Genomic DNA, 72,089 nt, shown 5'->3' on the forward strand with positions numbered 1-72,089 from the left:
GCGCCGGGAAAGTGCTCGGAGCCGCCGCCGGGCTGGGGCGCGGGAGGGGGCTGCGCCGCCGGGCGCCGAGGCGCTGCCGCCTGGAATGAGGAGGAGGAGGAAGAGGGGATGCGCCCGCCCGCCCGCCCGCCTGGAGATGGCTCTCGGAGCGCCTAACGCGATGGGACTGAATGGGGTCGGCAGCCTCCGCACGGCCGAGCGGGAGCAGCAGCAGCAGCAGCCGCAGCGCTGAGCCTCGGAGGGCGGCTGCCGCGTGGTTGTTCGCTATTTTTTGGGGGGTTTTTTATTTCGGGGGGGGGGACGACGACGACGAAGAGTGCTTTTTTTTTTTTTTTTTTTTTTTTTTCGGGTGCAAAGCCCGGACTTTGCAAAACAATCCCCGCCCCCAGGAGGATATTTAATCTGCAGCAGGAATCGCCGCTCGCCGAGGCAAACTTGCGAAGGGGAGCGGGGCGCTGGGCCAGGCGGGCGCCCCCGGCCCGCAGGATGCGTGTCCCCTCCCCGGCCGCCGCTCCTGGGACGAGGCTTTCGGCTGCACCGAGCGGGGCTGGACTCTTTATGGACACGCTCACCCACCGGAGGGCGATTCGGGCATAAAGAGCGACACGAACTCTGCTTCGGTGCTGGAAGCTGCCCCTGCCGCTGAACAGCTGCTCGCCCCCTGCTTCTGTCCTGGTTTCGAAAGGGGATCCTGAGCTCTTCTGCCTTTTTTTGTTGTTGTTGTTGTTGTTGTAAATTGTTGCATGAATTTTGTTTTAGGTGGTTGTCTTTTCCGGCTGGCTTGGCTGTTTTGGGGTCTTGTGGACTACTGACTGCCGTAACAGCACCGCCACCTCTCGCCATGGCCAGCCCCACAGATAATAACGAGGGCTTCTTCTCGGATGTCAGAAAGGTGGGTTACTTGCGCAAACCCAAGAGCATGCATAAACGCTTTTTCGTGCTGAGGGCAGCCAGCGAGTCTGGACCCGCCCGGCTGGAGTATTACGAGAATGAGAAGAAATGGAGACACAAGTCAGGGGCCCCCAAGCGCTCCATCCCACTGGAAAGCTGCTTCAACATCAACAAACGGGCTGACTCCAAGAACAAGCACCTGGTGGCCCTCTACACCAAGGACGAGCACTTTGCCATTGCGGCTGACAGCGAGCCCGAGCAGGAGAGCTGGTACCAAGCGCTGCTGCAGTTGCACAACCGGGCCAAGGGCCACCACCACCTCCACCACCATCACCACCACCACCACAGCGATGTCACCTTTGGAGGCAGCAGCGTGGGGCTGGGGGAGGCGGGAGAGGACAGCTATGGCGAGGTAGCCCCTGGCCCGGCTTTTAAGGAGGTTTGGCAAGTAATCCTGAAGCCGAAGGGGCTAGGCCAGACAAAGAACCTGATTGGCATCTACCGCCTGTGCCTGACTAACAAGACCATCAGCTTTGTGAAGCTGAACTCCGATGCGGCTGCTGTGGTGCTGCAGCTGCTCAATATCCGCCGATGCGGTCACTCCGAGAACTTCTTCTTCATTGAGGTGGGGCGCTCGGCTGTGACCGGGCCCGGCGAGTTCTGGATGCAAGTGGATGACTCGGTGGTGGCGCAGAACATGCACGAAACCATCCTGGAGGCCATGCGAGCCATGAGTGAGGAATTCCGGCCCCGCAGCAAGAGCCAGTCCTCCTCCAACTGTTCCAACCCCATTTCTGTGCCCCTCCGTAGTAGGCACCACATCAACAACCCTCCGCCCAGCCAAGTGGGGCTCAGTCGCCGCTCCAGGACTGAGAGTGTCACGGCCACCTCTCCTGCCGGCGGAGGGGGTGGAGGCGCGGGTGGCAAACCCAGCTCTTTCCGGGTTCGCGCATCAAGCGACGGGGAAGGCACGATGTCAAGGCCTGCCTCCGTGGATGGCAGCCCAGTTAGTCCCAGCGCCAACCGGACACACTCGCATAGACATCGTGGCAACTCCAGGCTCCATCCTCCGCTCAACCACAGCCGTTCCATCCCGATGCCTTCCTCGCGCTGCTCTCCTTCAGCCACCAGCCCTGTCAGCCTGTCATCAAGTAGCACCAGTGGCCATGGCTCCACGTCAGACTGCCTATTTCCACGACGGTCTAGTGCTTCAGTTTCTGGCTCCCCGAGCGATGGCGGATTTATTTCTTCTGATGAGTATGGTTCTAGCCCGTGTGACTTTCGCAGCTCTTTTCGCAGTGTCACCCCAGATTCGTTGGGGCACACCCCGCCAGCTAGGGGCGATGAAGAGCTCAACTACATCTGCATGGGGGGGAAGGCCACCTCATCTTGCTGCAGCCTGGCAGCTCCCAATGGCCACTTCATCCCACGCACCTGCCACCCGCAGCAGCAGCCCCGCTACCCTGGTACGCCGTGCTGTCCCCGAGGTGGCAGCGAGGACGCTGCCGACTTGGAGAAGGCCTTCAGAAAGCGGACTCACTCTGCAGGTACTTCACCCACCATCTCCCACCAGAAGACCCCCTCGCAGTCTTCAGTGGCCTCCATTGAGGAGTACACAGAGATGTTGCCTTCGTACCCCTGTGGCGGTGGCCGGCTGCCCTCCTACCGGCACTCTGCCTTTGTGCCCACTCACTCCTACCCAGAGGAGTGTCTGGAGATGCACCACCTGGATGGCGGCCACCATCGGACCAACTCCGCCCCTCACACAGACGATGGCTACATGCCCATGTCACCTGGCGTGGCCCCCGTCCCCAGCGGTGGGGCGCCCCCCAAGGGCGGTGACTACATGCCCATGAGTCCTAAGAGTGTGTCGGCCCCACAGCAGATCATCAACCCCGGCAGGGGGGGCCGCCACCCTCCAGCCACGGTGGACTCCAACGGCTACATGATGATGTCCCCCAGCGGCAGCTACTCCCCAGACAGTGGCTCCGCAGGCTACGGCAAGATCTGGACGAATGGCGCCGGCCACCACCCGAAGCTCTCGGTGGAGAGCAATGAGGGGAAGCTCCCTTGTGGCGGCAGCGACTACATCAACATGTCCCCGGCCAGCGGCTCCACCACCAGCACACCACCTGACTGCTACTTTGGGGGTGCGGGGCAGCCGGGCGTCGAGGAGGCTGCTGCTGCGGCCCACCACAAGCCCATCTACTCCTACTTCTCGCTGCCACGCTCCTTCAAGCACGTGCACCGGCGCGGTGGCGGGGCAGCGGGTGAGGAGGGCAGCCCCCAGCCCCGCGTTGCCCTTGGTTCCAGCCGCCTCCTGTACGCTGCTGAGGACTCATCCTCCTCTACCAGCAGTGACAGCCTGGGCGGCGGTGGTGGCGGCCCTGACGGTGTCCCCTTGTCCCACCCGCAGCCGCCGCGCAAGGTGGACACGGCCGTGCAGACCAAGGGCCGCCTGGCGCGACCCACGCGCCTGTCGCTCGGCGGCCCCAAGGCCAGCACCCTGCCGCGGGCCCGGGAGCAGCCCCCGCTGCTGCTGCCCCCGGAGCCCAAGAGCCCGGGCGAGTACGTCAACATCGAGTTCATCGCCGGCGACAAGCCACCCTTCCCTGCGGCCGCCCTGGGCCTGCCACGGCCGCTGGGGAGCGAGGCCGCTGAGGAGTACATGAACATGGAGCTGGGCCCGCGGGCGGCCCCCGCGGCCCCCTCTGGCCGGGACTACGTGACCATGCGGCTGGGGGGCTCCTGCTCCGACAGCCCCTCGCCCTCCTCGCCAGCCCTGCTGCTGGGTTATGCCGATAAACCCCCGGCGGTGGCTTCCCCGGAGCTGGCGGCGGCAGCGCCTCCGCGCTCCTCGTCCTCCTCCCTGCTCGGGGGGCCTGGCGCGGGCAGCGCCTTCACCCGCGTCAGCCTCAGCCCCGGCCGCACGCCCAGCGCCAAAGTGATCCGTGCCGACCCGCAGGGCGGCCGCCGGCGGCACAGCTCGGAGACCTTCTCCTCCACGCCAACTGCTGCCCGTGGGGCGCCGGGGGGCTGCCCCGGGGCACCGTTCCCCTGCGGGGGTGCGGGAGGAGCCGAGGAGGTGAAGCGCCACAGCTCAGCCTCCTTTGACAACGTGTGGCTGCGGCCCGCTGCTGGGGAGGCGGCCGGAGCCCCCGCTGCCCGCAGGGAGCCCGGGGCTGCCCCCGCCGTGGAGAACGGGCTCAATTACATTGACCTGGACCTGGTGAAGGATTTTGGGCACCGCCGCCACCACCACCACCACCACCACCACCAGCTGCACCCCGCCGCCGAGGGCGCCTCCCTGTCGGGGGGGAAGCCCCCGCCACCGCCGCAGCCCAAGTCCCCGAGCCAGCCTCGTGGGAGCGGCCACCCCAGCGATGACTCGAGCGCATACGCCAGCATCAGCTTCCAGAAGCGGGAGGAGATGTAGGAGCCAGGCGCCAGCCAGGGAAGGTGAGCCCCGCCGCCGGCACCGGGCTCCCTGGGGGCGCCGGGACCCTCACGGTGGGCATCAGGGAAGGGTGGGTGGCTCTGAGTCCCTTTGGGGTGGCTCTGAGTCCCTTTGGGGTGGCTCTGAGTCCCTTTGGGGTGGCTCTGAGTCCCTTTGGGGTGGCTCTGCCGCCCGTCTGCACCCAGGTTCCTGCTGCCTGGCCTTGTTGCAGGCTGCCTGAGGGTGCAGCATCCTGGAGGTGGGGGACAGGGTCCCCTCTGGTGAGGGTGCTCCTGCTGAGACAGAGATGGGACTTGGTTGTGGCACTGCCTCGTCTCCTCAGCAATTAGGATTGGGTGTATTTCAGAAGCGGGTGTAGGAAATGAGCAAGTGAAGTAGCTGGGGGCATAGAGCTGGAAATGGGAAGCTTGCATTTTAATCCCTGTTTGGTCAGTAATCGCTCTTGTGGCCGGGGTAAGGCAGCGACCCACACCAACTCTTGTTATCCCGCACATGAAGCACGGCTAATGGCACCTACCTCATAGGGCTGTGATGGGTGCCGATTCAGCTTTGCTTGGAAAGGGCTGTGAATTTGAGAAAGATTTGAAAGTCTTCAAAGCCCTGTATCCATCCCTCGTGCTTCAGCTGATAGGAAGCGTGGCTGTCTGGGGCTTGCAGCAGGGTTACAGACTGCATGAGAAAACAGGCCCTCAGAACGGTGCCTTTGCCATTGGCTGCATTGCTGTGCTTTATTTTCCCTTACAACTTTCCTCTTTTAATTTGGGAAAATCTTTGGCCAGGCTGCCACACCTTGGTTCCAGGCGCAAGGTGAGCAGCATCACAAGCACTGTGATGCCCCTGCCGCGTAGCAGCACAGAGCTGGGGGCCCAGGAGGCACGTTACGGTGCGTGCGGGTGGGTCCTCGTGAAAGGGTCCTCGAGCACTGGCGGCTAGCTGCACTGTATTTGAGCAGCAGCAGGTATCACTATGAGTGTATACGCGGAGATATGAGGGGCTGAATCCCATACGGCTGTTTATTATTTTACTGGAAGCACAATAATGTTTGTACTGTGCGTTCACTCGGTGTGCAGGAGTGCTGGGAGCCGGTGTTGGAAAGGTGCCTGGGATCATCACTTCCGTGTTACTGTGGGACATGTTTATATACCTGAACAAAGGTGAAACAAGCTCTCCATATTTGCTGCTTAGCACTCCCACCATTGCCTGTCAGAGCAATGCGGTGAGAAGTACTGCTCTTAGGTGAGCTGTGAACGGCAGATTCATTGCAGCGTTCGAGGTGAGGCTTCACCTGAGCACGGGTACTGCAGGTGTGCTTCGAGTGGTGCCTGTAGGAAACAATCATTTCCGTGGCTGTGTGACAGGAGCGTGCTGGCTGTCACAGTACTTGGTGAGCAGCCCTACCCACCACGCCTTTCCTCTCTTCTGGAGGTGCTTTCAGGCGGCTGTCTGGGCTGGCCGTGTCGTGCTGCCCTGACCTGTGAGCGCCGAGCTCCTGCTGTGGGGATGTTCACCAGAGGATGCAGCGTGTTGTGCTCACGTCGGTGGGTGTATTGCTATTTTCTCCTGTTGTGTGCTAAGATGGGGGGAACAAGCGGGAGAGAAAATCCACTGCTGAGATCTGGATGAATGCTAAATGTGTGAGAGGAAGAGAATGCAGGTCTGAGGAGGAGCAGTGCCGCAGCTGGTTACTTGCACAGATTTTTGCACCTGCGCTGCTTACGTTGCTGCAGACACCTTGCCTTAATCGATCCAGTGTGTCACTGCTCGTGTAAAAGCTGCAGCAGATTTTCCACCCAGGAGACAGGGAGATCCCCGCTGTGCTGTGGGATCAGGACAGGAGAGAGACAGGAAGGCACCGCGCAGTTGCTCGCAGAGAAGCGTGGTGAAAGGTAGTGTCTAGTGGAATCCTTGCCATCTGAAGTTGGTTCTTATTTCCCCGAATTAGGATTGGACTAAGCGAGCACGGCTTCTGGGAGGCCGGGAAGAGTTGGTTTGTAATTATGCGGGGAGTCAGCAGCCGAGCCTGTTCCCGTGCCCTCCCCTTTATGCAGCTCGGCTGCTCGCAGCTTGCTCAGACGTTAACTCGTTGGGCTCCTGTTTCCCACGCTGCATTTCTTACCATCAGCTGCAGCTTTCCTCAGAGTTCAGCCCGACTAGCTCATCTTCTTGAGTGTGTTAAGGAAAAAAACTGTGTTACACCACGTTGACATCTGTTTTTAGACCAGTCCTCAGACCTTTTCGGCTTTGCGGGTGGAACTGGGGTTAGGCAGGGGAATCGGCCCGTGTAGGGCACACGTTATGCCATCCTTAAGAAAAGCTGCCCGGAGGTGAGTGATTTATAGGCCTGCACACAGTCTGCTTGCACATGCCTGCAGAAGCTGCTGAGCACCTCAAGCTAAACCGTTCTCTTGTGAGTGGGGAGCGCTGCAGGTCCCAGGGCTCTGCGTGCCCTCCCCAAGGAGCTGCTGAGCATTGCCCCGCGCTGCTCCTGCAGGCACGGGCTGTGAGGGCAGGGGGGCTGCGAGGGCAGGGGGGCTGCTCCTGCTGCTGCTTCTCCTCATGCTGCCTGAGCAGCGTGGAGTAGCAAGGGGAAGCCACCTGGGCCGTTTGCAGGTACAGCAGAGAAGGGAGAACGTCAGGACCTGGGGAGGGAGAGGCAAAGCTGCAGGTGTTGGAATCAGGGGTGGGGAAGGCTGCTTTAAGTGCCCTTTCTTTGTTCTCCATGTCTGTTGTAGCTGTGGGCTGTTACTTAACGCTTGTAATCTCAGAAGTGGCAGAAGGACTGCACGTGCTATTTCTTTACTTTCTTTTTTCTCCCTTTCCATAAAGCAGTCTTCCTTCCCTCCTCCCCAGCAAAGGCCAAAACTATCTGGATCACTCTTGCTTTACCCATTCGGGAATTTTCTGTTCCAGACTACAAGGCAAGGACCTCACATGTTTGCCATTCAGCTCCCAGTGGGTAAAATGATTGCTGTTGCTTTGCTGCAAGCCAGCTTGCTCCTCTCTTCCTTGCTGCCCTGTCCTTTCCCCCACCCCTGCCACTTCCAGGCTGCTGAGGCATTACCTTCTGCAGGGGTTTTGTCCTCGTTCAAGTGGTACTTATTTCTCCTAACATTAAAGATAGTAGGTGAAATAATCATTGATTTGCAAATTTAAAAAAAAAATATATAAAAGCTCTCCCATCCATAGCACTTCTCTGCACTCCCCCTCAAATCCCATTGCTTTCCCTGTTCTGTGTTCCTGGCTGCGTTGTAACGTGTGGCCCTGCCCTAGCTGCCTTTCTTCTCTCATCCTTTTAAAAGTTCAGTGGTTGACAAGCTGCCCTGCAAGCTCCTCTGCCCACACATTTCCCTCTACTTGTGAGAAGTGGATATTGCTACGTGTGCGGAGCCCAGCCGGTGGCTCCTTGGTGCCTAGGTCCCATGGCAGGTGGACTTCCATGCATCAGTGGCCAAATCCTGCTGGAAAACACTGGCCTGTGAGGCGAGGAAGCTGAGGCTGTAGCTGGGGGGAGTGGTGTTGCTGTAAGGCATTTTCCTCCTGCTCAGGATTTTGCATGCACAGATGAGCAGATAGCGCGGATGTGCTTCTTACCTGCTTTTGGAGTTGCTGTGAGAAGAGAAACCTCCTAGAATTAGCAGGGGTATGAAGATGAGCTGCTGAGAGCTTGTGTTCAGAGAATACAGTCAAAAAATATTCCAGAAAGGAAACCATTAGACGTTGGCTCTTGAGAAACAGGAAAGGCTGAAGCAGGATGGCAGAATGAATCCAGGTACGTGGCTTTGATCTCCAGAGCTTCAAAGCAGAGACATTATTCCCCCGCCTCATTTCCATTTCGTTGATGAGTCTGAGAACTTGTGAAAGTGAGCACTAATAACACTGAATGGAATATGTGCAGCCCGAGCAAGTGGTAACTTGGCTCCCTCGCAGCCTTAACGATGCCTCTCTGCCCGGCGCGTGGTGGGCGTTTGGGTGCTGGAGGAAACCAGCACGCAGGGCGAGGACGTCTGGAAGGTGCCCCTGCCTCGTGTCCGCCTCCAGTTAAAGCAAAGCGCTGCTGCGGTGAAAAGCTCGAACGTATGTTTTGCTTCTGAAAATACACATAATGGTAAACAGAGAATACCTCGGGTGATCCGTGGCTGGTGTATCTGGAATGGTTTGTTGGCGCGTTGCTGGCTTTTTTTGCTTTATTTATTTTTTAATAGTTTTCAATAGTTGGTTTTGCTTCCTCGAGCTAGAAGCTTAAGGTGGAACAACTTAAACACAGCAATTGCCAAAACAAGACGTGTACCATTAAAATAAGTTTTGGGGGGAGGTTGTTTCCAGAACTGAAAGAACAGAAGTTTCCCTCGTTTTGGGTCAGCACCAACACAAATACCAGTACATTATGAAACTTTTCCATGCTCTATGGGTGTGCTGTAGACAAAACAGTCGATTTCTTACTGTATGCACACACCAGTTTTCCCCATACCTAATTATTTGCCAAAATTGAGCCTCTGTCTCCACATACTTGCATATTTGCAGTTCTCCTGCATAACAAGACCACAAGCTTATTATTAATGCCTTTCTTTTTTTTTTTTTTTTTTTCTTTTCATTCTTTCATAATTGAGGCTGTAGATCAGTTCCTTTAATACAGCTACATTGCGTTTTAGTATTGATTTATTCCCTCCCTCCCTTGATTTTAATGACAGGCTTCTTAAGAGTTTTCTTTTTTGTTTTCCTGGCTTAAAAATTGCAGCCGTATGATTTATAAACCAACGCAGTAGATAATGAAGTACTATCTGGAATTCTCCAGCCCATAGGTTTCCTACTTACTCAATATTTTCAAATTTAAACCACGTTCAGAAACCAGTTCAAATGAAACAGGGCATTGCAGGGCCAGGAGGATGCTCGTTTTTAGCCAGCAGCTGCGGCGAGTCATGTGTTTCCTTAGATAACACTGGCAAATGGGGAATTACAACCCCTGAACAAAACGCAGCAAGCAGCTCGGGAGGAGGAATGCCGACCGACTGACACCCCTAGTGTGTTGTGTTGTTTCAGGGATGCTTCATGTTAGCTGCAATTTTGCTATTCACTGGGACTATCCAGTCCTTCGTGACTATAGATACGTAAGTGCAAGTACCCAACTAAAGAGTGCTTGAATATTCTTTCAGACAAGTTGCAGTCAGTTTGCAATTGCTTGCTTGTGAATAAATTTTTTGTTTATATACAAAAATCGCTTGTACAATACTCAGAAGAGAACACGTCCACTTTCAGAGATTCAGTAAAGTCACCAGAGAAAGTAAACTTAAAAAAAACATGCTTTAGTGTCCAGTGATCTGGCAGAAATACAGATAGACTTTTCCAAAACTAATTAGACACCGGATTTAATCTCTGTTCCAAGTAGCACTGGAAACTAGTTACTGCGTTTGATTGACAGTTTTGACATACATTAGGTAAAAGGTAGGAGGGAAAATGGGAGAGATGCTGTTGCTGGGCCCCCTACTGTGGCTGGAGGAGAAACTGTGGGATGCTGACATGAGATAATGGGAGCTGGAGGCACTGACCGGGGAGCAGCTGTAGAAACTGGTAGGGCAGGGAGCTGGGAGTGGGGCACAGAAAGGACGTGGGGGGGCACAGAGGAGCTGTGGCATGATGGTGTGGGTGGACAGAGCGGCAGGGTGCTTGTGATCCGATGGGAGTTGGGGTGTTGGTGAGGGAAAGTTTGAGGAATTGTAGAGAGAAAGGCAGAAAGCCTATGTACACACAAAGAGCTTATTCCAGAGGTGCTCCTTTAGCATGGTGCTGCAGTTTCTTGGAGGTGTTTTTACTTCTATATTTTTCTTTTCACCTTTATAACCAGTAGACATTATTTAGAAAGCATATGTACCCCTTACTTGTGATGAGATTTGAGTTTTATATATTATTTGGTCGGTTTGCTGGCCTTAACAGGATGATGTGCATTGGTAAGGTAAGCCGAGTTTGCCTCAGGCTCTTCTTTCCGGAGTTCTTTGTCTTCTAGCATCCCTGTCACAACCACAACAGTAAACCACAGCTAGGGATATGAGTTGAGTACAAAGCAAATAAGAATGAGTGACTTTTAGCATGGGAAAGAATCTTGTTATTGTAAAACGTGTAGTGAAAGGAGACCTGTATTCACACAGACTTTATTTCATGGCAGCATCTTCTTTATACTGTACTGCTCGGACAGTTATGATAAATTGATTTAAAATGAGGTTCACTAGTGTTTTGTGATTTGTCTTCTGGATTAGTAAGTATAGATTCCCTTAAAACTCTTCAGTGTACAGAATATCTTGTAAAAGAAGATTTAAAATGGCAAAAATGTTACGGCTTGTTACAGCAGATCTTGAGGTTTTCATTTTGTGGTGAAAACAGCAATGCAAATATGTTAATATTAACAAATGTATATAAATTCCCAATTTGTCAGAGCGCTAAGAGCTGGCTTTTGGCCTTCCATATGTAATAAGACATATCAGAGTACCTATTTGTGAAAGCGAGTAGCGGCTTTCTGTTTCTACATCATTCTGTGGTTTAGATAAACGGGGATCATGATGGTTGTTATTCTGACTTCATGAGATAAAGGTAACGAAGGAGAGATGTCAGTAACTTAAAAAAGATTCTGAAGCTTAACAGCTTTATTCTCCACTTACAGAAATATTGAGAAATGTAACAAAAGCCAAGGTGTGAACAGATAAAGGAGATTTAAATAAGTCTGGCGCTTGTAACTAACTAAAAGATGTCTTGATATATATCTCTCTGATCATGTTTGACACATCTAGGTCATGTTCTCTGAAGACTATTATTAGAGATTTAACCTTGGGTAATTGCAAACTGTATTTTCTTCAGAGGAGGTTTTGATCGGGTGGGTGGGACAGCGAAAGTTTGTTTGTGTTCAGCTGCTTGTAGGAATTCGGGAGCCTAGTTAAAAGACCTGCTGTCAGCCGCCTGAGCCGTGTGATGAGGGGCACCGCTCCTGTGCCGCAGCACGGAAGATTTGCCTGTGTATATTTTGACAACTGTTGTAAAACTCCATTTATTTGGGAGCTGGGGATGTGCAAAAAATATCCTATTAAATTTTCAAGTAAGATGCACTTCAGGGGGAAAGGAATCAGGCTGTAAGTGTTTCACTCCTTACAGCTAGTAGGGCTATTGAAGTGTGTTTTTGCGTCTGAACTGTCTGCTGATACATGGTGCAAATGCAGGAAGGCAGTAGTGTGGGAGCATCTGGGGGTTTCTTTTAATTTACTGTGTATTTTTTGTTTGTTTGTTTTCCAGTCTGCGGAGGTTGGATAGTTGTAAGTTGCTAGGGCGCCTAAGCATGGGACAAGTTTTCTTTGAAATACAGAATGAAGAAAAACGTGTCATATCCATCAGCCTTGATTCTTGTCAGCTTTCAGTGATCTGGCGTTTGGTGTGGTGCACGGTGCTTGCTAAAGCACACCTATGGGGCAGCGGCTCCTTAGGCTGGCTCTGCAGGGGCTGCCCTACAGCCGAGCAGTTCCCTGAAGAGATGGGGAAAAAAAAAGCTGGAGTGAAGGAGATTAAGCCAAACCAGAAAAATCTTCAACAAACAACAACCAAAACAACCCCAAGCCACCTTCATCCTCCTCACGAGCTGATGGGCACATGGACATCAGCAGTAACATCGTTGTTGAGCAGTGTCTAGACACGTGTCTTCGTCAAGAGAATGGAAGAAGCTCCTGGAGCATAGATGGAGGTAGCAGGTTGGCTGAGTTCATTGCTGCTCTTGCAGCATTTACTGGTTTGAGTCCTGCTGCTTATCAGCTGTAAGTGACTGTGGAGGAGGGGGGCGGGGAGCTGGAGCTGTGACTTTCTTGCTTCAGGTCAGACCCCAGTTTCCCGTTCCCTGCGCTGCATGCGAGATGCAGAAAGACGTGCTGACAGCAGATCATGTCAGGGAGGGTATCTAGATTAAAGCACTGGATGGTGATTCATCTTCAGCATAGCTGGCCTGCTTTTGGAGAACAGGTTACGTGTTAGAAAAGATATTTTTTACCCCTAGAGAACAGGAACAAGCAACCTTCTAGGTTGGATATATCCTTGAGGATATTTCCTTCCATAGTATTGTTGCATTTCATGGTGGGTGAAATGCAACAATACTATGTTGACCAGTGCGGGTAGCACAGCTGCGTGGCAGTAGAAAGAGGTGGGGTCTGTGCTCCCTGGGGACAGCGACAGGACCCGAGGGACTGGCACGGAGCTGGGACAGGGGAGGGTCAGGCTGGGGGTTAGGGAAAGGTTCTGCACCCAGAGGTGGTCGGGCACTGAACTGGCTCTTCAGGGCAGTGGTCGCAGCACTGAGCTGCTGGAGTTCAGGGAGCGTTTGGGCAGTGCTCTCAGACACGTGGCCTGGTTTTGGGGTGGTCCTGTGTGGAGTCAGGGGTTGGACTCGATGGTCCGTGTGGGTCCCTTCCAACCTGGGACATTTTGTGACTCTGTGGCACCTAGGCTTGCTCAGAGGGTTCAGAAGGACTCAGATGTCCACAGGGTGAGGTACTGCTCGTCGTGGTGGGGATGAAGATCTCTGCAATGGCTACGTGAAGAGCGAGCAATGCTCGTCTTCCCGCAGGGATAGTCAATTCAAGCTACACAATTTTCATCTGCTGAAAATGAGTGACAATTGAAATCCTTAGTATGGTCAGAATGTGGTTTGGGCAGGTGTGATCTGCTTTGGTAAAGGTGAAAAAAATGCCTCCCTTAACCTGCTCCACTTACTCTGTTTCTCTTATTGACTTCTCTGCTTGCAAAGCACAGGCACAGTGCACCAGCCTTTCTTGCTTTGCTGTGTTACAGTGTTTGTAGCACTTTGTCCATGTTTGATTTTCTGCATTGCAGAACAAAGTTGAGTATTATTTTTTTTTAAGTAATGGCAACTAGACTTCAGAATAATAAGTATTTATTCCTTAATAATAAGTATTTTAGCCCTTAAAAGCAACGGAAAGTGCACGAGTACTAGATAGCTAATGGCTTGATCACATACGTGATCCATATGAACCAGAGGTAAGGAAACCCTAGCATTTTACAGCTTAGGTGTGCCGAAGCAACCAGAACCAGAGGGAACTCCCCCTCTGCCTTGGTTGAGGAATCTCCACAAGCAGGCTGGCTGCTGCAGCTGGGGTGCGGGCCTGCAAGGCGTTGGGGCAGATGTAAGCAGCACGCTGTGCTGAGAAGGGTGGGCTCACCTTGGCCTTTGCTCCTGCTGCTCCTTTTGTTCTGCCTTCGGGGGAGGCAGGCGGCGTGCAGGGATGCCTGCATCGTTCTGCCTTATTTTTCGGCTGGCGTGGGGAGCAGAGCGAGCCTGTGACAGGTCAGGGAGCTGCACCAGCCACGGAGATGTGGCCAGGACCAGGGGCATCTGCAGCAGTTGTGCCTTGACTCGTTCTGTACAAGTAACAGTGACTGTAGTTAGGTCGGCGTATTATTTAGTAACTTGTTTATATTTTCCCATTTTGCACATAACAGCATGCAGTTTTCTGAGAAAGGGCAAAATAAAAAGTATAAAGAGGAATTTAGTTTGTTTAGGAAGCTGTAGGTTGAAAGCTGTAAATATTTTTCTTATTGAAAGTTAATATTTGTCCTAGCATCAATATTTTGGAAATAATCTTGTATTTTGTTGACTTTACATAATCATCTGGCCAACATGAGCTGAGTGTGCTGGCAGTCCTTGGACGTCCTGATCGGGGTGTGCAGCCCTGTGCCATTTCCACCGATCTCAGTTTGGGGGCCCAGAGGCAGACGATGCTGAGCAGAAGAAGGGAGAGGTGGTGGGAGCAGGACAGGTCCCGGCCGGCTCCCCTCCCCTCCCAGCACCCCGCTAGGAACCGCTGTAGGTCGAGCACGTAAATGGTGAAACTTCATTCTTACATGGGCCAGCGAAGCTGAGGAGCTTGTACGCAGCTCAGCCTCGAATGCTTTAAACAATGTTCAGGAACAAAACTTTCGTACAGGTTTCATTCTTCTTGGTGTGAAACTTCTTTTCCTCGCGAGCTGTGGTGCAAGGGAAAAGCCCTTCTGGAGGTGTGCAGGCATGTAGCTAGGGCATGTTTTTTCAGGCCTTTGAACTAGGTTAGGAATGTGTCTCAAGATGGAAGAATGAATAGTTATTTGGTGCTTTTAGCCTCCGGGCTCGAAGCCAGCGAGAGGAATGTTATTGTGTCTTCGGAGCCTGGTGCACGCCAGCCTGTGTTGAGCAGGGGCTGGCACGGCTCGGCGTCACCCGCGCCCGGCCACCCGGGGGTGTTTCTTTGGGTGGGAAGCTCTGGGAAACGGGGTGCATCTTTTCAGTGAGGGACTACCCCTCAGGTACCGGCTTAGCAAAGCTCTCGGGTTACCCCGATGCGATTCCCTGGGCACGCATCCCCTTTCTTCCCTCCGCTCCGTGGAGTGCTTTTCCGGGAAGAGAATAAATATTTACATTTCTCTCAGATTCTGTTTTGACCCTGAGGTGGTGGTAGCACGTCCCTGGAGAGAAAAGCAAGCTGAGGCTGAGAAAGTAGGGTGGTTCAGGTTGGAATAACTTTTGGAATGTTTTCCGAAAAATAAACCTGGGTTTGGAACTAAATGTGCTTTAATATACCAATATTAGCTAAACTAAGACGGACCTGTTTGGTCACTGTAACTATCGAATATTTAGGGAAATCAAAGCTATTGCTGTAGCGAGCATGATTGAAGAAGTATCCAGAATCGGGGCTTCAAATGCTAAAAACTCATTTTTGAGAACAGCAGCTGCTATGGTAGATACTCAGAGAACTTCGTTTTGATTTTAATATACAGCTAGTGTGATTATGTGAGTAGTATATTCAGAGTTGAGTGAGATCAGCTGAAATTGAAAAGATGGGAAAAAAGATTTATTTTCTGCAGTTGTTCAGTTTAAAACAACCAAAAAAACCCATTTACTAAATCTGAAATTGGGAGTCCATAATAACCTAGCCCATTCAGTTTCATCTACTAAATGTGGAATCAGCTTTAAAAACATAAATTGTAATTAAATGCAAGGTTTATTTTGTTAAGCAACTTCTTTATGTATCCAGGATGTTTTGTTAGTTTCTACTTGACTGATAACTAAGCACAGAGCATGCTATCAACATTTCATCCTCGTTTTCATTCACATACAGCTTGAGGAGTCATAAATACGAAATTTAACCAACGAGCAAATGGTGACTTGCATTGGCCGTTAATTTTTATTGATCGAGAATCTGCATAAATATACACTAATGGCATTGTCTAACTGGAGACTACACCAAATGCTAAATTAAAAGGTTGTATTGCAAATCAGCATGATTTACTGGTTATCGCCCTTTGAGAATGACCATTAAGAACATAAAAAAGATAAGTTTCCTCATTTGCTAATCTAAATTTGATTATTTTAATCACTTTAATTTGAATTAATCCACCGTGAAGTCAAGTGTCAGTACATACATGATAATTAAATATATTTGAACTGATATGATCAAGCAGAAATCGAGCGTAGCCACAGAAGAGACCTGGTTACAGGACCTCGCGTGATCTGAGGGAGGAGAGCAGACAGCACGTGGCATGGTGAGAGGTCGTGATGGCGCGAGGAGAGGACAAACCACAAGGACAGAGAACTGGAGCTTCAGTGTGATGAAGGATAAGAGCATAGAGGCGTTTCACGAAGTTATAGAAGGCAACGTTGTGTAGGCAGGGGTACAGGGAAAGAGTGAGCAAAAGGAGAAACTGGAATGGGGCTGGGAGCTCACATTTCAGTCAGTGTAATTGGGCTTTAATGGCTTGGATGAATCATAATCTCTTAGCTTGATAGGCTGTTATAAAATTTTAAACATAGGTATGAATGAAGTTACTTACGCTGATTTCATTGTGTGCTTGCAGTAGTAGGAAGCGTTGACGTGCCAAGGATTGTTAGAGGAAAAAAAATGGTGTAAGATATTGGTAACGTTTGTGTAAACATATTTTGGAGGAATGTTTGCACGATGATTCTTGTGCATGAGTGCTATGAAATATTTCTCATCTTGGTGGGAAAGGGGAGGAATCTGCAGCTGATATAAATTGCTGTAGCCCGCTTGAAGCTGAGGGGGCTGGGGCATCATATACCTCGTTTTAGGATGCGTCCCTTTAAACTTTTTTTCTTCTGTAAGCTGTTACTACACTGCTCTTGTTTGAATTTATAGCAAGTCTCCATTAATTTTAATTAGCTCTACTAATGAGTTAGTTCTAAAGTGCTACAAAATGATCTGTAATTCACTGTCTAATTTATCTCCTACCTTGGGTATTTCATCTTTTCCAAAAATTCTTCTGCAGATCGGTGCAGACATTTGATCTGTCTCGATTCAAGCTTGTTTACTTCTATGTTTGTTAGAGTAGCTCATCAGCTTTTATTCCTTTAGCAAATGTCTCTTGTGATGTTAATGGTGCCGTATGGATCTGGGTCATGTTTTAGCATTTGCATTTAGGCAGAGGAAACAGGTAAAGGAGAAGGACTTGTACAAAACACAGGAGTGCTGTATGGTGAGTGTTCAGAATAAACGAGACTGCAGAACACTGAATTGTAGCCTTTGCTTTACAGGACTCGAACGTGGTATACCTGTATTTATGCTATGGAGAAAACACTTTTCCATTATGGCCTGTTTTGGTCCAGGTAAAAAGATAGTAAGCTGTATATAAGAAAAGGCATCTTTCACCAGCAGTACTGCTGCTTTGAGCATCCATGCTGGTGGAGCTGTCTGTGCTTGTCATCAGTTCAGACAAACCTTTCCTCCAAAACCAAAAGCCTCGCTGACGAATCAGGCTTTCTAGTTTAGATAAGGCCTTGTGTACATGGAAATCATTTTCAGGTGAAAGTGATAAGTACGTGTAATGGCTTTAGACAGCGGTTGTTCGGAGCTGCTGGGTTACTCCAGATGTCACATGAGAAACAGGCAGGGACCCTCTTCTGCCCCCAGACCCCAGTTCATTATAGGAGGCTTGGTAAGTCACTGACAGACACGAGGAAGCATCAGTCTCCCTGAAACACTCCCTGCTCCGATGAGCCTGGGGAAGAAAATTGTTGTTCATTCATTAAAAGTCTTTTGCGTGTTGTCCCCTGTGGTGTGATATAAAAGCTGAATGCACGTTGTCCAGCAGATGCGTGATTGCAAGAAGAAAACTGGCTTTTAACTATGTGATGAGCTTCTAACGCTATGATTCGTGTTGGGAAGCAAGCTCTGAAAGATAGCTCTGCCTTCCTGCCGCTCCACGGAGCGGTTCCAGATGTAGTTTGAGTACAGCTGGAGGATTAACATGCTTCAAGAACTACCAGAATCATCTCTAGCTTGACTTTTTTTTTTCATTCACCTCCGTTCTCTGTAGCTTTCTGTTTTAAGCCTTATTTATTAAGAGGTGTTATTGCATTCTGTTTGTTTTTTCAAACTACTGTGTCATTTATTTGGCAGGATAGGGGGAAGGTTAAAGTTCCTCCTTACCTCCTCCCCCTCTCTCCAGTGAAATTTTTGATTGTTCTCTTTAATGAGTCATTTTCTCTACAGCTGAAGTTAATTTAGTGGCTTATCCAAACAATGAATGTTTTCTGAGCAAGGAAGTGAGGGAACTTTAGTTCTTTCCCCTTTTCTTTATATAAAGGTGCGTCTTGGGTGTTTCCAAAACACACGCAAAAGCACACAGGCACAGGTTTCCTACAACTTTGCAGAAAGAAATTCTAATTTTGCTTTCATGATCTTGCCGTATTGTGTTTAAGTTATGTTCCTCCTCTTCACAGCCTCACGGAAATCCAGCAGTCCAGACAGATGAGTAGTTTTCCTCCACCTTAAGAGGCTCTGGCAGTGCAAGTATTTTGGCACCTCCTAGGCGATGTGCTTGCCTGTCAGTGACAGGATTCCCCCAAGTTCATTCTGCTTCAGCAACTGAAGGTCACACAGCACACTCTTTTCATTTGCCATCTGGCAGCTCATTATTAGCAATGGTATGGAAACCAGAAATAAGAAAAGCAGAACCAAGATGCTGAGCGTATTGTTTCAGAGGCACAGCGCAGGCTGGGTTCGCGGGCGCTGTGCAGCGGCAGCTCCCTCGGAGGGGCATCCCGCCCCGCCGGCTGGAGGGGAGGCACTTTGCTCTCTGCTGGAGAGGCTGATCTCCACGGGGCTTCTTCCTCACCTCCACAGCTGCCTTCTGGATCCTTTTGCTGTTGGAATAGCACTGCCTTAGAAAAAATGGGCTTGTTTTGGTTTCTTGGTACTGCTAGCATGTTTTAACGTCAGGTTGTGCTTTGCGCCATTACCCTGAGGGTGGCAGGAGGAGATGGCTTGGCTCATGTGTGTGCACACTATGGAGGAATTTTGTCCTTCAAGGGTTTGGGAGCAAAACTGCCATCCACTTCAGTGGAGTGGCACGTCCTCACTGCTACAGAGAGAGCAGATAGGGCTTGCTGTGCCGCAGTGCTGCTCATGTCCACAAATGCTCTTTTCCATGGATTCCTTATCAGCGTTTTAAAGTTGATAGCGGATGTGATTGAACTCCTATTTTCTCTGGTTCTTACTTCCCTACTGACATGTATGTGAGCGTTAGAGTGAGGGTTGTATGCTCAGTGCTGCTGAAGCCAATCTGCTCAAGAGCATTGTTTTCTAGAGAAAAAAGGGTCATCAAAGATTGGAAATGAAAATCACTTGTGAAATATTTCTGACATGTATGTCATGGATTTGTAAAATCTGTTTCATACGTCTGTTTGTTGAACGTGGGGTGTTCTGATTTGGCTGCATAGTACCAAGTTATTGTGTGTCAGTGTCCTCACACAAGGCTTTGATTAAGCAAGAAGAAATGCTGTGATTTTAAAGGCTGGCCTATGTACATGCTTGCACAGAGAAACAAGAAGTGTGAATTAGAAGAAGTTAGCGTTTTTATGTAAGTGTTTCAATACCATGCATAATAGTGGCTGGTCTGGACAAAAAGAAAGCCGTAAAATAAAGCAAAATATTCATTTTGACCTTTGGGGAAGACACAAAGACATTCCATAGCAGATGAGATTTTTTTTTCTTTTTTTTTTTTTTTTTTCCTTTTTTTACAGCAGGGTATAATTTTAACCAGGGTAGGTTCAGTGACTTTGTTTACTTATGTGGGCTGCAGGTATGAGCAGCTATTCAAGGTTCAGTCATCAGCTCAAGTTCCATGTGGCTAAACCAGAAACCCCCAGCCCCCTGTAAGTCCTTTGTGTTTTTGATCACAGCATATGACATTATATTCCTGTGCTGCATCAGGCTGCTGATGTGAACATGCTGTCGTTGATTCGGACCTCCTTCTCCAGCTGTATATCTAAATTCTGCGGACTGTAAAATTTTAGAGCTGGCTTTTTCTTGCTAGTTTCCCAGTTCAGCTTTTGTCCAGAGTTCTGTCATTTGAAGTCAGTACTTTCTGCTTTCCTTTTTTCAGCTCTGGCTTGTTTAGTTTTTCCTCATCTAATCCACACATCTACTGTGTGTGGCTGGAAATACAATTTTCCTAGGCTGTTAGGTCAACTATATTTGTTCTCCTTTTACAACCTTATGATAGCTTTTGCTTTCTCCACTCTGCCAAAAATAAATGCATTGTATGCTCGTGGAGCCTTGATAAAACCCCTCTTTTGTCCAGATGGCAGACAAGAGGTCACATTCCCTACCCTGTTCCAAACTTGGTTGTTTTCCACTTCATTTCTACCTTTGTCCCCCAGTGCCTCTGATCTCCATTGTTTGGAGGAGCCTCCTTCTCTTGAGTGCTGCTTCCTTTTTGATTATTATTTTTTTGTTACATACCATGTCAGGAGGAAGAAGGGGTTATTGGAGCTTCAGCACAGGCTTCAAGTAGGTATGAAACCATGACCGTCATCTCCTTGCAACATTTTCATTTGGTTTTCAGAGTGCTGATTTCATCTGGGCAGGATGATAGAAGGGTCCTGAGGCATTATACTGGTGGTGTGAAGCAGAAGGGACGAGGTCTCTTCCTGCTTTAGGGTGAGGGAAACTTTTGCAGTCTAATATGTGGAAGTGAGCCTTATGCACAAAGTTGATTTTTTTTTGTTGTTGTTGTTGTTTGTTTGTTTTGTTTTGTTTTTCTGTTTTTCATAGTGTGTTTTTTTTTCCCGTTGATTTGTTTTGTTTTGCTTTGTTTTGTTTTCTCTTGAGTTAGCTGTCCTGAAAGGCGCTCTCTCTCTTTTCTCTGAGCTTGCTGGAAGCATACAGTCTCTTGCTGCTTGGGAAATGTGTCGCACAAAACTTTCTGTAACACTTAGCTAGTAGAAAAATACAATGAGGTTTGTTCTATAAACACATCATTATCAACAAAATGTGAGCAGGTTGTTTATGGTGCCCAGTGCAGGACTTTGACATACAGAGAAGGGATGAGTAATTCACTTTGCCATGAAGCCCTAAAAGGTGGTTCTTCTTTACACCACAAGGCATATTCTAGATTATGTTTCTAAGATCTACATGCAAATGTTTTAGTTTAGGCTTTCTACCATTTTATTACTTGTTTGAAAGCTAAGAACAGATGTGTGTTTCCTTGTTTTTGTAACATGGATGAAATACTAATAACTCAAGGCATTCTTTCAAGCAGGGAAATAAAGATTTTTCCTTGTGTTTGAGGCCTAGGAAGCTAGACAGAGGAGGGGAGAAAAATAATGAACTTCAAAGAAAAACTGTAGGGATCTTTTCAGGAAATGCCAAGTAAGGAGTAAGTCCCTAAGACCAAAAGTGAGTTAATGAAATTTTTTACTTCAAAAGAAGAAGCCTTGAGATTTGTGGGTGGCGTAACTGATGGGTGGTGCGGTGACCTCTGCAGCAGGCCGCGTTTGGAGGCAGCACCCACGTCATCCAAGGCCTCTGGCCATGAAGGAGTTAATGGAGGCTCTGCCTCTGTAACCCATCACTTATCTTTTGACCATCCAAATGTTACCTGGTGTTTGGTAATAGTGAAGAGGTGTTTCTAAAGCTTTACTCTGTGCAGGACAATAGTCACCTGAGGTAGGAGAATGAAAATGCCTAAGCCCAGCCTGCAGCGCTCAGCCTTTTGGAGTGGTGTGAGCTGTGCTGGTGTGCTAAGCACAGTTAAAGATAAGAGTCCTCACCATTTGGATGGAAGTCCTCTGATGTGGACACAGGCAGGAGGCTGGGTGGTTGCACCACTGCAGCTGTACGTTCATTAATCGATGAGAAATAGCCCAGCTGCGTCCCTTGGCAAGGCGCACTGTAGCTCGCGACACGTTGACAAATATTACGCTGTTATTTCCCTGTGCTCCGATGTATCTGCTTGTCTTTTTTCTCTCTCCCTATAGGTCTGCTGAGGCAGGGCCTGTCATTTTATTCTGTTTGCTCAGCAGCCAGCAAAGCGAGGCCTTCACCTGCGGCTGAGGCTGCCGCGCGCTTGCAGTGCAAGCAATACAGATAGCCACTATCATGGGTTATTGCACCCGCTCCGGTGCCATGCTGGGTCTGGTCCAAGCCCGCAACTTGCTGCCGAGATTCAAAGTCTTCATAAGGCTTAGATTGGTGAGCCTCACCGTGCTTATAAACCTCGAGTGAAGCCGTCAGGCCTTCTCCCTCTCCTCCGTCCCGGTAGCTGTTTCTGCCGAAACATGCCCAGAAGTGCTGGCTGTAGGATTTTTTCAAGCCTGCATCATAAAGGTTATAACCAGGAATACGATGGATGTACCAGCTTCCTTTCCTGTGTTTAACTTTGAATCACACGTGTAATTTCTGTCATTACCTTGTAATCTGTCTTGCTGTCTCTACTTGCTGATTGGAATTTAAGAATAACACAGAGCTTTTGAAGAAGCCCATCTTTCATTATTCTGTAAGAACTGGATCTTTTGTAACATCAAGTGATGCTTAAAAAGCCAATGACAGATGATCTGCCTCTTTTTTTTTTCTTTTTCTTTTTTTCTTTTTCATCCTCTGCAATGGTTGCAGGGGTGTGCAGCGTGCTTTGTGTGCCGTGTGAGCTGCAGACTTGGCTTCTCGGTGCAGTGGAGCAGACAGACGTGGTCACTGCCCTGAAAACTACCTGAAACTTAAGCATTTTGAAGAGGGAGGAAGAGCTCCCAACTCTTTCTGACCCGGGTCATTTAACTTTGAATCCTCAGTGATTTCAGCAATGATGAAACTGGATAGCCTGGGAGGCTCTTCTTTTGAGGGCACCTGAGAGAACACCAGGCCAGGCAACTGACGCAGACAAGTGAAAGGTATCAAAATGCACAGCATGATCACTTGAGCAGTGCAAGAGGGAGAGCTGAATTTAACAAATAGACCTGCTAATAACGAGACTTCAAAGAGAGCACGCCCTTCCCTTCCACAGCTGTGCTTTGCCACGGAGAAGAGGCAGGGAGTTTTCCAGTGGAAGTTTGCTTCATATCTTTGCCTTGGGGAAGAAGTTCAGAAAGCTCTGAAATTAACTTAGAATTTTAGAGAGGTGAAAGGAAGGGAGAAGATAATTATGAATTTTGATGCCAAACCCATCATTCTGTAATAAGTTTTGTTTTTTTTTATTCCATCTTGCACTTCAGGGGATAAAAAGGTGTGGGTTCCTCTCCCTCCCCTCCTCCCCACCATGTTTTCCTTTACTTTATTCTTTCTCAGTGTGGGTTTGTACTTGCTTTTTTACCTACTGCCATCTAAAGATCTCCCCCTGTGTTTATTGCTGGAAGCTGTTTGCTTAGCTTTATCAAAGCACAGATAGACGCTTGGGATATCTTTTCGTTCACAAACGTTCACAGTCCTTCCATAACTGAAGTCCTTTCCATAAGGTAGGGTATAGCATTTGATTCTGTTTATTTTTGAGTTTTTTTCCACTCGCATATGAAGCCGTAAACTGTAAAGGGAACTTGATATACTTGTACTGTATTTGCAATTTAGATTGCAGAGTGTTTTGGAGTGCACATGTTTGGCTGCCAGTGAAACCACTGGCTGTGAGTCAGAAGGCATCGAACGCTGTTTTCTAAAGTGTCCTTAAGGGTGAGGTCACGTAAAGGATGGAAAAATGTTTCAGAGTGTTCTGGGAAGCGGGAGAAGGGTATTTTGGATCTTGTGAGCAGGTGACCTGGGGGGGCTGCAGGGCTGAAAAGCCATTTCAGGTGAACTAACAGGGAATCTGGGGGCGGGGGGTGCAATTTGAGGGTGGGAATTAGCAGAGACTTAGCAAGGCACAAACGGAACCGCAGCTGAAGTGAAAGAAAAAGGAAAGCTGCACAGAAACTAAGTTCTTGGAAAAATAGAATAACCTTTCAACTTCTTTTGTGATTTAGAAATAGTCAGATATTTACTTCGGGATGTGTGGATTTTTCTGTAGAGGCTTTAGGTGTGGTGTCCAGTGCCCCAGGTCACGAAGTGCAGTGCCACAGGCGCCGCGGGGTGCAGGGGAGCTGCTGGTGGCCCGGCTTGTTCGCAGCTGGGCCTCCCTGTCCATTCCCCGCTCGGCGTGGTGGGAGGCTGAGGTGGCTTGGTGGAGAGGCAGGACACAAACCTTCTCTTTGGAAGGTGCTGCTACCTACTCAGCTGCTTCGGGCCTGGAGCTGGCAGCGTGTTGCTGACAAACCTGAAGAAAGCAGCCCTGTGGACTGCGAGCGCTGGGGCTGCTGCTCACAGGCAGGAGCCACGGGACGGGAATTCGGGAAATGGGGCAAAGTTCAGCGCTCGCCTCCAGCTCGCGGGTGCGCACTCGGCCGCGCCAGCTGCTGGCCAGCTGCTTGCTTGCCGCTTCCCAGAGCCGCATCACCGCTTTTCCTCCTCAACTTCTCTTATTAAAGTGCGTGCTGCTAACATGTTAAGTTGTTATTATTTTTAAAACATCAGGCCATGCTAAACCTGGCAGCCAGGACAGCTTCTCTTTTGCTGGTGAGGTCAGAGGGAGTTTCAAGCAAGCAGGAGGGATCGGCAGCACAAGGAAAACCTGTTCTAGGGACACGCAGGGGATTGCACGCCCTGGAGTCAGCACGGACAGGAGTGAGCGTGGCGCTTGCAAGCACTGAATTAACTTTTCTTCTTGGAAAAGTGCATGTGCAATATTTCCTTTAATTATCACTGGCAATACGCATACTGTTTCTTTTGCAACTTGACATTGTGTTTTGTACTTTAATTCTGTTTTCATCAGGCCTTTTAATTAGTGCTGAAATTCTTATCCCTTGCTACAAAATGCCACTTCCTTAGACCATCAAACCTGTATTAGTTTTGTGTGAATCATTCAGATTATTTCTGTAGAGCAAGCGACAAGGTTATCTGTAGTAGGACCCTGTAGTGCTCCACCTCTGTGAGCATAATTCATGGCGGGATCACTGCCGCTCTCATGTGCAGGCCAAGTTACACGTGACTGACAGAATGCTACAGCTTGATCTTGCTGAAAAAATCTTGGATGAAACTGTTTACTCTTCTTTACTGTGTCCATTATCCTTGTGGTCAAGCATGAACAATTCATAAAAGACGTAGGATAATAGATAATCATCTTAGATTCACTAACCTGTCATCATCATGTGCCTCACCTCCCTTAATAGCTTAATGCCTTAACAGATGAAAGTCCTAGTAGAGGGAACCTCAAATTAATAATTCATTCAAATGGAACAAGACAGATATAAATGAACACATGTAAACGGTGCTAGTCAACTGAGGGTGACTGCATCTTCCCTTCGGTGCTTCAGTCAGGGGTGTGAGGCGAGGCTGAGCGCTAAGAAGTGACCCCTGCAGACATGGGCAGTGCTCAGCTCGGACATCCCTGGGGCAGTCCTGCAGCACCTTGGAAATGAAAGTGAATGTTTCTTCACTCCTGTGGATAGATGTATAAAAAGACAAATATCGAGGTTGTAAGTGCATCTTTCAGGCATTGTCTTCATTTCATGTGTCAGCTCTTCTGTTTCCTTTTAGAAAGTACCACATGTTTTACAGGGAGCCTTTTTCAATCTAATGTGTTTTTAAATGGCAAATGCAGATTAAAGAAACCAGAAGATTTGATCTAGGACATAGAGCAGAGAAGTTGAGAGAGGAGAGGGATGAGTTGCAGTGTTAGAGACACGGTCATTGCCTGTCCTAAGGAGATTATAAATGATGTTACTTATTGCCTCTGACTTATGTGGGGCCAAGTGCTTTTTTGTGGAGGATTGAGTATACGTGCCAAGGTAAATGTGATAGTAATAGTCCTTTTCTGTTTTCACTGAGTTAAACAAACTTGGAATGCCCGAGTAAGGTACTTACAACTCAAAACCTGATTTAGCACATGCTAATATCTCAAGTGTGTGTATTCTGGCAGTTTACTCGCTAACAAGTTGTTGCACACGCAGGTTTCAAAATGTTGTGAAAACAGATTCTGCGTACAAAGGCTGTAAGGAAAGTAAAACAGAGATAAGTGCGGTTTCAGAGCAGCAGACTTGTTACTTAGGACACTTCACAAGGAAAAGACAGCAGATGTAACATTGAGTGGAAAGTTGTCTTCAGGTTATGAAGTTGTATCTTTCTGATGTCTTGTGGGATCGAAGTAGGCAGAACATCTGGAGCTGGACAAGGGAGGAAATAATTTTTAGGATGAAAGGAAGAACATTTGAGAATGGCTTCATTTTAATGAACTATTTGCATCTTTGTTTAAAAGTGTAAACAGACTGTCCTGAGTGAAAGAAAATATTTAAATCATAAGGAAAGGAGAAGATAAAAATCTATATAAGTAAGAAAGGTGTTTTTTTTTTTTTCTTTCAAGAGAAATTTATTCTTTTAATAATGTGAAAATCTGTTTTTACTTGAATGTTGAGGCAAACACCATTCCCTGTGTAGAATCAGAAAGTCAGCACGTTACGTGAGGGAATGGTGATGCATGATAATTAGGAGCCAAATTGCTCTCTCCTGATAGTCCCCAGAGGAATTTGGAGCTGCTGGTTGTGTGGTCAAGACTGAGAGGCCGCAACACGTAGCGCCATGCAGCTGAATGCTTCCAGCTATTTTTCCTTCACTGCAACAACACTAATGTCTACTTTGTAACATTTCTTACTACACAAATCCTTCCTTTTATTATTTATTTTTTCTTTCCTGAACTTCTTGATGCCTCCCACGTTTGCTAGTGCTTAATTTGCTGTCTGGTCTGAAATCTTGTGCTCGTTCCATGGGCTGGTTTGCCATTTTCACCTGCTTGGGAGCCCGGGGGCCAGCTCCTGCTCCTTCAGAGAAACCCTCTGGCAGAGGAGATGTGCCTCCTGCTTCAGCTTCCAGCAGAGTAGCACTGCAAAGAGATCTCTCTTGTTCGGTGGCAGTAGGTTACTGATAGCGAAGTCACTTAATAATTTTCTTTCCATTTAGGAATGGAAGTGCTTTTTATTTTGTTTTTAGCATCCAGCTATTTGGGGACAGCTGTGCGGAGGGGATGCCAGTGGCGTGTCCAGCAGAGCAGTGGGTGCCTGGCTGAGAAAAGCAGAGAAGGAAAAGCGACCTCTGCCTCGGGGTGCCCATGGCCGTGTTCTGCCCTGGGGGCTAGGAGGGGGTGTGCTGTCTGTCCTGTTTGCTGAGTGGGTTCAAAAAGTTCTCTGCATGGCTTTGCCACTATGACACCATAATGCAGCGTGCTTCTGACTGGCTGGCTTGTAGGGAAACAGAAAGAAGCAAAAAAAAAAAAAAAGACTTCTATTTAAGAGACAGCACGCAGAATCATGAGGTTAGTGGAGTTCTTGGGGGAGGGGGGCGGGATGCCTTTTTCCATTAAATAGGATAGATCTTCGTTGTTACGTGCAATGGATACACTTTTCTTTTTTAAGATGAAAAACACAAAAGGAATGTGGTACTTATATTTGGTTGGAAGCAGACTCCCAGCAAGTTACTACTGCTTTGCTCGCATTGAGAGTGCACGCTTTGCTGCCGTGTTACCTAAATCTACTACCAGCTATGGCTGAGAACAGTAGCTTTCAGAGTCTGATGAAATTCTCAGTTTCAAAATTAGTGTTTTTTTTTTTTTTTTTTTGTCTTTTTTTTTTTTTTTTTGATTTCCAGTGTTGTACTTATGCGACGTGATGTTTGTGTGCTGTCTTTTAGGGGACGGCTCCTGGCAGTGCTGTGTGTGATAGATGACAGTTCCTATGGTGGTACAACAGCTAGTGCTCAGGAGGCAGCCGAGCCAAAATACTTGTTTTCTTAAGGTCTTGCATTAATCACAGATGTTCTTAAGGCTTTTGTTTACCATTGTTGGTCAATTATTCTTCTGTGATAAGCTGTCGCAACCCTCTAATTTGAATAAGTTTTAGTTTCATTTCTGTCCGTATTGTGGTGATTCAGTTTTGTTCTAATACAGAATTCTTTAGCAGGAAAATCCTGCTTCAAGCTTCACTATGATAGTAATTTTTTTTCCCTCTAATGTTATTTGGATTTTCCTTTAACTTTTTAAAAGGTAGTTTTGAAGACTGTCTTCACAGTCATTTCTTATTGCAAAGCAGGAGTGAGGACTGATGGTTGATAGATCTGAAAGTGCCTTAGGGACCTTGCTTTCTGGTCATTGTGCCAGAGCGTTACCAGAGTTAGAGTTGCAGGAGATCTGATTTCCTCCATAGCAATGATCAAGTAGCTGCCTCCATGAACTGTCTGAAATGCTGTGAACAATCCATTACAGCCTGGTATATTATTTATATGTAAATGCAGGGAATTGTCCGTTGGTATTATGGATACATGCAACAGCTAAACTTCAAACAGATAAGAAGAAAGAAGTGAATTGGACTTGAGAAGTCAAATCGAAGGAAAAGTCAAGTAGGAAATAAAAGACAAAAAAGAGATTAACCCCCCTCCACTGAGTTACAAATACCGAAGTTTCAATTAATTTATTCAACACATTTAAAAATATTTGGTGCACTTCTTTGTTCCAAATCCTACCAACTCACATCATGCAGTAAGACCCAAAGTGTGTCGTGTCCAAAGACAGTGCCACCTGTTGAGTGATCAGCAGTGCCTACTGGCACATCCCAGCCCACACAAGGCATGCTGAGCTCCTGGGCATTGCTCAGTCTGTTTTCCAAGCTCAGTTGAAGGCATTGGGATTGGGCAAGTTGTTTGTGAAACTCGGGCAGAATCAGTCCTCTGACTTTGAGGACTGTAAGGGAATGTTTGCCTATTAAGGGAGAAATGAATGGAAGTGCACTGAAAAACGCGTTACCCTGTACTTCTATTTTTTTCTTCAAGCACCACCACTTTCACAGGTGGGAGGGCTAGCTGTAGACTAAACAAGGGCTGGTATTAATGCCAATAAACAGAGCTGCAGAGAATGTCCAAAAAATCCCTTTAAGATCAAAATTCAGGTCTTTAATGTCTCAAAAGCCCTTTGGGTACTCTTCCCAAATCTGATCAGGTGATAGGAAAAGAGATTGTTTGCTATCCTCATCCATCACTCATGGAGGTGTGGTCATTCTTTTTTATTTTCTTTAGTTTTAGAACATTCTAAAATTTTGCCCATGATTTCTGCCTGGCTCAATAAATCTTCTGTCTTTAGTAATCTTCCCACAATGATAGAAGTAGCTGTAGTGGTATTGACTGATCTCAGTTGCCTTCCCTGTGGCTTCCAGACATTACTCAACCCAGCAGCCCGATTTGTTAACTTGTACCAGCCTCAGAATAATTCCAGTTCTGATGAAAACCAACATTACTGTTCCTGACGGGTAGGCAGATGCTTCGTCAGTGCTGAGGAATTCCAGAAGGCCGTCGTTGTAACTGAGTGGGCAGGAACGTGGTAGAGGAACGTCAGCATAGGTAAACACAAGTCTTCAAGCACAAGTTTTTTTCCAGTAAGCAAAAAATGTGTCTAAACCGTGCCTGTGTGACGCTGACCTCAGACCTGAGGGTTGTAACTTGTTAGAGGCCTTGTCGTTGTCACTCACAGCTCCCCTCTATCCTTGTTGCAAGCGTGGAGCAGCAGCAGCCGGAAAACCACAGGCAGTGCTTTTTGGCATCATAAGAGAAAGGTACTGAGAATCAGAAAAAGGCATCATTTTGCCAATGTTTAAAACATTGGTGTGCCTGCATGTTGAGCACTGGGCGCAGCTTTGGTGTCTGCATCTTAAGAAAGATGTAGTTTAGGGAAGGTACAGAGAAAGGCAACTCAAGGTCAAAGGGATGGTACCGCTGCCCTGCGTGGAGCAGCACTTCTTGTCTTTTGCAAGGCTCCAGTTAGGAGAGGAGAAACCGAGAGGGGCAAGGTGATAAAAATTTACAAAATCCTGAAGGTGGTGGGTAAGGTGAATGCAGAACTTGACAGAAATCCTGCAGTACCAGAATTATAGGACACTTGATGAAACTGGTTGGGAATCAGTTTAAAACAGATTAAAGAAAGTATTTGTTTACACAGCAGCTAGTGAATTTATGCAGCTTGCAGCCAGAGGATGTTTTGAAAACAGGCAGTCAGAGCAGGTTCAAGACAGGGTCAGGAGAAGTCCTGGTCAGCAGGTAGTGGTTGCACAGACCATGGTTTATAGGTTCTCTCGAAACAGCACCTTCTGCTGCCCTGCTGGAGACGCCTTCTGGACAAGGGGAGCTGTGGGTCTGACCCAGCTGGGCACTTTGTACACTGGGCTCTATGGCTCTGTGGTATCTTTCTGTCACTCGCTCAAAATTATATTCTCGTTTGTAGCAGGGTTAGGTGGAGGCGTGAAGGCTCCTCTCTGTTTTTTTCACGTTCAACAAGCTGTACCTCCCAGGGAGACTTTTGATCTACTTATTTAAATTTATCAGTATTGCAAGCTGACATGATTATTGCTTCATAGGAAACTGGAAAAAATTTCCTTCTTTCTAGCCAGGAAAAAAAGACTGGGAAATCCATCTGGGAATGTGATTCATCTGGGTCACACTCATCATTTTCCTTTCGGATTGCAAGGAGAGGTTCAGGACAGTGCTCAGCTAGAAGTGATAAGATTTTATTTAGATATAGCTCCCTTTAGTGTTTGTGGTGGGGAGCAGGTACACTTGTTTATGCAACAAGACTCCAAACACCTTCTATCACTTGATCAGCTTGACATACTCCTTGGTGTTTGGTTATGTCCTGCTGCACTTTGAGAAGTGTGAGTTCTTCAGCCTCTGCCTAAGTTGCCAGTGCTGCGTATTGATGCAAGTACTTGGGTGGACTCCTGAGGGGGAGTAAAACCTCAGTTAAAAGAAATTGAATCTTAATCTGAAGAATGTGAGTAGCTCTTTTGTTAGAGTCTAAGAGATTGCATTACACCATTTTCAAGTAAATGTGGTTTTGTGAAAATCTCTTAAAGTTAACTTCAGTGTAGCAGTGGCTTGTAGGGTGGTAACCACTAGTAACTGGAAGACAGTATGCCTAGTGCTGTTAGTGGTTTTCTTCGCTATATTTTTAGCTGGGTGGAAATCTTCTAAAAGTCATAGTAATAAAGAGAAGTTGGAGTCTATGCATAATTTTAAGACCGGAGAGGTTGCAAGGCTAAAAACATCCAATTTGAACAAATGCTAATAGTGACATAACAGGAAAAAGAGAAAAAAGGGTGAGGACATTCCTTTCAAAGACATTTGTTTTAAACTTGACCCATTTTTAATCTGTTGTTCTGCAATGTATTTATTCTGCCGGAAAGCTCTCTTAATAAAAGTGCTAGGTTATGTCCAAATCTGAACACAGTCAGCCTTCACCTTAGTCTAGTGTCAAACTGCTCTAGCATTTGTCACTAAGAAGGCTGTGCTAGCAATAGTTGGTTATTCACGTGGATATATCCATCTGAATTTCTCTTGCTGGGGCATAGTTGTCTTGGAAGAAGGCCGAGCATGAGCCCTGTGAGAGCTTCTCTCGCTCTCTTCCTGCCCTCTGTCCCTTCTTTCTCTTTCCACAACTCAGAAGTAAAATTTGATAGCTCAGAAGGTAAATTAATCCTAAGTTATATGAAAGTCTTTCCTTGAAAGAGACCATAAATCTCATCTGTAGACGTTGACTTCTTAGAATACAGAAAAAGAGCCTCTGATTTATTTATTTATTTTTAATGCCGAGTGCAAGTGTATAAAGTGAAGCCTGCTCAGTAACTTCAGAACTGAAGAACAACAAAAAAGGCTGCTTCTTCAGACCAGGGAATAGTTTCTTAAATTATGAAATATGTACATACAAATGTCGATATTTACTACTCTGTGAACTGTTTTTCATATTTGCTGTTTGAAGCAGCTCTGTACATTTTTTGGTTTGGTTTTGAGTATCTACTGTTTCCATCCAGTCCAATGAAAATGCTGCTAAATGTCGATGCTGTATTTACCAATTAAAAATACTGTTTTAATTTGCATTAGATGAGTATGATGAGCCTATCTAAAAGCCACTCTTGGTGGGTGGGGAGGAAGGCACTAAAAGAGTATGACCAGAGTGGTTGGTAACATGATGAGCGCTGACATCGGAGACATGACCTTAGGAGGCTTAGGATTTCAGTTGGTTTGGTGCCAGCCATGGCATGCAGCACTGAAAAACAAGTGGATGGAGAAAGCCTCCTTTGCTTTTTGTCACCTTCTAGGATGCGCCTGCCTGAAAAACTCAGGAGAAATTCAGCGCCCCGCTGCCTTACGGCGTTACTGCTCTGGTGGCTGGGGAGAAAGGCGGTGAGGCCACTGTGCCTTCTTCCTGTTTCCTAGAAATGATCAGCTGTGAGGATGAAGGAAGTGTGTGGGGAAATTAAGACCTTCTCCAACCTGGCCTTTTAGGGAAGGGCAAAGTATAACATAAAACACTGCCGGGCTGCTTTTTGCATCCATTGGCAGCCCTACCACTCCTCCAAACGGTACAGGGCTCCAGGTGGGCCTAGGCCCAAGGTGAGCGCTGGCCCAACTCTGTGAAGTCTGAGGGCGACGCGGAGCCCCCCTTGCAGCACAGAGGTGTGCAGAGGGCCATCAGACCCTGCATGTCACATACCAGTGCTCAGGGGTGAGTTTCAACACGAGGGGAGGAATAAAAAAATGGCAGCTGAAAGCACATGTCTGAGTACGCTTTTGAGGGAGAGAGGATTTGACAAACGCAGCATAAAGAGGAATGTAAGATGCTGAGATTCTCTCTGTGGCTAAGTAAAGCTGTAAACTGCATACCGAGAGTGATGAATTCAGAGCACTCGATACCCATTCAAGTGGCCGTGCTTCTTAAAGCATGGGCATTATTCTTCTGCAGATGGATGCTTACAGATAACGTTACAGCCTGCTCGCTGCTGAAGGGAGAGAGCTCTCAGCCTGTACAACTGGAGCAATTCTATTTCTCTGTTTCTATGGAAGCTGTTTGTTGTGGTCTTCGTGGTGTGTGTTTTTTTGTTTTTTTTTTTCAACTATATTTGTAGAGCAGAAACTGAAATCCAATCCAACTTCCTAATATATGTGTATTCCTATTGGCAGTTGGATTTGAAGCTTTGCTTGGTTATTTAGCTGTGAGAGGTTGGCAGAAGCAGTCCAAAATACTCTTCTCTAATAATGAAGTAATTGACCATAACATAGCATGTCAGGGAGGGCTTCTTGGGCAGCTGCATCCTCCCAGCAGCTCGAGGCATAGGAGAGGCGGTGGAAGACATGCAGCTCCAAGCCGGCTGGGAAGTGGGGACAATCAGAGCTACTGTCCCCAGCTGCTGCTGCAGGCTGCAGGACATTACCACAGATAGAAAAGATGCAGCTTGGTTGGATCAAATACAAAAGGAGCTTGTTAGAAGGAGGAAAAAACATCTGATAAGTTGTCGAATGAGCTGTATCCAGAATTCTGTTTGTACCTCTGGCTAGCGTGGGGCTGGCAGCCCGTCTGTCACATTTGCCATTAGAATGGAAGAATTATTTTAACGAGAAGATTAAATACTGAAGGCTGCGAACCTCTGCCTGGGCTCCTGTCCTCTCCCTGCCTCAGGTTCCTGGTGCTGCGGAACATCAGACCTTGCAGGAGTCGATTCCCATGGCAGCCCTGTGAATCCAGCTGCCCCAGGCAGCAGGGACCCAGCCCGGCCACAGGCAGAGATGGCCAAAGCTATGCGCTGAGTGAGGTTTTGCCTTTGGTGTTTCCAACCCTTTAGTTTCTTGTGGAGCGATACATAAAGTATCCATATAATCTCTTCAGCCTTTCTGCTCCCACAAATCCCAGAGCACTGCCTGGTTGCCCTTTCCTGTCTGTTTTAAAACAACCTATTTGTTATGAGAAGGGAGAAGTCATGTTGTATGGTTTGAAAGGTAATTTCAGCACCTCCGTGGAAGTTATCTCAGTATGTGAAATTTGTGACTTTTTATGTTTAGCCCAAACTGTCTGCTGTAAATGGCATTTAGACGGTTATAAAAAGGTAGCAAGCTCTCCATGACGTGCACTTGTATTTCATTGTACTTAAAAATACACATCTTTTTGACCTCTCAAAATCTCTGCTCGGGGTAACATTTGTTGGCAGAACATGAATTTACTTCCTTCACTTCCTTACTTCAGTAAGGATGAGATCAGGCTCCCTGTGCATCAGCTTTCTTGGCTGCACACTTGTCTTGATTCCCCCGATGGTGCTCAGCTTGCCTTCTAACTTTAGTTTCACGTAAACAGCCAGCAGTGAAACCCAGAGGTATTGGTTTTCATTGAAGCAGATAGGAAAGCTCCAGCAAATGTTGAAGCTCTGCTGCAGAGCACACTGTTATGCTGGGCTGTGGCAGTGCGGTGACTTGATGTCATCATTTCCCAGGCTATCTTATCGTCTAATTGCAGAAGAAAGCAGTGCAGTTACACAGTTGCTTGATTTTGGCTTTTTAGGAAAAACGATGTATGACCATGATGATATTGATAGCTGTTCTCGATGCCTTCTTGCAGCCTTGGGGTGATACTGCAAGAGAAATTAAGTTGATGAATTCCTTCAAAACATTTGGTGAATGGTGTGAGAACAAAATACGGGGGAGATCTGACATTTCAGTGCTGTTGTTTTTTTATCTGCAATAAACATTTTTCGTTGACTTACAGCTCAGCTGCACTATCTAAAGGTTCGTCGTACTCAGTTTTGTAGCTGTGGAAAGACTGCACCTAGAGTGGTGGTTCCCAGCTGATGTGCAGAGGCATGCAGGAGAGCTAGCAGGCTGTTAGATGTGCTTGGAAATGTGAGGTAATTATAGCTGCCTCTCGAACTGTTGTGTTTGGTTTCTCAGCATGTCTACAGGCAGGGAAGTGGCAGGCAGGTGGAGGTGTGTGGTGCAGCAGGGAAGGAGCAGGCGATGGGTGGGTGGAGCGGGACGCTGGGGAGCCGTGGGGAAGGTTTGGCTGCGGGGGTGTCGGGACACATCGAGTGTGAACCTAATGGTAGAGGAGTGTTCCTGTGAGCTCACCTTGTTTCTTCTTTGTGTACACGTTGGAGCTCTCACCTGCTGCCTGCAGATGTTCCTGTGTTTGTGGTAACTACCAAGATTGTGACCTCGTGGCTGTGTTAGTGACACCTCCGACACTCTTGCTTGTTTTGTTTTTTCTATGTGGTTACTATAAGCATCTTGCTACATGTGAAACAGAGCTAACCCCGTCTTTTCACTTGTTTAAAAAAATTTCCCTCACTTGGTGGCCATTCAGTGATCAGGAAAACTGGTGCAGCAAGGACTTGGATTTGCTGCAGCTGCCGTGCAGGGGTTGGTACCCGGGGATGCTCAGCGGCGTGCGCAGGCCTGGGGCTCGGTGCTTGCCCTGCCACTCGAACCACTCAGGCACTTTTTCCAAAAAGAGGTAGGAATGGGATGACGGAAGAAAAACATAAAGCAGACCACTTGTTTTGCACTGTGTTTAGTTAATGGCCTTTCAAATTTGTAAACAGCATTTCTCGCAAACGCTAACATAACCAGTGATTTAGTAATCAGGCTGGGCGTTTGTGACTTCCCACCGCCTGGCTGATCAGCCTGCGAGTGAAGTCAGCTGCAGGAGGAGCTGCGGGTTTGGGGCAGGAGCACGGGCAGCTTCCCCACCTGGAAAGGGGCCAGATCCAGCAACGTGCGGAGGGGCGGCTGGGCCCCGCTGAAACTCAATCCGGGGACAGATAAATTCTTCTCAAAGTCAAAGCAAGCAGTGCCTTCCTGCAGGTCTCCTGTCTTCTTCACAGCCCGCGAGATGGAAGGGTGAACTGGCCTGTGTGTCAGCACATGCTGCTGCTACCACGGGATTTGGTCTTCCCTGAAACAATGGCCACCAATGCAGAAAATGTTTTATCGCTATAGGAAGGCTGGGTGTCGCTTGTTTGGGTTGTTTTGGTAATGTAGGTACCAGGGGCTCTTAAAAGCTTTAATTTTTCTTTTCCTTTTTCTTTCTGGTAAGGGTTAAAATGACAGAAAGTAAACACCAGGTTCTTTTCTCACAAGAGCCTCTCTACAAGCTTTTTGGTGAGCTAAAATAAAAGCAATACTGACTAACTAAAATCAGCAAAACCACTAAAAACTTTGTTTGCAAGGGAGTTGCCTGCTGAACTAGTTACTGATGGCGCCTCATTCGTGACATGGTAGCCAAGCTGTCACTTGGCATCTGCAGGTCATTTGGGGATGAGCAGGAAAGGAGATGGTCAACTTGTGATCACTTCAGGTAGCTCTGTCAGCAGCGGACTGATGTTCCTTGTGAAGTGGCTGAAATCTGGGTTGCGAGTTCTGTGCAGATGTGCTTGTGAGACTCTGCAGATACCTGCAGGTTTGCAACCATATCTCATCCCCAAAACCCTGAGCCAGCTGCTTTTGGGCACTGCTGCAGTGCAGGTAACAGGGCTCTGTTTGAATGCTGCTTTGCTGGAAATGAAGGCAAAAGGTAAGGTAGCCTGATGTTCATCACATGTTTCGAAGCAATGTTGATGATCACACAATGTGCCACAGCTGCTAAGTTTAAAAGCGATTTCAGTGTCTGTTTTCTCCCTCAGTTAGCCTATAAGCTGCTTCAAACATGTGTCACAAGAGCTTTGAAAGCTTCTGGATCATTTGTTTTGGGTTGGTTATTTTCTAGTAGTGGATAAATCCGTGCACGTGGTTTGTACCTATAGCTAATACCAGTGGGAAACATAACACATACTGTAGGCATTTGAAGGAAATTGTAAGAAAAATCTTGCTTCCTGCTAACCCATACCAGCAAAGCGTGAGTGTCTGTATATTTTGAGTTACATATATCAATGTATATTGATATCTATATTCTATGTAATCAATCTCTCTGTACAGATGTATAGAGAGAGAGACATAATAGCACAGTTTCATGGCAAAGGAAGGCAAAGAGTAGGCACCCTCACCTAAAAACACCTGTGTGTACCTAACATCAGTCTCAGAGGTGCTGGGGAGGTGCTGGGGGTGAGCTGTGCAGCAGAGCCAGGCCTGCCTCTTGTCCCTCCCCACCTCTGGCTTCTTCCTCCTTGGAAGCAGGCGAGCTCTCAGGCTGCAGCCTGGAGTTGGATTTGCGTAATATTGCAGGAAGTGCAGTGTTTTAAAACTACTGTTGTTGTTGTTTTGTCCTTCGTTTAGGCACAGCATGTTTTGATTTGCATGGACAATATTTTAAAGAGCGGATGCTTTAGAAATATAAACAATCAGGAAGGAGAAGGCAGCTGTTTTCTGTTACTATTTAATATTATGCACATCTACGGCCTCTAAGTAATGGGTATTTGTTTACATATTACAGAATATGGATTATAATGTTATAAACATATTGTTCAGGGTTGCATGCTGGTTTCCTAAGTCAGAAGAAAGACGAGCGGCGCTGCCTTTCCCAAAGCCTCGTGATGAGGCAGTGAGTGCAGACGGAGGCAGCAGCCGGGCTGTTCGGGGCCGCTGCTCCGTGGCGCAGGTACTGGCCCCGCTATGTTGAAATCTGCTCGTTGCTAGCAAGGAACTTGGCTTTCTTAGGGGTTCTTATAAATAAAGATTGTAGCAGGTTTTTTTTTGTAACCAGATCTGATTTGTAAACCATTAAGTGAAGGGGAAGGTCGTTTTCAAGTCTTCTAAAGTAAAATGTCAGCAGACATCTGTGTTCTTATCTGGCTCAATCATTTTTTTTTTTCAATGGGAACTGTGGGGTGTTTCCAAAATCCTGTTATTTCTTTCTTGTATTTCCATTAATTTTCTGATCTGACTTTCAATGAAGCATAACTCTGCTTAGTGAAGTCATGTTTTATGTGTTTGAAGTGGCCAGTTCAACATTGGAAATATACAGCTTTGAAATCTTGCACGTGTCTGAATATGTTACTATTTTTTGCTGTCCTAAGATGGCTCTGACTGAAAGAACAGCACAAAAAAAATGCATTGTTTACTTCATTCTTGAAAGCTTAAGATGAGAAATAATATAGCAGCAAGTAATTGTCTGCACATGGAGAAGGACTTAAGAGGATGGAAGCATGTGTGGGCATACTCTTAAGCACACCTGGAAAATAGATGCCAAATAAAAACAGTAGCAAAGGAGTATTTATTTAATAAAAAGTTACATTTACAGTTATGCAAGGACTGTGCTAGCAATAATCTTGACTGTGTAAATCATCATAGAGTCACAGAATGGGTTGGGTTGGAAGGGACCCTAAAGCCCACCCAGGGCCATCCTCCAGCCCTGGGCAGGGACACCACCTCCCATGAGCTGTGAAGGCATAATTTGCTAATATTTTTGACAACTTTCAGAGTTTAAGGATGAATTTTACCATGCTTTGTACCAGTGTCCCTCAGTCTAAATTTATTGGAAAGCTTTATCTGGTCGTCCTCAGGAGCACGGCTGAGCATTGTACCTTCCAGCCCTTCCCGGCAGTACTCTGAGCAGCTCTGATGTGTTGCTGGTGTCAAATGGTGACCTTGAAGGTTGGAAGGAAGTCCTCTCTAAATTTCAGGTGCTGTATTTGTTTGAAAGCCATGCTTTGTTATGTCAATACTCAAATAACTGAAAATTGCGGAGTTGTATTTACAGTAGAACTTGTTACACCTTTCAGTTATTGTTTCTGAAAGCTGTGGCTCCCGCTATGCTGCACGTGCCAGCCTCTGCAGACCTTGATGCATCTTCTCCTACCAGCTGTGACTTGTAGCTAGAAGAGAACCACAGACAAAAAGAAAAGTTGGAAAGCTTGTTTGGCCTTGCTGAAACACCAGGACACTGACCCATGGAAAGGAAAGTTTTCCTGTGTTTGTAGTTCATCTTGGTGTCTTTGAAGAACAAGATATCTACAGATGCTGCAGGAGCTCTGACTTCTAATTGTCGTAATTCTCAGTTGACATTAAACATTTCATTAAGCATCCTACCTAGTTGGTAACTAGAAACGAAACACATTTGAGAAGTTGAAAGGAATGTTTTTAAGTAGATGTTGAGGCAGTTATTGGGACTGTGGATAAAATGTAATAGAAAGCTATCATTGCCCATACAGGAAGTAGTTATCTGGAGAAATAACTGTTCCTTGCTTTTCCCCCTCCTCCTTCCAAGAGAGTTCTTATTTCCGAGACCACTCGGAGTTTGTGTTAGGTATCAGAAATGAACTGAAATATTTTTTTTTCATGCAATTATAGCCTCCTTTAGCTCATCTTTTTATATATGTATACTTGTAGGCAAGGTTCATTATACCCCTTTAATTTATATGATGCACATGATAAGTAGCAATTCATGTTGCAGAGGAGTGTGATGCGCACTATACTGATGAAATTCTGAACTGCATGGTATGTGTATTTTATATATGAAATAGTTGCAAGGGTGTTTTCTTTTGTTTCCTATGTGATTTAAAAAGATGAAATGTCCCCTCAAAAAACCTTTCTAATAATATGAAAAATTGACTGTTACTGAAAATTGACTGAAAACAGATGGAAAAATAATGTAGACTGGCCTCTCTTCGGTTGTTGTGCTGGGCATGTGTTGTCTGTTTTCTTCCCCCAAAGCCCGTGAAAAACAAAGATAAAACTAGCATTTTTATTATGAAACTTAATTAAAGCTTTAATTTAAGAGAAATGGACCTAAAATTAGACTTAAATGATTTTTGATGCAGGCATGAATAGGCAGCTAACAAGTAGAAGTCTAGATACTTTCTGCCATTCCTCATCTGTTCTAACTGTAGCAAGGACATCTGCAGTCCCTACCACTAGGTGTGCAGAGAGTTTCCAAACACATGAAGATCTTAAAAAAAAATAAATGGGTGCAGTAGTTTGTTGGATAAGGAAAGGGATGCAGGGAGAATTTTAAAAAGATACCTTCTGAAAGTGGAAAAGGTTTTGGAAGGGACAGGGAGAGAAACTCGGCTCAATGAGATGAATAGTTCGCTTAGAAAACCATTTCTTCAACTTGTTACATTCAAGCTTATTTATTGATCATATTAGTTTTTTGCTTTTTTCTCTCAAAACTGGAAGTATTTCAAATCTGCTTATGTTGCCTGTATTAACAAAAATATTTTTATTTTCATTTTCCCTTGGATAATTAAGGAATTATGCCGGGGAATTTAATAGCTTTTTGGTGAGAATTTTTTATCTACCACTTCTCCGTTGTCCCTGGCAGCACACTACCTTCATTTTTTTGATACTAGTTGCATAAAGGATCTCTCATGAGCAACTTTGGGGGTATTCTAGTTCCTATCTTTTAGAAAGTTTTCTTAGAACATGCTTAATTGTTAGTATCTGCTACTATTCCCCCAGGTATATGGATTTTCAGGATAGACACAGGTAGACAGGATCTTTGGAAGTGACTTCCCACTAGATACACCAAATCACATAGCTGCTTGGCTGTGGTCTTGCTGTGGTTTGGGTTACCTTTGTAACTAAGATCCAAGCTGCAAGAGTTTTAGAAAAACTGCACTGTTGCTTGTTACAACCACTGATATTTTTGCTCCGCACATCAGGGTGCCTCCATCTCAGGCATTCGTTGTGACTGCACTTGCTCCTTGACGTATACTGCAAGCTTCTGGTTTTTAAATGATATGATGAGGCTGAGCAGAATGTTACTCACCTCGTTTGACCTCCCACGTACGATACACGAGCCGTGAAATCTCATGTAATATTGAAGAATTTAATACACTCTTTGTATAACATAACAGTGACGGTAGCGACAAAACACTGCTCTGAGCAAAACTGCAAATACCAACAGATGATCTGTGAGCAGTGGGCCTAATGAGGCCCTACTTCCTATAGATTTCTCTTCCGTGTGTTGTATGATGGGTCCTTTCCTGCTCCCAGCACACCTCTGCCCTCTTCTGCCAGACAGGGTGCTGGGGTGGATGCTGATCCCCTTGGTCTCTGCTGCCTCTTGAGCCACGCTGGCTGGAGCTGTGCCTCAGAAGCAGAGTCCTTTACTCGGCCGGAGATTTTTACAAATCATCAGGCAACTTGGTATCTCTGAAATCAGTCGCATGAGCTCCAGTTACTCAGGAAGCCAGACCAAAGAAACCAGTGCAAGCTGAGGTTTCTTGAGTATGGCTGGACATACTTTCTGCTTTTGGCAACCAGCCATGCTGCTCGTGCTGTCTGTGTTTGTGCTAACTGCCCATATTTCTGCTTCTCTCCAGATGAATGTCTTTGCCCCTTAACTGGCCTGTTTAGCTGCCATTTGGGCAATCTGCTGAGCAGTTGTCCTGAAGGAAAAGAAAAAGTTTAAGTGCCTAGAAATGCTCTTTTCAGGCTATTTTAATCAATGGATTATTTGAGGTGTGGCTGAACATTAACAAAGATTTCAGTAGCGGGGTACACAGTTGTTAAAACACCTGATGGCAAAAGGAAGCATAGGGTAATATCAAACTCAGGAGTTTGAGTAACATTTCGTATTAAGTGAATCCAAAAGAGTGATTAATGTGGTTTATTTTTTGTGGGGGTTTAGCTGTAGCATCAGTTGTACTTGTAGCCACTGAGACTGTCAGCAGCCCAAGGTAGTTAAAAGTTCCTCTCTTGGTTAAAAAGACTGGGCGGCAGATGGTGTAAGTTCATGTCCTAGGTTATAAGAACACGGAGAACTTTTTATTTTATGAGCTTGTATAGTGTAGTCATACTGTGTCATAAAGCTGATTTTATATATATTTTGTCAAGGTTAATGTTTAGTGGATGTTTTTAATCATTGATTAACCAAGACATCTTAATGATGTTTTAATGAGATGTAATGTCATGTACAGATCCTTTTGTGTGTGTGCTAAGCCTCTAATCCGTATTACTATATGCTTTTAATTTTCTGTTGACTTACACTAATAGCTTCTATGGGGTTATCCATAATACTGGATGTGACAACTGATGGAAGATTTATGTATCACAATAACACAGTACCTATCATCCGGCAAGATACTTGCTGATACTGTTGTGAACAACTTCCATTATATGGGGAAATTTTCTCCTTGGCACGCCTTGAAAAAGTTAAAGAATTACTGAATTAAAATGCCTGGCTGCAAATTCTGCGATGAGAACAACTTTTACCTACTTTGACTTTTGCTTGTGAAACCATACGGTCTAATAACGCTAGATGGGTGTTGAAATGAGGTTATTAATGTGAGTGTTGATCGGTTTCCCTTCTGAAATCATAGCAACTGAGCAAGTGAAGACTAGTCTGTTGAAGCTGTTCGTATCTTTAAAATACAATATTGGCAGGCATTCAGGCTTTTAGGATTTCACAGAGTGGAGCTCTAAAGAAACAGCAGTAAAGGACTTACTTGATTTCTCTGATCGGTGTTTGTCCTTTGGATTTAACTCACAGCTGTATCCAAACAGGTGCCTGGAGAGCCTGCCAGGTGCTGCTTCCTCTGCCCATGGGCTTCCAGCTTGAGGTAGCCCCGTGTCTGGAATCCATTACGTTGCCTTTGTGCCCTCTCATCGCCCTCTGTTTACTCCTTTCTTGTTACCATGGTTTCTGAAAATAAGCTGGATAACAATCGTTTCGAAAACCTCATCTATGTACAAACAACCATTTCAGTGTTCAAATGGTACAGTGAGCCACAGGCTACCTCAGACCTCACTGAAGTGCTCAGCATTATTTTTAAGGTTAATCCCGTCGCAGCTCAGAATATCTTCATCGCAAAATCGGTGCGAGTTGAAGGGTGCAACTCATGTCCTATGAATAAAAAAACCCCACATTCCCATGTTGGAATTTTGTTTCCTGTTCCATTTAAAAATTCTATTTGCTTGTAGAGTTTTCTTAATTTTACAAATCTGATCTAATGTAGAATAATGCTTGGCAATATAGAGTCAGAAAAATCTCAAATGCTGTGTCATTTGTAAGCACTGATAACTTTGTCCCTGCCCTGTGCACATGCGTTCTTGTTGTTTAAGACCGTGTAGTATGAACAGAGTAGAACTGGCTGGTGCCTTGGATTTATTTCAGTTGTCAGTTTAAGTGCCAAAGGATCCTGAACACCAGGTTTGAAGTTCTGAGAAGGGGAAAATACTGCATGGATGCACCACTACAGCCGTGTGCGGCAGTGGGAGAGGGGGTAGGTCTCTGGTGACCCTTGCCTGATCTAACCAGAGGCTGCCCTCGTGTTGTCCTGAAGCCCAGGTTTGTTGTATATGTGCCGTTCACCTTGCAAGATGAAGCCATCAAATCCACAGACGGCAGCTATTTGTGATCCAGCTGTCACCAACACTGCTGGAAGCATCTTAGGGCTGGAAACAGGGGTGGTGAGCAGCTGATGGAGGGGGAGCGGGGGTCCCACAGCCTCCCGAGCACGGCTGCGCCCGCTCACGAGGCACTGGGGAGGTCAGCTCGGATGAGTACAGATTACTGTGGTTCAATAATCTTCTAGTGCAGCTTCAAGTTATAACAAACTTGACTGGGGCTTTTTGCCACTTACCAAAGGCCTTCTCCTTGTCTTAACAAAGCACTATCTCTATTTGTTTTTAACTGCTATTATTAAGTCATGGCAAATGGTGTCAAAATAACGAGTGCTTTGCATCTACTTCAGCTTTTTGAACTTCTGGTTACATTTTTTCTACTTCATCGCATTTCATTTCTGCAAATCCCCTCCTGTGCACTCTTGGCTTGTTTTTGAGAATGTGTTCTCCAGCACTTCCTTATTATCGTTATTATCCTTTCTGATATTTAATGTGCTGTTGTTGGGAATTGAGGAAGTGTTTCATCCAAAATCACTGCCGAACTTCCTTCCCACGCTGCTGCCAGAAGTGCTGCAGACTAGCTACTTAATTTGCACTGGCAGAATTTCAAAGGGAAGGTCAGCTGGCCAGGTTATCCCCCACGGGGCTTCTGTATGTCTTCCTTTTAAATGCCATTTTTCTTCCGTCTTGTTCCCCTTACTGTCCATTGGGAGGAAATGGCTCCAGCTAAACCAAATGGTGCAAAACCTTGCTTTAAGGTGGAACTCTTACAATTTAGTGTTTGTCACAGAAATAATTTCAAGGTAGATGGGACTAATTATGCAGGGTCTTGTTGTCACTTTATTCTTTTGATAAGATAGGGTGAGAAAAGCAGGGAGGAGAAGTGGCAATGCTGGCTGCAGGAGTGGGGAGATAGACCACAGCACAGAAAGGCAAGTGAAATACAGGAAGATAACAAACACTATTCAGTGGCTGAGTTGTATTCTAATGCTCTGGAAGCTACACGGGGTGTTAGGAGTTGCTCAGCTCTACTGCTGATGTAGTTTCTTTGATATAGTATGAGCACAGCTTCCATGCACTCAAGTTGGTCAAATTTAATTGTGTGTATTTAAATCAGTAGCAAGTTGAGGGTGTGTGAGTGCATCTAAAAGTGCATTGATCATCTGCTTCCCCATAGGGATGGAGCAGTTGCAATGGTTCCCAGCGTTGCTGAGTTTTACTAAATTCCAAATTACTATAAAAGTAATAAGTAAAATAAAAAAATCTCCACTAAGAATGCTCCTTTGAGAAGCCAAGTGCAGAATGAAGATGTGTTTTTGAATGCTACTTGTTAACGTGGTTGATATATAGTTACATTTTTTAATAAAGATAAACACTGAGCAGGGGTTTTCTCTTTCAAGGATACAGCCATAAACACTGCACTAGTAACATTATTATTTTCAGTCCTGAAACAGAAGGAATTTCTCTGTGTAATCTGGGCTCAGCCTTGAGGTGATTACTCAGCCTGGACTATTAGCAAAGGAAGGGGAAAGATCCAGACCTTCTGTCCTTAGAAAGTTGGAAGAAAAATGATGATAATCCCACTTACAATGTAGCGCTTTTTCATGACAGATACTCTTCTCATGTTTTCCATTTCATCATAAAGAAGAAAAAAAACCCAACCTGAATCTCGGACTACATCTGTTTGGTTTGTAACTGCTGGGCGGTCCTCTTGTTCTAATGCTCAGCTGCATCACAGCAAGGAAAGTTGCAGCATTTATTTATTAAACAGAGTCTATTGATAGAATCAAAGGTCTTTCTTTTTAAACCCAGTCGTATCTTGTTTCTTTTAAGAAAAACAAAAACTCAGTACATTTTTCCCTATAATTGAAAAGATATTTAATCAGAAATTCAATTAAATCAGTTTTGTTCAACCTTGTAAGTGCTGCTGATTTGGCATAAAAGAGCAGGGGATGCATTAAACAATTTTTCTGTGGTGAATGACTATTTCCAGTATCGACATAGCAGGGCAGTCAGTTGGCTTGTTTCCTGCTCCTTACAGGTGGCAAAGGACAAACCTGACCTCTAATGATGTCTCTCTCCCTGTGCTAGATGTTTGCTGGCAGTCGCTCCTTGGTTTCCTGCCTGTGCCTTTCCTTTCTTGCTGACTTCAGTGAAGGCTTTAGTTTTGTCTTGAGTGAGTGTAAGTCAGGTTGACGTGCTGTAAAGTTGAAATTAGATGTTCAAGCTCTTCGCTGGGCAGAAGCTCCCTCAAAGAACGTCCATGGCTTAGTTCCCATTACACTCACAACACAGGAAACAGGAGTGTGAGCTTCAGAAGTGTGAGGATGTTGTTGTGTTCTTCATCTTATTTTAAAAGTCATTTAGTTTTGTTTATTCCTGTCATCTCTTTCTGGGTAATAGAGAAGACTCTTCCCTTGTGGGGAAGATGGCTTTTTCCCCATGCTATATGTGATAGGTGGAAATTTTGTCTGAGTTCATAGCAGAAAGACTGTACAACCTATTACTAGTCTTGAGGTGCCTCCATCAGTAAACGTTTACCTATATGAAGAAGAAAAAGGAGATGAAAACACCAAATCCACTTACTGGTCTGGTAGGAAAGGACTTGGTGAAACCAAATTATCAGTAATTCCCTATTTATGATGTTCACAAGAAAGCTGAAATAGGCATTTTAGGGTACAATGAAGAAAAGCTTGTCTAGGCTTATTAAATGTAGATTATAGCCTGTCAAGTTAAATAGCAACGTTGTAATTACCTTGTTTAGTTCTATTTTGAATTCCTTTTGTTAGTACTCAGACTGCAATTAACATACTAGAGCAACCATTGTTTCTTCTTGCATTCCTTTACTCTTTCAAGGTCTGTGTGAGATTGGGAAAATTGTACCGTATGTATGCATCTCTTTGAAAAGAAGCTATTTGAGCTAGTTTAAGTTTTGGTTGATGTTTTTAATTTATCCGAATGGGATACTTCCCATATCTGTGTGCACGTTAGTAATGCCAAGAAAAACGTAAACAGACACTACTTATGGTCATGAGTGTGGCGAACACAAAGACATGGACAAATTCAGCTTTTAAGTAGACCTGTGCCAGTTCATTATAATTAGACAATGGCTCGTGCAAAAGTCACTGAGAGCTGTAACCGAGTTTTTCAGCGCTATTTAACATGTTTGCCTCATGTCAGACTTCTAAAGACACTTGTTACCTGGGCAGGTCACAGGTGCCCAGGTCAGGGGCTGACTGGGGCTTGTGATGTTCTGCACAAGTCTTCTGGTGTGTTTTCATGATGGCTATCTATTTAATTTTGACCTTTTGCTCATGACCTTTTAATTTTGTAACTTTTTAGTTTTGTATCAGGTAGATGGGTTCATTTTGGACTAAAGCCCTCTTTAATCTACACAGAATAAGATACATTGTACAGTCCTGAAGTAAACAAAACATGCATTTGTTCCTTGTTCGTTGTTTCAGATAAGATGCTGGTGGGAGAGGAACAGTTCTGGAGAATCTGTTTGGTTAGAAGGGTTGGGACATGATCTTCCTGCAGCAGATGTAGAAAAATCTACTGTTTCTTCAGTCAGGGGTGATCTTTTAATTCCCCTGGCTCTGTTGCCTTTAGGGATACCTTCATTTAGGGATGCCTTCAGAGCTGTTTCCCGTTGCTGTCAGCATTGTGTCCCACGGATGTCCAGCTGTCACAGGGTATTGAGCAGCTCTGGCATTTGGGAGCTGTGCTTTGCCCCACTATGTTCATCCCTGGTGAAGTAGTTGCATTTATTTGCCACATTGATCACAGAAATTCAACAGCTACTGCACATCATCTTTTGCAGTGGAATGACCCTTTGGGAGGACATCTCTATCAGTGTTTTTGGGGCAGGATGCGTTGTTGGCCCTCAGCAATACGCAGAAGCTTTAACTGCTGACTGAAGTCTTTTACTTGAGGGTCACTGCAGTTTTTGCATTTGCTGAAACATTTGGTCTTTGGGTACCTTTTAACAAGGGCGGATTGTAAGGAGGGAGTAAGGATTGCACCGTGAGTATATTTTAACAGTGCACCTCCTTTATGTATGAAAATGCAGTTAACTTCAGGAAAGATATATTGGTAGCTTGTCTAGACACTCTGCTCTTGGAGAATTTGAACTTTAGGTATGCCTCTCCAGCTCCCCCATAATGGAAATAAAATGCGGTATCCACTTATTTTTAGTTACTGGATTTAAGAATGGGCCTTGTGCTGTAATAGGAACTGCAGTTGGTTGTGTTGTATCCTGCCTGGACTAATAGATTGGAGCAGAAATTGCTGCCAGCTGGAACGTGCATTAGTGTTATCTGCGTGTGTGCTGTAACAGATGTTGAGCAGAGACTACTTGTCAGAGGTACCTTACAGTAACTTTTAAAGATGCTTGTTTGTTTCAGTACATTTTTCTTGCATCGCTAATCTTTTCCATAAAGGCAACCACAAAGTGCATTATTGGGGACTCCAGCTAAAGCCTGTGGTGAATAGGAAATAGATTAAACACAGGTTTTCCCTTCTCTGTGCTTGCCAACGGTGATGTCAGTGGTTTTAATGATCCTTACCTCAGCTCACTGTAGCTGTCGTGCTCTCTATTAAAACACTTGTCTTCCGCACTGTTTTCATATGTTGTTAAGGAAATGCTGATGGCTGTTGATAAGAAACAATGGGGTATCCAGCTGATGACTTCAGTGCTGTAGAAGGTGCTTTCTCCTTGAAACATACTGTACTTGTTCACTGAGGAGAGAAGATTATGCCAAAAAATTAAGAACTGCTCCTTTGAGTCTAACAAAGAGCATTTGTACTCTAAAAGTGAGGACGGGGCTTTTTGCTAGAAGTTGTGCACAGATGAGAATTGCCTGGATCAAAGCCCTGCAGGTTGCTTTCTGGGCACTTTGGGTGTTTAGACAAATCGTGGTAGTAGCAGGCGTTGTTCTTGGGTGCACAGCCCTTGTTTTGGGAAAGAGATTTGTAAAAGGAACTGGGGAGTTGAAAGCAAATCATTGCAATCAGCAGTCTTGGAGGGTCCATAACATACAGTCTCATTTTTTCCTCTCACAAAATCTGAAGAAAATTTCTCCTCCTCCAGTATAGCTTGTTGTTCTGAAATCGTAGAAAACGTGTAGCAGGTTTTAAACATGTGCATTGACACCCCAAGAACTGGAATAGCTTTGGATTGTTTTTTGTTTGTTTAATTACAGTTCTAAAGGTGGGGGGTGTTCTGCTTAGGCCAAAGCAATGAGCAGTTTTTAACTGGACTTCTAGACCGTGGAAAGCAATAGGAATTCTTTAAAACAACTTCTAAAGAGAACTCCTTGATGATGCTAGTTCTTCTTACAAGATCACTGACACTTGTGCACTGGAATATCATTGCGGACTAAAACAACTGAGTTTTGATCTGGTAATGCTTTCCAATTAACTTGCATCAGTTTCTTTTTCCTGCTTGATACTTCACCACCACCACCCAACATATTTTGTAGAGGGGGTACCAAGTAGGTTTCCGTGTTGTACTAAAGATGCCGGATGGAGGTGCAATGACAAGGTTGAAGACAGGGTCCATGCCCCTGGCACACCTGCAGCTGAAGTTGGGATGAAACACAGCGCTCTCCTGTTCACACCCTGCATGGCTCAGTTCCGTCATCCCCAGTCTCAAACTCCCAGATATTTCAGCCTGCTGGGTTTTGTTTTTTTTTTTTTTTTTTTTCCTATTCCTTTGACGTGTGCTCAGGACTTCAATATGCGAGTGTCTGGGTTGCTGTAACTGTGATTGTCCCCAGAACTATTTTCTTAGTGAATTCCTCTAGGAAGTGCTTTCTTTTTCAGATAGACTTGTTGTTCTTTCTTCCTTTGCTTTTCTGACTTCTCAATCCAGCAATGCTACTCACTCGCCTGTGAGTAGCGCTTGGACTACATTGCCTGAAAGGGTGAGGAATTGAATTGGATGAACCATTTTGTTTTCTAGATTATATATTTCAGTTGAGATTACCTGAATGCTAGTTAAGAGATCTGATAGCTAACTGTGACACTGCAAATTATTACATATATATATATATATATATATTAATATATATATAAAATTCCTTTAATACAATAAGCTGTGACGAGGTGGGCACCTGTCTTCTCTATCTTGCCCTGTCCAAGCAGGGTCAGGCTGGGGCCCTGCTGGTGGTCACCAAACTCTTCCTGCAGCCCTGCTGGGCCCCAGCTGGGTGTGAAACGCACCCTTCCATGCATGCATCACTCCTCAATTTAATTTAAGCCATTTCTTCTTTGTCGTTAGTCTTTATTAATGCAGTATGGCATTGCTGGCTAATTTTAGGTGCAGCATAGCTGAACACTGCAAGGCTCTGCGACGGTGTACATAGATATCCTGGGAGGAACATTCCAGTAGATCGCAACATGAGTGCAGAAGAAAGTTGAAAGTAAATAAGAGATCTGTGAGATAATTCTCTGGGGAGTTTTCACAGCATACCACACATCACTTGCAAGGATAGGCTTTCCTTTCACTTGAAGGACCACACAAAGTAAATTCTGTTTCTTGGGCAATTAAAGAATATAGGACAGGAGGTCTTTTCAGTTTCATACTTCAGTGTGTCTATGGGAAGCCTTTATTTGTACTGAGGAAAATACGCTATTTACATATCTTTTCAGTAGTAGTTAATATTAAATATAGAAATAGACACACGTTTATGTAAAATCTAAGTCTTGCTTCATCAGTTTTGGTGTGAAACTCCCCAGATGTAAGTGGCAGCAGTCCTCTAACCCCCGCTCAAACAAAACCAGTATTCATTTCATGGGGGTGTTATGCAGGCCCCAGTGGGAACCGTGTCCTGCTGGGGGCTGAAGGCTCTGCCCTGGGGTTCCCAGCAGGATGCCAGACCGAAGGGCACCGGGAGCCCCGCTCCATCGTGTGGATGCAAAACGTGGCATTTGGGGGTGGCCAGGAAGCCCTACAAGGAGGCCCAGATCTTGGAGTGGGTAAAAATGCCAGCAGCAGGCTAACGGTTTGAGCTTTGCTTTTTTTTTTTTTATTATTTTTTTTTTTTAGTCACAGGAGTTTGTCAGGGTTAATCATTATAGACATTAAATTGTTTCTGCTTAGGTGAATCTCTTGCAAATTCTACGTGTATTTCTGACTGCTTGGAGTTTTCTTGCCAACATCTGTTTGAAATGCTTTTGGGGATTCAGATGCTCCAGTACAGTTCAAATGTGAATGCCATCATTTTTCAAGGTGCTAATGTTTTCAGTTTGGATGATAATGCTTTAAACAGAACAGACAAAAACAAAACAAAACAGCAACAACAACAACAAAAAAGGAGGATGGCACAGGTAGTGTGATGATTGCAGCAACATGTTTTAAGTGCCCATGATGATAATTTTCTTTCTCTTTCCGTTTCAGATTGATGACCTATACAACCTCAGCAAATCCTTCTTTTAACTCATGGGTATCAAGACTCTAAATGTTTCATGTTATCACAACTAGGACCTCACCTCCTCCTCCTCCTCTTCCTCTGTAAATGGGTACGATGCATCCAGTTCAGTTTGTTTACTTTACACAAACCTCAGGAGTTAGTTGACTGAGCTGCACATCCTGTGTTGTGCCAAGCAGAAGCACTGTGACACCTGGACAATGAGTCTCTCGTACTTCATCCTCTACCATAAGGACTTAGCTGGCCACAATGAACTGATGTGCCCACCACTATGTCATGGTGAGAATGGGTATTTTACTAGCACATTTACACAACTTCATTTGCTGCTGAAAACCTGTATGACAAATCATCATTGTAAATTATTACATACAAAACTTAATGTTGGTTGAAGAGTATTAAATATTTAACATAGGTTTTGATTTATACATGTACTTTTTTAATTAAAATGTAACTTTTCCTACAGCACATCTTTTTTGATGTGGAACTGAGGTATACTATATTCTGTTGTAAACAGAGTGGGAAACCTGCTTAAAACAAGGCTTCTAAGAATAGAGTTAGGGTACTATTCTTGTTTTAAGATTGTAATTCAGAAAATAATATAATACGAGTCATTGGTCCCTGGGCCTTGATTGTACAGTCATATTTACTGATACTATCAGTTGTAAGATAACCCTGATGTTGAGTTGAGTTCTTTCCAAAAGAAAAGTAATTTTGTACTCCTTGTAAAATAATAGTCTGTATTAACTACAATGAAGACAAAATTTACTGTACATGGTATTTACAAGTGTCAACTTGAATTCATCAATTGCACAGGAACTGACAAAAAAAAAATCAGAAAAAAAAAAAGAAATCAAAGTCTTCCATTGTATATATTGTAAAGAAAAGAAAAAAAAAAAACAAAACAACCAACAGGAAACCACAAAACAAAATGAACACAAAAAAGGGTGAACTTTTCAAATTAACTCTTTCCCTGGAATGAAAATGTGGGTGTTTGTAAATTCTGGAAATCTCTTTCTATATGTAATAAACTAGATACTGTTTTATCTGCTGTAGTTTGTTTGTTTGTTTTTCTTGGTAAGCTGTCTCACATGTTTCAGATTCGCCCACCAGCTTTCTTTGACGTTGCCACTGTGTTTTTAAGAACATCTGTGGATCACCACAGTTTAAGAATAAAAAAAAATAAAAATATTGTAATTAGGTGTAGCAGGGAGTATGCTTCCTTGAATATTTCACTAAAATTCTTAATCAGTTCTCTGGGGAATCTTCAGGATACAGTCCTCCTTCCACTTAAGTCAGTAGGATAATTCGCAGCAAGTGAAACCATTGGAAGCCACAGCAAGACTTCAGCGTGAGATTTTTGAAGAACAGCCCAGATGATTGTCTGGAATTCGGTGCAAGAGGAAGAATTCTTCTGCAACTTCTCCTGTGCTTTACTCTGGGTCTATGCATATGAAATTCTTTTGTGTGTAACATTTGCAGAGCTCTAATGCTTCTGGGGACTGGAGAAACACCGAGATCCTGGATGTCAAAGCAAAATGTTGTTGAAGTGATAACTGACCATGAAGCCATGTCAGGTCCCTGTTGGTTTCCCTCTTGCTTCTGCGAAGCAGCTCTATGGACCAGGGCATGTTCAACAGGATTTTTGTTACCACAAAAAGTCAGGCACTCAGTGCACCAGCCCTCTCTGCACGATGGCTGTCAAACCCTCAAAGAAAGGATTTCTTTCCCCTGAGGTGTTTATGATGTCTGGGGTTAGGCTGAGGTTAATGCAGTGTCCTCTTCTGCCTGCAGTCTAGATGAAGGGAACATTGCACAGCTGTTTTTCACCTCGCCTTTTGCTTGGAGGCTGATCGTTCCCTTAGATTTGCTGGTTATCATTGCACATATATAACCCCTTTTTGACCTTGCCAAGTTAAAATATTCAGTTAAGAAGGATATTACAGCTTAAAAATATTTAAAATACTTGAATCATTCCAGATCACTAGCAAAAATTGCATGAATAGTGATACTGGCAGACCTGAGAGTGTTGTTGTTGAATGGTTGAGGCTGCAGCCTGAGATGGACCTGTGGCTACCAAGGTGCTGCCTTTGGAATCTTGGCCTTTGCTGCCAGGACAGTTTCCACCGAAACAGGCTGATACTGATTGGTAAAATGTGAGGCATTGCTCCTTGTTTATATAGGAAGGGGCAAGTTGATCCACAGGAGCTTGTCCGTTGCTCATGAAGAGCATTAATATGTGTTTTTCTAAAGAACCATGAATATGTAAGAAGGTAGCATTTGCTTCAAAAAGAAAGCCACATGCCTCAGACGAGTGCTTAAATTTGTAAGTTCCTCATTTTCATTTTATCTTATGATCCTTTTTAATGGGGTTTAGTTGCAATGTCAATCTGCATATGTTCAGAAGTAAAGTGAATAAATAATCACCCCTGTCAAACACTTTCCCCACAGCCTTCTCCATCCTAACATAAATTCTCAGTGTTTGATTTGGTTGCTAAATATTAGCATGTGTTGATGTTAAAGTGCCTTGGATAAAACAGTGTTTTATGGCCATTGTTCTTCGCATTGTTTCAGATAGCTTGCATGCTCCAGCAATAACTAAAACATTTGTTGGTACTGGAAGCTACTGTTAAATGCTAAGAGGCATTAGTGAGCACATTTAATTGAGGCGGAACTGTTTTGCAATGATAGACCTATGAACACATTTTATTTATGTAGTCTATATATTTTTTAAATGTAGATATTGGCAATGGTGATTATATTGGTTGGAGAAGTGGGTGGAGGATAATGCTGCTGTGATGGGTCCGTTCATGTCATTAGTACATACTGCCACAAAAAAGTCCTTATTAATGATGTTAACATGTTGGTTTAGTGGTTATCTTTTTCTTCAGTAAAATTAAACCTGCCTGTTTAGCAAATACATTTTGATAATATTTTTAAACAAAAATAATCTGTAACCAAATGATAGTCTTGATGTTTTTTTCATAATTATTCTTAGAAATTCCAGACTTTAATAAATACAATGTTATAAAGCAAACCCTTTTAAATTAAAGTACAAATTTGTCAACAATATGGTACTACCCTACCTTATCCCTTTATGTATTCTGTTGTTTTGTCTGACACAGAAGAGATCATTTGTTAAGTTGGAAAATGAAGAAATGGGATCTGTCCTGCATCAGCTTGTCAAACTCAGATGCTCAGGAGCTGGTTGTTTTTTTGGTTTCATCTGGAAGTTGCTGGTTATTATTTGTTTCTTCCTGCTTCCGTTACTGGGGCAGCTTCAATCCACCCCCACCCCCAAAAAAATCAATGCCGAATGCATTTATTAGTGCTATAGGTTGAAAATGAATGGGGTTGGAAAAATGGTTTGAAGCAGTCTGCAGGAGTGCTAGCAATGCTTATAGATGGTTTTTGTTTGTTTTGCAAGGATTGCTGTGTTAAAGCTAAATTTATTGCTGAGTTGGCACATATGTTGTCAAGCTCCAGATACATTTTCATTCTTCTAGCCTTTGATATTAACCTATTTAATTAGCATTTAAAATGTCAAGTCTTCTTTATTTTTCTTTCCTAGCAGACATACAAGTTCAGAAAGGAAAAAGGAAACTCAGGCCACGTTTGTAGGTATATTCTAGTGCTGTTGCCTTACTTTATGCATATTTAAGAACTAAGCATCCGTGTCCATCTTTATACCAGTTGACTTTTAGCTGATGCTTTTATTCATGCCCTCTGTAACACTCAAGGGCTGTGTAATGAGTAGTATGTGCTTAAATGGGTTCTATCAATTCAATATATGTTGTACTTTAGTTACGTAAGTCTACTGTGCAATAACTGAGAGTAATGCTGCAATATGAACAGCTTTCACGTTTGCTTTTGAAATGATTAGCCAAAGCTGGTACTTGGTAGGAGCTTAGTATAGCACATCAACTGTTAATTGAATCAGTCTGGATAGATGTGTAAGTGCTTTGTTCTGCAGCTTAATTCGCCTAAGCTAGTTTACCTTGAAGAAGTGATACTGAAAATAACTAATAACTTATCCTCTTAAAGTGAGAGTGAATCCTTTGCCCATCTCTTGTGTGACCTCCCACCCATTTTGGGTGAAGCCTATGTTTTTGGCCTGCAAGCCTTGAGGCTAGTTCACTGGTGTAAAGTTACAGTATTCACACTTGTCCAGTTCACCTTGTATTTATCTGCTTACTAGTAATTTCATTTTGCTATGACTTCAAAGATACCATAACTAAGCTGTTTATGAACATACTGGATGCCCATATAAAATTATCCCATCTGTAGGATGGTGAATGGAAAAGAGTGGAAATTGGAAAAAAAAAAAAAAAAAAAAAAAGAACTTTGTAGAAAAAATATGATACTATTGTCGTAAAGGATGAAATGAGAAATCTAGCTGAGATAGGGAGGACCATGATCTGCCCCACACACTTCTTTCCAAACACATGTTCTGAAAAAGCATATATGAGAAGAAAAGGTGGAGGCTAGTAAAAAAGCAGACATTATTAGAACTTCTTCATTTAAATACATTCACATTCTACATTTGGGATTGCAGTAACAGGATAATCAAATGTTTGTCTGTGCTTGTAATGGATGGGCCTCTGGGAGGGAGAGGGAGCTTGGACACCTTGTGCCTCATAAATTGCACCAAGAGTATGTTTTCTGTAAGAAGCTCTGTGCTGTTCTGATCTTCTGATCTGAATTGGTAGATGGTTTGAAAATCAGTGCTTTGCATTACCAAAATGCATGGAAGAAAAAACAAACCAACAAAAAAAGCATGGAAAAGTAACTGCTGGGAAATACCCCCAACACTGCACAACCTACGAAAAGGTTCTGTTCAGTAGGTACCTCTGGCTGCTGGGACCCCCAGCCTCCTATTTCTGCTGTATTAGGATACTTGACAGTTATATTTGGAGACTGGCAGCAAACAAATGAAATAAAACTTAGGTGCACTCTGTGGGTTAAACAAAAGGAATTTATCGTTTTGGAGAAATCAAGTTAATCTGTAGGCAGATAAATGATAATGAACCAGAATGACATAATGTGTTGTGACTGGAAAAAAATAAGTAAATATATATATTTACGCTTTTTCAGCTGCTCTCAGGCCCTGCTTGTATTTATGGAAGCACAGAGTATTTGGAGGAATGAGACCTGACTGGAGAACTTGCCTCCTGTGTTTGTAGAGGGTAGAATGTCACAGGGAAAAACTATTACAGCAGCAGTGATGGCACAGAATTTATAAAAATACAGGGTAATTCCTGTGACAATTTGCCAGAAACTTTTGAAAAGTTCCTCCTTACAGCTCTGTTCCTGTTTGAGAAGTCAAAGGTTTGTGGCATTTTAAGTATATTGTATGTGGTAGTCACAAAGTCAGTCTTTCTTGTATACTTTTATTTTTTTTTATTTTTAATTTAATGTCATGAAGCAATGTTCCTGATGCAGAAGAAGGCCTAGAAATCCCATCCTGCTGCTTAAAGCTGGACTGTACAGGGACAGTAGTGGGAGAAGGCCTCAGGGCCCACCACCCCATTTAACTAGGAAATGATAGCCTCTATCTCTCATTTTCTTGTTTGCTTGTTTGTTTGGTTTTTAAATAACCTATTATCAATTAGACTGTGTAAAATGTCAGTTATTCTGTGAATCTTTTATTGTCAACAAAATGTTGAAATGTCAGGGTGTTCTCAGTTTTTCCTCAACAGTGAAATTCTGCCCTTTCAGATTTATTCAGAGCAACATAGTGATGGTTTTCCAATTCTTTGAACATTGACTGAAAAAGAAAGGATTCAGTTCTTTTTAGACTGTTTGGAAATTTGAGGAATGCAAGAGCTTGAGGACAACAGAATTTCTCACAGCCTGATTCTTTCTGCAGTCAGCTCAGGTGAGTGCAAGGCAAACTCATCTCTTTTTGTCCTCTGGCCATAGTGTCTGAAATCAACAACGAGAGGTTGGTTTTTCTTTTAAAAAATTTACAGAAATGAGGTGACCATGGTCACAGTCTCAGTCCCAAACACTACAGCCCGTGGAAGGCCAAAAAGTGGATAATATGGATGTAAGTGGATATATAAGTTTAAATATGGATATGACTGACCTGAGAGGAAAAGGGTGTCTTCCAGCAACCTTTATGTACTCCCAAATTTTCAGTAACTTCCAGCAACCTTTATATACTCCCAAGTTTTCAGTAACTAGAATTTGATTATATTTTCTTCAGTGCAGCCTGAAGGCCCTGTGAACTGAATCTGAATGCCTTTCAGCTCCTCACAGGAGGAAGTCATCGATGTCCTGCCTAGCCTGCCATTTTACCTCATCATCTGGCTTCCCTCAGCTACATGGCAGAGTAATCTCACTCATACTGCCAGTGTGCCTTTATCAGCAGCATGCTTTGCATTAATTTCAGCTGCTTCTCAGTGGGCCTGTGATGGCCATAATGTGGCCTGTTGCTGGAGCTTGCTGGCTTCCCTCAGTAACACAGCCCTCCTCCCGTCCCAACCCTCAGGGGCACCTCAGGGGCACCCCCCAGGAAAAGGTGAGCTGAAACTCTGCTCTTTCCCAAACCTGCCAGAAAAGAGTTTGTCTGGGCTGATTCTTTTTCAGGCTTTCTCTGTGTGAAGAGGTGTGGTAATCTGTTGGCTCATCACCAGCCTCTCAGTCATGTGGCTAATCCAGAGGGTTGTCATCTGAGGCGAAAGATGAGGGGAAGGATCTGAACATGACACATGTATGTGAAAGATCAAGACACTTCTGTCTGCTCTGTTATTTTTAAAATTAGAGCTAACAATGAGGCGTGAGCGAGCTGTTTGTTCTTACCTCCTCCTAAACACTGTATGAGTGTGGATAAACCAGTTCATTTTGTTGTCTTACTTTTTCATGTGCAAAATGAAGATGATTGTTACCTTCTTCACAGAGCTGCTAGGAGGATTAAATATAGAATAAGAACTACTCAGCTCCTGCAGTGTTGAGTAACACAAATGTACTTGTAAAGAGAATACGTGAGCTTCATTGTTGCAGAACAGTAGTAGTATCCAGCCCTTCATCTCTCTCCAGATTTCCGCTTTAATGCTTCCTCTGTTCTTTTTAGTGTTATCTTGTTCAGTCACTTGGTTGCTGGAAGGTCTCATTCTCTATCCCAGCAGTCTCCTTCGATCTTGTGTTTCTTTTTAGCTGTTGCTCAGCCAATGTGTTCCCACCAGAACCTAAGTGTTTTGAGCCAGGTCTGCAGTTCTGCTCAAAAACCTTCTTTGTAATCTATTAATGGAAGTCACACTTCTCCCTGATCGAGGAGAACATACCAGCAAAGCTTTCTGGAGACATACTGTGAGTAATATCACTGAATTGACTTGGACTTAAATTACCCAAGAATTAGGAAAAGTGCAAAACTCTTAACTTGAAATTGGTCTGCTGCCACTGGGTCATGCAACTACAGCCTCTGCGATTGTTATGAAGAGTACATGAGCTTCTAGCGTTAATATGGGGTGTGGGGGGGAAACAAGACTGTTTCTCCACAGTCAAGAACTTGGTTTAAAAAGGCTCTGTCCTCTCTGTTATCTTTGGTTGAAAATGATGGCTGGATGGAATACCAGGTGGTTTTGTCTGGCTGGGTAATTTTGTTCCTAACTAGCTAGATGCCATGATTTCATTGGAAATAAGACCTATGAAATAAAAAGTTGACTAACATGTTTATTCTTTTCCTCTCTTTTTCCTTTCTAAACATTATTTCATGAGTACAACTTCAAACACTGTCACACAGGTCACAATACTACTCAAAAATTGTCAACTTCCAGTGTGGATCATAGCAACCTATTAAGCTTTTTCTGGCTCTAGAAGAGAAGTAACAGAAACTAGAAGACTAATGGCTAGGTGAATTTGCTACTTTCTTTTGATGAGATCCAGAATGAACTTTGTGTTAGTAGCAGAGTCTCGTTCACCCAACGTGTTTGTTAACACCTTGCTAGCTGGCAGAGCAGTGAAATTGTTTCCTAATGAAACTTCCAGCCCTGTAAAATCATCACATATCCTTGATAAGCAAATAACACAGTGATAACAGTAATGTGGGTGTGTCCATCCATTTTCGTAGCAGTGTTGTTATTTACGCAAAATGGTTGTCAGGTATAACAGCAATATAAACTGATGCCAAATAGGTTAGCTCTTTCAAGCAGAGCTGTGATGAACATCACAGCTTTAAGAGTTCACTGTTTTGTTTGGTTGTTGTTTGCTTAGTGTATTTTTGCTACTTAGTACCTTTGTGTGTGTGTGTGTGCAGGGTTGAAAGCACTTTCAGATGCTTGTCAGTGAAGAATCTATGATTGATCACATCACAGTAGACATTCAGATAGGTGCTCTCTAAAAAATTCATACTTGATCTTTATGTAGACACTTAATGTGTCACTTTGCAGAAATCAGCAGCTCTTCTAGCTCCAGGGATGGCCAGAAGTTGTTCTGGGAACTTACTGGAAGTACACTGTCAGTCTGAAAATAGTTCAAGCCAATTCTCAAAGAGTTGAGACATGAATGACATACAATTCACATAGGTAACTGTCATTAGATATAATACTGCCCTAAAAAAAAAATACTTCAATAGCTATAATGAGAAGGAAACCAGAAACAAAACTCAATAAAGGAAATAAATTACAGGTCCAATGTACTCAAATTCCGCCTTTGTCATATTTGCCTATTTTGTTGCTTTCAGTAAGTCTTCACATTTATTTATTTATTTATTTATTTATTTATTTAAGGTAAATTTACCCAACAAACAAGTCAGGTTTCTTATGTCTATCACTTACATTCTTGGTTTGTAATGTTGACAAACCAAATTTAGATTTATGACTATCTTTGATTTAACAGCCTTAGTGTTCTTCTGTAATTCCATTTTTAACATACCTATTTGGTGCTATAGCTGTACTACAATACTCTTAGTCAAATTGTTACCTCTCAACTAAATTCTCTCTCCAAGTGTAAGACTGTGCACATTTTCATTGATCGTGTAGGGTTCATGATCAAAATATCCAAAAAAAATCCCCTCCAGAAACAGGTTTTGCACAGAACTCTCCTGTGCTTCTGCAGAGGAGAAAGGTCACGAGGGTTAAACTGTCAATGCTGATTTTGCTGCAGTAAATACAGAGCTTCCATGTGATCACAACTTTAAATTCCTTCTACAACTTTGTCACTGCCAAAATTAATCAGGGTAATGTATGGCAGTGAACTGAAATATATGAACATGATACGGTATCCTGACTTCTTAAAGCAGGAAAAAAGCATTCATTTTTTCAGAGTAAGCTGAGTTAAAAGAAGATAATTCTCTAGACCAGCAGCTTATATTGAAAATAATTATACCATATGAAGTAATCTAAGACATTGGTGTTGGATGTTGTTTAAATAGAGTAGCTAGCAGTGAGGCTGCTTAAACAACGGAGGGGGTTTGGTGTTGTGAGGGTTCTTTGTCTGGGGGCGAGGGGAAAGGAGTGGTTCCCTGCCGGTGTTCTAGGTAACGGGAACTGCGCGTGGGCTTGTGTGGGAGAACATCACGCTCTGCTCCATAAACCAGTGCCATGAGGCACAAAGCAAATAGGGACTTCTGGTATTATTATTGGTCACTCAATCCCCTGGTTTAGAGCCAGTTTAGGGAGTGGAGAGTAGAGGTAACAGTTCCTCAAATCAGCAAAATTCAGCTGAGCTGGAAGTTAGGCAGTAGTCTCAAGATCACAGCCGTGATCTTTGCCCATGGACACTGCATGACCAGCATGAAGCTTGGCTGCTGACCTGAAGCCACTTGGCACCAGAGTATCGCTCCTCTCTGCACCGGCCTTGCCTGACCCCGCGCAGCACTCAAGGCCTGCGGAGCAAGGTGCACCTCTCTGTCTGGGGGCTCAGCCCGAGGTCACCAGTGTCTGCAGCCCTCCCTGTGGAGCATCTCCAGTGCTGTGAGGGCTCTGCCACCTCAGGGTGCAGCTGCACCCAGCCCATCTCCAGCAGTGGGAAGCCACGCATGTGCTAGCCACCACTCACCCCCAATGGGGGAAGTTATGGGGCCATTGTTCAGGTGTACAGTGGCAACATACCTGACTAAAACAAATGAGCCTTTGGCTGCGAGCACCTGAATGCCTGCCTTGGCCACAGTAGCAGACAGAACATGTCATGACTAAGTAAATTCCTGCAGCCCACACAGTCAAAGTGGTCCTCTTCTGGTTTTATAATTTATGAATATGTCGCTGGGAATAAACACAGGGCTTGTGTGCTCCAGGCAGTGTTTAAGGCTGTATATTGCTCTTGTTTCACTGCATAACAAAATCCCCACCACAGATGGCAGCAAGGCCAGAGACAAAGCTTATAATGAATTGGTGTTAATATTTTTTTTCCCCACATACAGTTAGGGTTTTGTAAACATTTTTGTGTTCGTATCTTCTCGTCTATACAGAATCCCTGCATCCTCTGCACCTGTGTGGAAAATCTACAGCTGCTCTTCGAGTGACGTGACCTAGATTTTAAAACAGAAACTGCCCAGGAGGCTTTCAGCTGTAGCCTTACATTTTCACTGGAACTGAACTTTCCAAAAGTACATTGGCCTTGATAAAGTTCTGGAACGGGTGAGCTGAGGAGGGAATTCTTGCAATTCAACCCTGGCTTTCAAATCCAGCTAGTGTAATTACAGTTTTGCTACTGGCCAGTAGCGCTGCTCTGGATAGCATCAAAGCATTCTTGTAAAACATTTTGAACTACTCCCAGTGACCACTTCTGTGGTCAGTATATAGTAACTTCTGAGCACATATTAAACTGTGCCTTGTCCAAAGAGTTGTGCAGTTTCTATAGGCAGCCACCAGCACAGATCTGTGTGAATTAGCCACGTACCAAAACGACCAGGTAATTGTGAAGAACAAATAATTTGAGTAGCTGGCCATCGAGGCTTTCATTGCATAACTGCACTTCAAACACTGTCTGGAGTCAGTGGCAGCTTCCCAGGCAAGATCTATCATATCAGCTCCTGCATCTGGAACGGGCTGTATCAAAAGCTTTAGCAAATCTATGCCTACAAAAATGCAATTTGACTTTAATCAATTGTATTGTTAAAGAGGAAAATGTAAATAAAAGCTTTAAGACTGCAGAAAGGAAAAATTTAATTTGTAGGAAGCTAATTAATTTATTTATAAAATGCTTTTTTTTTCCAGTCTCTTGGCAGAGGGCAGCTTATTTAGAGAACCTGACTGGCCAGGAGTAGAAGACAGCATCCATAGCAGTGGTGTTTCTCTGTGCGAAGGTTAGTGAAAATTGCTTGTATTTATTTTCTTCTTTCTCAAAGGAAATACACTATGGCCATCCAAAGGAAAATAAAAAGAAGAAAAAAATGAACTATATAGTTGTGCAGTAGATAAGGAAGGACACACTGGGAGAAGAATCAGAAAGTGACTGTCTATCAAAGTGTGTGTGTATCAATCTGTGTGTAAAAACAACAAATGTACAAACAGCACTTATTGCAAGCTAACCAACAGTCACAAATCATCCTTGAAAAATCTATTTTTGTCCCCCAACAGCCTTAACACCTGTATTAAGTAGGCATTTATTAATTATTGGATTACATAGTGAATTACAAGTCATTTTTTTTTGTATGGGATTCAGGTTATGGCTTGCTTTGTATTGCAGTTGTGATGCGCATGCTGTAGCAGATGTTTTTAAAGAGGAGTATCTGTTGGAGGAAACGTTGAATTATTTGTGTTTTAAATGTGTAAAATATTCACTCAGGACTCAATTTCATTAACAGACACATTTCTATGAGATTGGTGTATGGCTCAGCAGTTTAGATGTAGAGCTTAGGGATATGGTTTAGTGGAGGGCTGTTAGCGTTAGGTTGGAGGTTGGACTCGATGACTTTGAGGTCTCTTCCAACCTAGAAAATTCTGTGATTCTGTGATTCTGTGAAGGGAAGTTTGGGATTATTTTCCTGAAGGTGATAGTCATCCTGGATCTCTGTCAGTGTAAATGCAGTCAGTATATGATTGAGGCTACTCAGTAAATTAGACAATCCTTTTGTATTGCTGCTAGGTTTGAGGGCTCTCCTGGAAGAAGACAAACACACAGATAAATCTACCTACCTATTTAGATGATACCTGAAGAATTTCTCTGAAATGCTTGTGTAATATTTTGGGTATATGTGCAATACAAATGACTGGCATAGAGAAGGAAATAAATTGAGGCCCAATGTTTATGTTACCTGTTGTCATTGCATATTAATTGCGGTTCATACTTATAATACTGTATGTAATGAAAGAAATGAAATAATGAAATTTCCTATAAAGTATGTAAGGTTATCATAGTCATCAGTCAGCCTATTCTGATAATGCTGTGGAGCTAAGCATCAATTTTCCAATGCTCTCCTCTTCCTACTTTTCCTATCAGCTTGCTGCTGCTATTCCTAACTCCTAAGCAGACAGCATTTGGGTTGGAGGAAGCTGAAAAGGAGGTATTTCATGTCTGTGTTTCTCATTGAGGACAGTTTAAAAGCTGGAGAGATACAACTGAACGTTTGTGCAAAAATGCAACTAGTATAAACCTATGAGTTTTCCAATGAAGTATTATTTTTAAAACAGGTGAATTTTTTACAAGGTCATTAGCAATTGCTTCAATGTGACAGACATAGAAAGAGTCTTTATTATTTATTTCCAGATGTTAGAATTGGCCTGATTTTCCTAAGTGTGAGGCAGATAAGTGACAGATAGTCTTCTCCATTGGGATCGGAGGTTGTGCAGCATTTCTGAGAACCAAGCCACTTGCTGCTACTTCTGCACTCTTGAAATTAACTTCTTAAGGCATTCAGAACTATAAAAAGTGATTTATATCATTCTCTGATATTGTGAATTATTTGCAAAACTCTTGTTTTGCGGAACTTTTGCGGAAAAATAGAGCCATTCTTATGACATCATTAAAGAGCAACAGACCTAAAACTAAACAAAACAAAAAAATCACACTTGGGTAAGCTATCATGCATCATTTTGGGGTTTAAATCTTTCTTTGCATTTTATTAGGATTTGCAGTGCTTTTTCTGTTCTTTTCTGTTTAAAGGAGATAGTGCTGATAAAGAAATAGTTCTCTTTTCCTGCTTGGTATGAACTCTAGCCTTTAAGTTGATAAACCACATAACATACACGTGTATGCATGCACATAAATAAGTTTTTAGAAAGAGAGAGAGGTGAATGCTGTGAGAACCACCTCAACAACTTTATGAACTTCAGTGCTGACTGCTCCAAAGAGTTATGATCCTTCTGTTTAATGGTGAGCATTGCTGTAGGGTCATATTACTATTATTTCTGCTGTATATATTTGCTTTCCTTCTTGCAATAAAAAGAACCCTTGCTTTTATTGTAGGCATTTCCAATTTGCAACAGATCAGCAACCCAGTGTTGTTTCTTTGTCAAGGCGAGGCCCTCAGTACCTGTCCTTTATGGGGCTTTCCAGGTGATTTACTAGCTACGACTTTCCCTTGGTACAACATCTGAAATTTCATCAAAATAATTTGGAACATACTGGGATCAAATAAACAGCATAGCTTGAAATATTTGTTTTCCAAGATAACCACACTAAAACTTGCCAAACCAAACATTATCATTAAAAATGTGGCTCAACAATAATGCCTACATCTGAACTGGAGTGGAAGGGGTTTTATGGGAAAAAGTTTTCTCAACGATATACTTTCTACTTGGAATAGAGAAAGCATACCTAATTTAAATAAGTTTAAACTGAAGCCAGTACTGTGGCTGATCTTTATTACCTGCTATCTTTTCAGACACTATTTCTTTATTTTTAAAATGCTAGCTCAAGAAAATTCCCCCCTCACTTTTTTTGTTTTGTTTTGCTTTTGAGGAGTAATAGGGAAAGTAAACTATATTTCCATCGAAGTCTCTTCTTCTGCTTTGCCTTTGAATTTTGTGACATTGGGACCCCTAACAGAACATTGAGCTGATTCTTGGCTACACAGAGCTTGGGGAGTTCAGCTTGAAGCATAATTTGTAGCATTTGAAACTTGGAAAAAATAAAGGTTACATGACGAGATTATTGGAAAGGAAGTGGGAAGAGAGAAACTGGATGTTGGGCTTATCAGCTTTGCATTCAGTACTGGAGACAGATTCCCAAATTTAGTAGTGTCATCTAAGAACAGCTCATGCCTTTTAAGTGGCTTAAAGGCTGAGGCTCTGAGAGGCAGTTTCCACACTTTTCATAATCTACCTGAAGTTTGTTAATAGAGTAATGTCTGTCACAGATGAGAACGACAGAGCAGGGCATATTCTTCAACATCCTCACCTTGTCCAGCTCCACAGATGAAGACCAACGTGAGTTGATAAAGCCAGCTGCTAATTTGGTTGAAACATCTTTTCCCTTCATTTCTTGTGAATGAAACAGGTGAGTTAAGTGCTCTGAGGAGGACGGTGGCAGAGGGCGAGCCATGTGAACAGTTTGTTGCCCAGGGACTGGATAGCAGTAGTACAGATGCAAAGCACCAGATCAAGAGGATAAGGGGATTAAGTAATCAGGGTAAATTCCTCTTCCTGATAAACTCAGTGGAAACTTTCCTATTGTCTCCTCTGATTCTTTAGCAACAAGAGCTATGATTAATCAGCAGTGTGGAGTTTGTCTTCTTTTCTGTGTGCAGTTTGTTCCAGGAGGCTCCTAGGAGGAGGGAGAGGGGATGGTGAAGCATTAGATTGCCGTGCTTTCAGCTGGCCTTTCCTCTCCTTTTAACATAAACTTTTCTATCAAGTATCATACAAGTACATGCCATCCTGCCTTCTGAATGAATCTAGTGTTTCATTTTGTCCTTGCTTGGAATTCTCAAGTTGTTTCTTTTTCCTAAACATCAGCGCAACTAACATTTTGTCCTTCCTATAGCTCCCGTTGCACTTTGATAAATGTTGACTATCCTTCACCAGCTTTATTGTCACTGATCAGTGTATTACTGTTTCCTATCTTGTCATTTAATAACTGAAATACTAGGACATATAAGAACATGGGAAATGACACGTGTCACCCAGTTGTCATGTTTGGAATTGTAGCAGCTCTGTTACACATGATACAGTTGTAAATCAAAATTTTCCATTGACCTGCAGCTTAGAAGGGTACTCTCAGTACAGTATTTGCTTAGTCAGTTTTGCTGCTCTTGTTTTAAATAACTGTTTTTCTTTTTTCTTTTTTTTTTAATTATTATTATTATTCCTATTTCTTATTTCAATTTGCTATTCCTAGTAAACATGTGTTTTATGTAAACATATGCCTGCTCTTGTCTTTATGGGAAAAGACATTTGCAACCGTTCTTGAGATTGGGTGGAAGGTTTCGATTGTAAATTGATTGGTAAAGAGTGTATAAAATCTTGCATGTTTTCTGTAGGCAAGAAGTTATGAAAGTGTAGAGAGTTCCTACAGTATCAAAGGAGAAAACGATGTTTGTTTAAAAAATGGCTATTGGCTATCTGAAATAATTCAGGATAGGAAGGCTTTATGAAGCATTATAAATTCAGGGCTGAATGTATTTGTCTCTAAAATTTATCTAAAGTCAAGAGAAAAATTAAAGATGATTTAGTTCTGATAGTGTAAAACTGAGCCACATAACTGAGTAACTGAAAAAAACTTGTCAAAAACACCTGCTTTCCACCAGGACTAGCACATGGAAGCAAATTTAGGATTCTGAATTCACCCTGGTTTTGAGATGCAGCCTGCCAAGATCACATAATCTCTCTAAAAACTTTGAGATCTCAAACACTGATTTGCTTCAGTATTTTCAGGTAGTTTTTGCCTTGCCCTAAGGTCTTGCTTGTGAATTTCAGACATGGTGGTGTTATTTTACTGAAGTTGAGACTGCGTGTGTCAAAATCAGCTTTCGAACGGAAGGATTGTTGCAGCCTTAGCTACGGAGAGGCCATTGTCTCTCCAGAATAAAGTAGTAGATATTTCAGAAGTGCTTTGAAGTTGTTCCAGCCTCTTCACAGAGCTGTGAAATCTGATAGCTCAGCTTTTAAGCTGTTTGTGAAAGCACAAACTGTAGTACTTGTGGAATTCATTCAGTGACTTCCAAACTGGAGCCTGGCCTGGGAGTGGGAAGAAAGAGTTTAAGAAAAAGGGAGGAAAAAAAAAAAGGCTTCAGTAGTATGTGGCAGTTAACTGTCAACTTTGGCATCTTTTCAGATTTGCGGCTTCATGCTTTCTAGAGATAAACTGTGACTTTTCCCCAAGGACTGGAGGATTTTATTTTCTTTTCCACTGAAACTCTTAGAGCTGTATGACTGCAGGAGCTAAACGAAGCACAGAACTACCAGCATCATTCCCGCTGTGCTCTTAGATGGTAAATTTATGGGTGCAGGACATTTCTGGGAGCTTGTTCCCATTTACATTTGTTTCTCGATATTTTCCATTTGTAAAACAGATAAATAGGACCCCCATCTATCCTATTTATTTACAGTACTTGCTGTGTAGTGCTTCATCTGGGTTTGCTAGAAGCCTTTTGTTTTATTAGCAGGTGTATTGAGGATGTTCTGTGGGCTCAGAGCATTCCTGTGCACCCTCTGGGACAGGTGAGCTAGTGCGAAAGCAGAGAAGGAGCAACCCCGGGAGTAACCGCATCCTGAAAACATCAAACTTTCTTATCCTTTTCATTGTCACCAGAGCTGAAATATGAGTGGGCAGCGAGGCCTCTGTTCCTGCTGTGCAGCCTGTTGCTTTTGTTTTATATCAGTAGAGATGAAGGAATGTATTCACTTAATATCTCTTCCTAGCGTTCTCTGGACTTGCCTTGACTATGCAGTACGCTGGAGTCAGGACTTCAGTTTTGCCCCAGCTCAAGTCTTGTCCAAATGCAGAAATTTTGAGATGAGGATGGTGGCAATTTTGCTTGAATTGCCTGGCTAGTCTAGTCAAATGGGCTACAGCTCGAGTTAACACAGTTTGACAGCTGCTAACACAGTTATTCTGTGCAGTAATCCAATCCCTCTGTGCAATGCAAGTGTTATTTTGCAGCGCGGCCGCTCTCAGCTAATGATCCCAAAGAGTGAGAGATGAGCATTCAGCTAACAATCCCCAAAAGTGAGAGATGAGCATGACTTACAGCAGTGGGGGGGAGAATGTGCATTTCTACTTGCCAAGGACTGACAGGACAGATCCATGAACGTGTAGGTAAAAGTCAGAAAGCTCAGGCTAAAATGAAATTGCAGCTACTAAGGCAGGAAGGATAGCAAGGACATACCTGAGTAATCAAGTACAGGAAAGTAGACGTTTATTACCTAATGAGGAAATGAGCGAATAATAGGTGACCTAGGCAAAGGTGTTGGATGTCTTTCTCCCTTCAGCCACCAAAGAAAAGATGAATTGTGACCAGATGCTTAATGCAGTTAATTTTAACAAAAACCAGGCAGAAATAAAAAGGAACAGGTCAGGTATACTTGACAGATAAGACAGATTATGCAAGTCAGCAGGACCTGATACTATATCCTAGAATATGAAAAAAATTGCAAATGCTAAGCTATCTGCCATTATCTTTAAGAAAACTGGAAGATGAGTGACTCTCCTGATGATGTCAAGAAGCCAAATGTATTATCTGTGCTTGAAAATGCAGGGGAATCCGAGAGGAGGGATGTCATGGAGAATTTACAGAAAGCTAATGCTTATTCACTGTCAAAAACGAATAATGGTCTAAATTATTAGCTGATACTTTAAAATCTGTATTGTCCTCACAAATGTGTTAGATAGCTATCATGGTGCCACTGTGTGTGACGGGTCTAGTGGATTTGGAGGAACCTTTTTTTCAAAGACAGCTAGGATACGGTCCTACATGATGTTCTCGTGCACAAATGATGTTTTTATCTATCATGAAAACATGGTATGGTGAGCACGCAACCGACCGAAACATCCCTGGGATGAGCCAGCAAATAGGGATTTAAAACTTTGAATCTAAAGACTGCCAAGGGAGGTCATGAAGACTTTGTTGCTGGAGTCTTTTAAAAGCAGTGCAGATATACGGCACTTGATTGCACCTCAGAGGTGGGGTTTGGACGAGATGATTTCCTGAGATTCCTTCCACTTCTCTGTTCTTGTGACTGTGACGTGAGGCTGGCTGGGGAGATATTAACTCAAGCACAAATAACTCAAGTTAACTGTGCACTGAAGACGCAACCCTCAGCTTAATAGAGGTCGTTTTAAAACCTGAATGGGAAAACATGGTTTCATATGTGGTAATAATGTCCCAGGAGGACATCCCAAGATGAATGGTAGCTTTGAGAGTGATAGGGATTGATTGGAGAGGCTCCAAAGAGTAAATGATCAAACAACTAGAAAACAAGCCTAGAAGGGGGACTGAAACTACCTGGCTTGTTTAAAGAAGAAAGGACCAGAGGAAACATTGCAAGACTCTTCAAATACAGAAAAGGCTGCTCTAAGGAAGAGCAGTGTGTTGTTTGCAGAGAGTAAAAGCTCTGTGGTAGATGGAACAAGAATTATTAGAACTAGATTGCAGCAGAAGAGATTCAAAGAAGACAGGGGAAAAAAAAAGAAAAGTAGAAGAAGACAAGGGGAAAAAAAGCCTGTCCAAAGCAGGGGCAGCAATGCACTGGAAAGGAGAGCTAGGGGTGATTATGAAATCCCCGCTGGTCAATCAAGAACAGGTTAGAGGAATATCTCTCAAGAATGACATGGAGAGACTTGTTCCTACTTCGGGACCTGGGACGGACTAGATGTCCTTTCAGTGTCCCTATCTGATTTCTTTTTTGAAGATCTTTTTTCTCCTAAGAAGGAATATTTTGTTTTAATACTCGAGGTATGTGGGGATTAAATTTATTCATTTACTTTTCAAAATAGAGTTGTTACTCCCTGTTCCTAACAATCTTCTTGGCTTGGCAAGTAGGGAAAGCAGCCAGGACTGCATCTAAGATTTTCACATTTCCATTCCTTGTTTGTCTGTGTCAAGGAATATCTGGAGGATAACCTATCCCCTACCCCACTGCAGCCAGCATTGCAGCTTGTGTACAGGAAGTCAGAGATGTGTTTCTTTGCATGGGAGACTGCAAGCTGTGAACAGCTAGGCCATATTTAATATCCAGACATTGCAAATGAAGCTGTTTTATGCAGTTGCTGTGTATGTGGATTCCTAATTAGCATTTGCAACAGTTCTTCAAATAACACCTTGGCTTTGGCTAATTGCATGTATTCAGATTCTTTTGCAATTAAAATCCTCCCCAGCTAGTGCTTATGTTTAAATTTTCATTGTCTTTTTGGTGCTATGCTGTTTGGTGCTGTGATGTAAATTAAAGAATAAAATAAAATTGGATGCAGAATGTAGTTCAAATGTAGGCAATGTCAGATAAGATTTCTGAGTGTAGATCTGTTAAAAACTACAAAATGATCTGTCATTTCTGTTTAAGAGTTCAGAAGGAAGCAGACAGTTTGGATCAGGCAACAGTCTGCAGCGATGTGTCCAAAACAAGAGCTTTTGTTCCACACTGGGCTGATGCATGCCATCAAATATGCCAAGAATGCAGGGCCGTTTGTGGTGCTACTACAGATACCATCACAGGGAAGCTAAGCACCCAAATTCCTGTTGAAATAACATCAGTTAAGATGAAGGCAGTCAAAATAAGGCAAATTCAAAGCAGGAGGACGCCATAGCCTGCAAGCATGCTAGTGTTTGATATAAAATGATCTCTGTTTTTCTTTGAAATCCATCATTTGAAGACCTTTCCCTCAAGCAAGTGCCTGGCTCAGGCAATTAGTCAGGAAACCTTTCAGGGTTGAAGGGTCAAGGTTAGTTACAAGAAGGGGTTTAAGAATTTTGAATTAGCTTGTGTGATTTCAGTGAAAATCTATGAAGACAACATCCCTTACATCAGGAAATGATGTATTTCCAATTGACTTCATTTCCAAAATCAAACATATCCGTATATTTGAAAGCTCTGTGTGTAAATATGTATGGATTGGAGAAGTTGCACTGGTTTGTGAAAAGGTTTTGTCAATTGCTCTGAGCGATTTTCTTACCCATTTCAGTGGTGTTTGTTTGTTTGTTTTTAACAGCACCACAATTAATAGTTAAGATTGCATTCATACTTTAAAGTGAAGTGGGATTTATTATTGTTTTTGTGCATGAAAACAGTGGTTGAACATAACCAAAACTAACAGTGTTTTTCAGGGAAAAAAATATCTTTCCAGAGAATTGTATGGAAAAGTATTTGTTTGGGAATTCAAGCAAATTAAGAGTAACTCTCTTTAAATTTTACATCTGTAACACTTAAACTGTCAAGGATGTTTTAGAGCTTGAAATTCTAGGCAGGCATAGACAGAAATTCACTCCAATAGGTTGACTACCTTGGTAATAATTGAAGTGAACAAAATTTCTAACATACAACATCATTAGTAGTAGATGAAGACTTAAAAAAAACAAACACAGCAATCACCAAGTCTGTTAAATGGCACATCTGAACTCCGATACTTGTCGTTTTTGGAATTAGCTCCTTTGGGCAGCCGGTAGGGTTCATCTTCAGTAAAGCAAATATTTTACAGAAGTGAGTTTATCTTTTACGCCAGAATTTGAGGCAAAATAAGGAGCTACATTTCTCAGGACCATGGCTCAAGAGGTTGCTCTGTGTTGGGACCACCATCTGCTGGTGCTTGTCAGTGTGCTGGAGGCATTTTTTATCAGCCCTAGGGTAGAGCTAAAGTAAATCTCTTCTGCTTGCTGCTTGCAACTTTAAGACATCATAAGCACAAGTAAGCGCATCTGAAGAATTGGAGTTCATGGCTATTAAACACCTCTCAGCTGGTTACAAGATCTCCTGTTGGAGCGAGGCTAAGGGGACCCTTGGCCTGACCCAAGCTGGCGCTTCTGGTGCTGGAAATTAGAGTGCTAGAAGTCAGGGTGCCTGGAGTACGGTGTCACAGAAGAAACAGCCTGGAAAATACTGATTAATATGGAAAAGCAGGCAGGTGGATTGCAGCAGCAGGGGCTGGACCAGCAGTGAAATGGGAAACGAAGCAGATTAAACTCCTTCTGGAAAGCTCGGCTGGTAGAAGCAATGGTTTGGATGCCAGGCCCCTGTTAACCCATCTCTTCTGGAGGAGTCACTGTGGAGAATCCCCCCAGCCTCTTTGTCAAAAAAGTAGTTGGGTGATATGAAACCACAAATTCAACACAACTGGTATTTTACTATTTTTAATTCAACCTCATTTTAAATTATGCTTCTTTTTCTTAAACTCTTAGTTCATGTATCAGATTAACAGATTTTCCTGCCTTTTTAAATGGAAACTGTGTGCTAACCGAAGAATTAGGGGAAAGGGGAAATTTATTTCCAGTGTCCTTATCTTCCATCGATGAAAAGATGGCCAGGAATCTTTGCAGAACTGAGTTTGAGTTCTAATGGACAGGTCTAGTCAGAGCTAAAAGGAAATTTCACAATATATTTTTTGTAGAGAAGGCTCCCAATGCTAATGAGCAGCCGAATCTGTCTCAGGGAAACAGCGTGTTACTAAAAATAGATTGCAGCCTAACTGTAACTAAAATCAGATTGCAGAAACCAAGCTATTCAGGGTCCTGATTTCTACTGCAGGAGATGAATCTATTACAACCAGCCCTGATTATTGTGTATTTTAAAATGTGCTGCCTGAGCCCTGTTCTGAAATTAATGCACTTGTGAGCGTCTATCAAATATGGTTGTAGCATTCTCTGCAGATTTTCTTCAGGCTCCTCAAAGCCAGTGAAGATCCAGTTCATGGTTATGAGGCCAAAAGGAACAGCACTGCATGCAATCTATTTATAGAAGATGAAGCAAAACAGTGTGATAAAGGGCAAATGAGAGCCTACAACGAGAGGCGTCTCTCCGTTCCCAGTCACGTGCTCTTTACATGCAATTTATTTTTTACTATACGATGTTCTGGGGAAATGAAATCACTTGACAACAGCCTTAA

General features: G+C 43.9%; 1 protein-coding gene across 1 annotated transcript; it reads left to right on the top strand.

The window, feature by feature from the left end:
• The first annotated feature begins 324 nt into the window (after positions 1-324).
• IRS1 (insulin receptor substrate 1) lies at positions 325-51,223 on the top strand. Its single transcript, XM_084528828.1, is given in 4 exon segments — positions 325-1,181; positions 1,184-1,250; positions 1,252-4,350; positions 50,150-51,223. Coding segments are annotated over 3 exon segments (3,483 nt in total). The 5' UTR covers positions 325-841; the 3' UTR covers positions 4,328-4,350; positions 50,150-51,223.
• Positions 51,224-72,089: the final 20,866 nt, after the last annotated feature.

The sequence above is a fragment of the Aythya ferina genome, assembly GCF_964211825.1.
Source record: "Aythya ferina genome assembly, chromosome: 9".
NCBI lineage: Eukaryota > Metazoa > Chordata > Aves > Anseriformes > Anatidae > Aythya > Aythya ferina.